The sequence below is a fragment of the Capra hircus genome, chromosome 15 (assembly GCF_001704415.2).
Source record: "Capra hircus breed San Clemente chromosome 15, ASM170441v1, whole genome shotgun sequence".
Taxonomy (NCBI): domain Eukaryota; kingdom Metazoa; phylum Chordata; class Mammalia; order Artiodactyla; family Bovidae; genus Capra; species Capra hircus.
The window spans coordinates 2,154,137-2,225,931 of NC_030822.1; the positions used below are offsets into that span (position 1 = coordinate 2,154,137).

The 71,795-nt window shown below is 49.7% G+C and overlaps 2 protein-coding genes and 1 pseudogene across 2 annotated transcripts; all 3 read left to right on the forward strand.

The window, feature by feature from the left end:
* LOC102184642 (olfactory receptor 1009) lies at positions 6,399-7,367 on the forward strand. Its single transcript, XM_013969935.2, has one exon. It carries the CDS (start codon positions 6,399-6,401, stop codon positions 7,365-7,367), a length of 969 nt encoding a protein of 322 aa, XP_013825389.2.
* Positions 32,314-35,399, forward strand: LOC102184358 (olfactory receptor 482-like). The gene is given in 3 exon segments (XM_018058869.1): positions 32,314-32,430; positions 34,621-34,975; positions 34,978-35,399. Coding segments are annotated over 3 exon segments (894 nt in total).
* Positions 66,258-67,716, forward strand: LOC108637622 (annotated as a pseudogene).

Here is a 71,795-nt window from a genome sequence, read left to right on the forward strand (position 1 = left end):
TGATATATTCAAAGTCTGCGTGTCCTCCTGTGTTCTAAGTCTCAGAACCATATGTGATCCAATGACATCTCATCAGTGAGGTAGCCCTTAGCCTTGGTTCTTAAGTTACATACTTCTCTTCTACTCACTTATATAAATATATATATATAACTGGTTCAAGCAAGTGCTGGCTGTGCTCTTTGGACATATGTATGGACCAGAAAGTCCATTAAGGAGGACAGTGAGGTTCGCCCCTGGGCAGTCTTCTCTCTGACACCCTCACACTCAGACTAGGAGAATGTCTGGTTCTCGGGGGCTTTCCCCTCCAGCGAATCATGACACTCCCCTCATCAGCCTCCCAAGTCACTTTCGGATGCTCTCGCCAAATGTGTGGTCCCTTTCTGGATCAGCCTCAACACAGAGTCTTACAAATGGAGAAGCCTCCTCATCTCTGTCCTTCCCCACCAGCAGCCAACTGGCCTAAGAGCCAGATCCACTCAGGCTGCTAGTCAGAGTGTCTCAGACCCTAATCAAAACAGGACTCAGCTGTGGATCCTGTGAAAATGCTGGCGGGCTGGGAGGAGCCAGACTGTCTTTCTCAGGAGCACCCAGAGATGCCAGTCTCTCTTTGGTAACCAGATGCTGGAGGTCAGTGCCCACGTTTCGTGAACATGGGTTCCATCTGGCCAGGAGGAAAAAGAAAATGAAGCAAGAGGAAGGCAAGCAAGGCCCCTCCCAGAACCACCAATTTTCTTCTTCCCCCAAAAAAGGGAATGGTGGAAAGTCCAGCAAGACAGGAAGCTCTCTGAATGGGAACTGAATCAGAGGCTGTATGCTAATATTTTTATTGTGAGTTTCATGACGCTTCACCAAGCACTTCCCTGGTGGCTCAGACAGTAAAGCATCCGCCTCCAGTGCGGGAGACCCAGGTTCAACCAAGGGTCGAGAAGATCTCCTGGAGAAGGGAATGGCAACCCACTCCAGTACTCTTGCCTGGAAAATCCCATGGACAGAGGAGCCTGGTGGGCTACAGTCCATGGGGTTGCAAAGAGTCAGACACAACTGAGCGACTTCACTTCATGACTCTAGATTCCAAATTGCTTTACTCTAAAGGCACTTTAAGACAAGTACTGTTGGTAACTATAAAAGAGAAGCAACAACCTAAATATCCCTCAGCAGGAGACTTCTTAAAAGGGAACATTTATAATATATCTTTGGGGAAAAAGTGGGCCACACTTAATTACTAACATGGAAAGATCTCCAAAATATGTGGCCTAAAAAGAAAAACAAGATTCAGAACAATGGGCATGGCTTGCTGCCATTTGTGTATTTTAGAAGAAAAGGAGTATATATACACACCTGATCGCTCATCTAAGCAATGACTGGCCATGGACAAATCCACAAGACCCTGGTAGATTTTAAGAAGACAGGTGAGTGACTGGAGACTCATAAGCAAGAGGATAGGAGGGCTTATTTTCACTGTAGTCTCTTCTGAATTTTGTATCATAGAAACCTATTTCCATTCAAAACGAAAACAGGAATTAAAATTGAAAGGTAATCGCCTTGTCCTCACTGTACCTCCATCCACCCCGAAATTCAATGAAACTGACTCACTCACCATTTTCATGTACCCTCTCGGTGAGTTCCCAGCTGAGTCAGCTCTTGGAAAGGGGTCAGAGGAGCTCTGCCTCGGGTCATTGCTGGGGAGACGCTGAGAGGTGTGGCCTCAGAGGCTGGACGCTGTTGGGGCCCTGACTTCCCTTATGGGAGCCAAGAGATCGTCCACAGAGGGTAGGAACTGTCAATTGAGTCCTCTGGAAGTGGAAGAAAGGCCACACACCCAGGTCAGCCTAGGAGGCTGAAGGCTGGGTGAAGGGTGAAAGGCCAGGATCCTCCTGTAATCTGAGGGCTGAGCTGGAATCGACATCTGAAACCCAAGGTGGGAGAACAATGACTTCCTTGAAAGGCCTTCTTGTAAGGAGCTCATACCATAGGACACGTTCTGTTCTGAGTTATTTGTAGTTTCGGCGTCTGGCTTAGGCTGCCTGAATTAATAGGTTTTACTGTTCTTCTCTGGGTTTCCCCGGTGGCTCAGTCAGTAAAGAATCTGCCTGAAATCTGGGAGACCTGGGTTGGATCCCTGGGCTGGGATGATCCCCTGGAGGATGACATGGCACCCCACTCCAGTATTCTTGCCTGGAGAATGCCCATGGACAGAGAAGCCTGGCCGGCTGTGGTCCGTGGCATCATAAAGAGTCAGACACGGCTGAGTGAGCAAGCACAGCACAGCACTCCTCTTCTCTGGTTACCCTACACCATCTCTCGACTCTCATGAAGTTATTTCCCAGCCGCTGTTCTTTGCTTTCTTTCCAGAGGCTGTGATTCCTACCCAGTAAAGAGGGGATGATGTCAGGGCCTCTCTCTATGCCCATCCAGGTTCAAACATGAGGTCATCCATTTGGGACCTCAAGCAGGTTACTCACCGCTCAGATGAGGTCAGGGTAGAAGGGGGCACCCAGCCTGGAGATCAGCCCAGAGCAGACATTCGACGAATATTTGTCTCCGCCATCATAATATTTCCTCCTCCCTCCACCACCAGCCAGGATTATTATAAGCACCTCATTCTTTTCAAAGTCCCTCTGTCTTTACCATCTGTGAATCTCTAAACCCAGTCAAGAGCTGTCCTTTGCACTTTGCAGATGAGTCCATAGGACCCAGCTTTCTCCAAGTGACTTGCCAGGATCACGTCACCAAGTGTGGAAGAATGGGAAGCAGACCCACATCAGGCAGGTCACTGAGTGTGATAATCTCTGGGTCCATCCCTGTTGCTGGGATTATTTCATTCTTTTTTTATGGCTGAGTAATATTGGATGGGCATTTTTTTATGTTAAAGTATGGTCCAATTAACTCAGCTAAAAGAGTATCTGTGAAATTCAGGGGAGAGAGGAAAGGAACAGACCTCAAGCTGTATACAGAGAGACCCAAGGATATTCCAAGGGGATAATATAGAATTTGTGAGAACTTAGGCATTTGCAATAATGTAGAAGTAAGCTGTTCAGATTGGCTAAAGGGTAAACGGAGAGCAGGGTAGCATGGGGGTGTTTCACAGCGAACATCTGAAAGATAAGTAATTTAGACATCGTCTTAAGAGGGACACAGAACACTTAGCACACACTGTGTGACATCACACATGTGACATCACACAGTGACATCACCATACATCACAAAGCCGGGTTGTGACATCATGGGATTTGTGCGGGATTTGGAGAGCAGTCTGCCACTAAGGAGAAGGGATTCTTCAGTTGTTCAGTTCCCAGTTCAGTCACTCAGTCATGTCCAAATCTTGTGACCCCATGGACTGCAGCACGCCAAGCCTCCCTGTCCATCACCGCCTCCCAGGGTTTACTCAAACTCACGTCCATTGAGTCAGTGATGCCATCAACCATCTCATCCTCTGTCGTCCCCTTCTCCTCCTGCCCTCAATCTTTCCCAGCATCAGGGTCGTCCTCAATGAGTCAGTTTTCCAATGAGTCAGCTCTTCCCATCAGGTGGCCAAAGTATTGGAGTTTCAGCTTCAGCATCATTCCTTCCAATGAATATTCAGGACTGATTTCCTTTAGTATGGACTAGTTGGATTTCCTTTCAGTCCAAGGGACTCTCCAGAGTCTTCTCCAACACCACAGTCAAAAGCATCATTCTTCAGCTCTCAGCTTTCTCTATAGTCCAACTCTCACATCCATACATGACCACGGGAAAAACCACAGCCTTGCCTAGACAGACCTTTGTTGCAAAGTAATGTCTCTGCTTTTGAATATACTATCTAGGTTGGTCACAACTTTCCTTCCAAGGAGTAAGCATCTTTTAATTTCATGGCTGCAGTCACCATCTGCACTGATTTTGGAGCCCAGAAAAATAATGTTCCTTTGGTATCTTTAACTTTCTTGAAGCGATCTTTAGTCTCTCCCATTCTATTGTTTTCTTCTATTTCTTTGCACTGATCACTGAGGAAAGCTTTCTTATCTCTCCTTGCTGTTCTTTGGAACTCTGCATTCAAATGGGTCTATCTTTCCTTTTCTCCTTTGCTTCTCTGGCTTCCCTTCTTTTCACAGTTATTTGTAAGGCCTCCTCAGACAGCCATTTTGCTTTCTTGCATTTCTTTTCCTTGGAGATGGTCTTGATCCCTGTCTCCTGCACAACGCCATGAACCTCCATCCATAGTTCTTCCAGCACTCTATCAGATCTAGTCCCTTAAATCTATTTCTCACTTCCACTGTATAATCATAAGGGATTTGATTTAGGTCATACCTAACTGGTCTAGTGGTTTTCCCCACTTTTCTTCAATTTAAATCTGAATTCGGCAATAAGGAGTTCATGATCTGAGCCACAGTCAGCTCCCAGTCTTTTTTTGCTAACTGTATTGAGCTTCTCCATCTTTGGCTGCAAAGAATATAATCAATCTGATTTCAGTGTTGACCATCTGGTGATGTTCATGTGTAGAGTCTTTTCTTGTGTTGTTGGAAGACACTGTTTGTTATGACAAGGGTGCTCTCTTGGCAAAACTGTTAGCCTTTGCCTTGCTTCAGTCTGTACTCCAAGGCCAAATTTGCCTGTTACTCCAGATGTTTCTTGACTTCCTACTTTTGCATTCCAGTCCCCTATAATGAAAAGGACATCTTTTTTCACTGTTAGTTCCAGAAGGTCTTGTAGGTCTCCACAGAACCATTCAGCTTCTTCAGTGTTACTGGTCGGGGCATAGACTTGGATTACCATGATATTGAATGGTTTGCCTTGGAGACGAACAGAAATCATTCTGTCAATTTTGAGATTGCATCCAAGTACTGCATTTCAGACTCTTGTTGACCACGATGGCTACTCCATTTCTTCTAAGGGATTCCTGCCCACAGTAGTGGATATAATGGTCATCTGAGTTAAATTCACCCATTCCAATCCATTTTAGTTTGCTGATTCCTAGAATGTCAACATTCACTCTTGCCATCTCCTGTTTGACCACTTCCAATTTGCCTTGATTCATGGACCTAACATTTCAGGTTCCTATGCAATATTGCTCTTTACAGCATCGGACCTTGCTTCTATTACCAGTCACATCCACAGCTGGGTGTTGTTTTTGCTTTGGCTCCATCCCTTCATTCTTTCTGGAGTTATTTCTCCACTGATTTCCAGTAGCATGTTGGGCACCTACTCACCTGGGGAGTTCCTCTTTCACTATCCTATTTTTTTGACTTTTCACACTGTTTGTGGGGTTCTCAAGGCAAGAATACTGAAGTGGTTTGCCATTCCCTTCTCCAGTGGACCACACTTTGTCAGAGCTCTCCACCATGACCTGTCCATCTTGGGTGGCCCCACACAGCATGGGTCATAAGTTCATTAAGTTAGACGAGGCTGTGGTCCATGTGATTAGATTGGTTAGTTTTCTGTGATTGTGGTATCCATTCTGTCTGCCCTCTGATGGAGAAGGATAAGAGGCTTATGGAAGCTTCCTGATGGGAGAGACTGACTGAGGGGGAAACTGGGTCTTGTTCTGATGGGTGGGGCCATGTTCAGTAAATCTTTAATCCAATTTTTCCCTCGTGGCTCAGATGGTAAAGCATCTGCCTGCAATGAGGGAGACCCGGCTTCGATCCCTGGGTCGGGAAGATCCCCTGGAGAAGGAAATGGCACCCCGCTCCAGTATTCTTGCCTGGAAAATCCCATGGACAGAGGAGCCTGGTAGGCTACAGTCCACAGGGTCACAAAGAGTCCGAAACAACTGAGCAACTTCACTTTCAACTTCACCTCACTTTCTGTTGATGGATGAAGCGGTGTTCCCTCCCTGCTATTTACTGGGGCCAACTATAGTGGAGGTAACGAAGACAATGGTGACCTCTTTCCAAAGATCCCATGCACGTGCTGCTATGCTCCGTGCCCCCAGCCCCGCAGCAGGCCACTGCCAACCCACACCTCCTCTGGAGATTCCTGGAGACTCACAGGCAAGTCTGGGTCAGTCTCTTGTGGGGTCACTGCTCCTTTCTCCTGGGTCCGATTGCTCAAGGTTCTGTTTGTGCCCTCCAAGAGTCTCTTTCCAAGTCCTGTGTAAGTTCTGGCAGCTCTATGGTGAGGTGAGTAGGAGATATTAAAGGCTATGGGCTTCCCAGATGGTGCAGTGGTGAAGAACCCACCTGTCAACGGAGGAGGTACAAGAGACAAGGGTCTGATCCCTGGGTCAGGAAGATCCCACGGAGTTGGTAATGGCAACCTATTTCAGTATTCTTGCCAGGGAAATCTTGTGGACAGAGATCCCGGTGGTCCACGGTCCATGGGATCGCAAAGAGATGGACATCACTGAGCAACTGGGCACACGGACATTGAAGGGTACCCCTTGGATGAGAGAGTTAACATTCTTGTTTCTCTTCTTCTTTGTCATGTGGGAAACACACCAGTGGAATGGCCTCGGGACAGAACCACACCACAGTGCCCAGACTCATCCTGCTGGGGCTCACAGACCAGGCAGACCAAAAGCAGCTCCTCTTTGCCACCTTCCTGCTGATCTACTTGGTGACTCTGGTGGCAACCTGGGCCTCATAGATGTCATCCGGGCCAGCACCACCCTCCACACCCCCATGTACTTCCTCCTGAGCCTGCTTTCCTTCCTTGACGTCTGCAGTTCCTCCTTGTTCACCCCCAGGCTGCTGATCAGCTTCCTCACTGCTGACCAGTCCATCTCCTTCGAGGGCTGCGTGGTCCAGATGGCCCTCATGACCCTCCACGGCTCTGGGGAGTGTGTGCTCTTGTCCATCATGGCCTATGACCGATTTCTGGCCATCTGCCCCCCTCTCCTCTACCACAGCATCATATCCAAGCATTTGTGTGTCCAGCTGGTGGGGCTCACCTATGCTGTGGGGGCTTTCATTTCAGCAGTGCAGACCGGGAATGCCTTCAGCTTGCCCTACTGTGCTCCAAACATCATTGACCATTACTCCTGTGACTTCCCCCCCGTGCTCCAGCTGGCCTGCTCAGACACCACTGTGGCCAACGTCATCTTGCTCATCTTTTCCACCTTGATCACTGCCCCCACAGTCTCAGTCATCTCGGTCTCTTACACCTACATCCTGGTCACCATCTGTAGGATGAGGTCCCTGGAGGCCCAGCGGAAGGCCTTTTCCACCTGTGCCTCCCACCTCACTGCCCTCTGCCTTTTCTATGGGTCCGTGTTCCTTGTGTATCTCCAACACAACCCAGAAAGTGTTTCAGCCTACAACAAGCTCCTCTCTGTGTTCTACACCATCGTGATCCCCACGCTGAACCCGCCGGTCTACAGCCTAAGGAATAAAGATGTCAAGGCTGCTGTGCTCCTAAGGGTTCTTAACCTAAGGAGAAAGAGAATTTGTTAGAGAGGCCTCCAAAGACCATAGCATAGAAGAGAAGCCTAGAGAACCCAGCCAGGACAAGAACCAAGAGCGGCAAGACACAGCCAAGCCCCTGCCACAGGGTCGTCTGTGCACGATGCCACCATAAGGAGCTTCACCTCTGTGCGTTCTCCAGGACTGTGGCTGCAATTACTGCCCTGAGCTTTCAGCACCACTCAGCGCTGGACAGAGCCACCTGTTCTAGCCACCACACCACCCTCTATAGCATCCAACCACATCTCCTGCTGATCCTAGACCTTTCATCACCTCCTCGAGGCTCAGGTCCTAAGCAGGAGCATTCACCTGTCTGGCAGCATAGCTATTCTATAGCTCTTTTTAGAAGGTCTGTAACATTTGTTTCTGAAAAGTTCACATGTGCATAATACGAAAGCAAAAAGCACAGAAGCAAAAAACAAAGTCATTCATAACCACAAGCAGTTCACCATCTGACATGTCCTTCCAGGTGTCATTTGTGCATTTTCACAACTAAGCATCCGTATTCATGTCATTAAGATCATGCAGTTACATATCATACTGTTATACACATCAGGAATATTAACCATTTCAAAGTCCCAAAGCTCTAAGTATTCTGGTAACCAAGAATACACTGCACCAACTCAATCTGGAAGGGGAAAAAAAATGCAATCCTGCCTTTCTTGGCCTATTCTATATCTCTTGATGTATTAACCACATTCAGCATAGATAGCACACAGATACTCATCTTCTCCATCCGTGCTTTTATCTTTCAGAGCCCCGGGAGGTAGAAGGGGGAGCTAGACTCTATCTGCTTCCTGTTTTGAGAGTTCTCAAATATAGAAAGCCTCATTGAATGCCAAACAGTGAAAACAACATGTTTCAACCAAAGCGACCTTCCCCATAAGGCTCTACAAGGTATGTTGCCCTTCTGAATAAACGCTACTGAAGAAATAATCTACGTGGTGTTCAACTACAGAAGGAAGAGAGTAGTCACTCGACTTTGCAGCAGAGAATGGAGGCCCCAGTACAGAAATCCCTAATTAGTCTTGGACTAAAATGTGCTCTAAAGCGGTAGCAAGCTATCGTTTCTATGCAAACAACCAATGAAGCAATATTACAGACCGAAGACCATATAACTGTTTTCAATCAGAAACTATCTGTATGTTTTTAGATAAAACCCTTCTTTTATTGAAACAGACATCAGTCTTACTGATTTAAGAGAAGGAAAAGGAGGTACAATTTACTGTGAAACCCAGATGTCAGCTGAGGCTCCATATCTTTGGAGGATTCAGATGAAATTAGCTTGAACCCCAGTCCAGGGTGGAGGTGTCCCCACACTCCTGCAAACACTCCTGGGGCCTTGGAAATGGCAGGAAAGGGCTGTGAATGTGTTTGTGCTTTGCCGGCTCACCTCAGTCCCAGTTCCTTGATCCACTGAATGGCTTCAGTTTATGACTCATTCGGGGACAGGAAGAAAAGCATGGGATCAGGAATGCGCACGATATAAATGAGGAAATGGGGAAAAACAAACTCTGACCATTTTAGGTTCTGATAGGGAGGGGAAAGGGCAGACTTAGGCAGGTTGCGTTGTGGGCCACAGAGCTGGGCTTCAGCCCTGTGAAGAAGCCGAAGAGACTGCACCTCTCCCAGACAAAATGTTCACCTGTAAACTCACAGATGCCAAAGTGAAATGTTTTCCTAAAAAACTCGTTAACCCACGGGTGCACCTACTGATCAATGCCGAGCAATCATGCTGGAATCACCTCCCAGCTTTATGTACAGGTTTCAGATCACTTTTCGTAACTTGCTGTCTAGGCTTCTCCAGAGAAGCAGAACCAACAGGACATATACAGAGAGATAAAAATGGAGATTTATTATAAGAGCTGGCTCATGCAGTTATGAAAGCTGAGATCCACAATCTGCCATCTGCAAGCTGCAGAAGCGGGAGAAGATGGTGCTGTAATTCGGTCTGAATCCAGAAGCCTAAAAGCCAGGGGCCACCGATGGAAGCCGGGGTGGGCGTCCGAAGGCTCGGGAACCAGGAAGAGCCATGTCTGAGAGCAGAACTCCCAGCTCCAACCAAAACAGCCGAGTCGCCCCTTCTTGACCCTTTTGGTCTAGTCAGGCCCTCAAATGACTGACTGATGCCCACTCACACTGGTGAGGGTCATCTTCTTTACTCAGTCCCCAATTATAATGCTGATCTCTTCTAGAAACCCTTCACAGATGCCCAGAAACGTTTTATGAGCTCTCGAAGCGTTCTTTTGCTTGGCCAAATCGACACATAAAATTAACCATCACACAAACTAAGAAGAGAGCAAGATCCGGCCAGTCTCCTACCATCTCAGACTCAGGAGGTTAGGGATGCAATCGTTCCATGAAATAAGCCATTCGCTTAACAAGAAAGTTTTCTTTGAACGATAATTTCCCTTTGAGCCAAGGAGGCACAGGGGACCAGGGAGGCAAGAGAAGGGTGCCAGCCCCTCCTCACTGCCCTGTAATCCCAGACTCTGCCTCCTAACTTCACCAGTTGCTGAGTGAAGTTTGCCTCAAAGCCCTAGGCAACCAGGTCACAGGCTAAGAAGTAAACAGCTTCCCCAGAAATTTGGCTGGTGAGAATCGGAGGGAAGGCAAGGCAGAGGGCTGAGTGCGGGAGCAGCTGACACCACGGCACATCTGCCAGGGAGACCAGGCATCCAGCTCCTACAGCCCCACACACCCTGCCCTCTGCAAACGCAGCCCAGCTCCCTCCTCCTCTGCCTTCACCCAAGACCATCTGGACACGACACAGCAAGAGTCTGCTGGAAGACTGGAAGCTTCAGTCAAAGTGTTACCTCTCTCAAGAGCATTTGAATTGAATTTTTCTTTACACATCTTCAGAGCACCCAGAGCCCACAAAGTACCTGAAGATCTAGAACGTTCCATCGGGTGGAAGTGAAGCTAACGTTAGGGGCAGATCAAGCCATAAGTGCTGAAACAAAGACCAGTTTGTGGTCCCGACCAGGCAGCCAAAGCGCTGGGCTACAGTGGATCAAGGTCTCTGCCAATGGTCAGTGCTGAATGAGTGGTGACTGCTTCCGTCACCTGAGAAAAGTTGGCCTTGCTGGACCTCAGGTCTATTCAATGTGGAACAGAGATGACCTCTAAAGTCTCCTGTTTACAGATGGAAAGGGGATAAATCACTTTGAATCTCCTAGACATTCATCATGTTCTCAAGCATCTCAAATTCATTTAAACTAACTTCATGGGAAATAGATGGGGAAACAGTGGAAACAGTGTCAGACTTTATTTTTGGGGGGCTCCAAAAATCACTGCAGATGGTGACTACAGCCAAGAAATTAAAGACGCTTACTCCTTGGAAGGAAAGTTATGACCAACCTAGATAGCATATTCAAAAGCAGAGACATTACTTTGCCAACAAAGGTCTGTCTAGTCAAGGCTATGGTTTTTCCAATGGTCATGTATTGATGTGAGAGTTGGACTGTGAAGAAAGCTGAGTGCCGAAGAATTGATGCTTTTGAACTGTGGTGTTGGAGAAGACACTTGAGAGTCCCTTGAACTCCAAGGAGATCCAACCAGTCCATCGTAAAGGAGATCAGTCCTGGGTGTTCATTGGAAGGACTGATGCTGAAGCTGAAACTCCAATACTTTGGCCACCTCATGCGAAGAGCTGACTCATTGAAAAAGACCCTGATCCTGGGAGGGATTGGGGGCTGGAGGAGAAGGGGATGACAGAGGATGAGATGGCTGGATTGCATCACCGACTCGATGGACATGAGTTTGGGTGGGCTCTGGGGGATGGTGATGGACAGGGAGGCCTGGCGTGCTGTGATTCATGGGGTCGCAAAGAGTCGGACACGACTGAGCGACTGAACTGAACTGAACTGAACTGAACCCTAAAGGACTTCCTGGGCTTCCAGGTGGCTCAGGGGCAAAGACTCCGAGTGCCAGTACAGGAGACACAGGCTCAGTCGCCGGGTCGGGAAGATCCCCTGGAGAAGGGAATGGCCACCCACTCCAGTGCTCTTGCTGGGAAATCCCATGCACAGAGGAGCCTGGCGGGCTACCGTCCCTGGGGTCACAACGAGGCGGACACGGCTTAGAGAGTAAACAGCAGGAGCAAAGGTCTTCAAGGGAGGGACACTGCAGTGAGGTGGGGACTCAGCCTGGCACCGGGGCCTTCAGTGGGAAACCCAGCCTCTCCAGTGGCTGACAGCTTCACTCACCAAGTGCGATGCTCTCAAGACACCACCCCAAGGGACAACCTGGGGCAAGATGGCAGGAACCAAAATGAGGTGAGAGGCCTTCCTTTGCAGAAAGAATTCGAGACAGGCTGAGGCCGTTTCCAGCTGGAGCTGCTCAGAGACAGCCAGCATCACAAGGAGAGCAGACGGTTATATCCCCTCCGGAAGATCCTCGGATCCCTCTAGGGCAGAGCCACCCTGCCTTCTCCACAGGACACTGAACGCTGGCCACACCCACACCTGTTTCATCCCTCCCCCACTCTGGAACCTCAGAGAAACCGGCCAGTCCCAAGGAGCTGAGTTAGATGGGAAGCAAGCCTGACTCATTGGAGCCAACTCATTGCAAAAGAACCCGATGATGGGAAATACCGAAGGCAAAGGAGAAGGGGGCGGCAGAGGATGAGATGGCTGGACAGCACCACGGACTCAATGGACCCGAATCTAAGCAAACTCAGGGACAGAGGAGCCTAGCAGGCTACAGCCCATGAGGCCCGGAAGAGTCGGCATGACTTGGCCGCTGAACAGCAGCAGCAGACGCCTGACTCGCAGTCAGGGTGTGGAGGCTGGATTTGCCCATGGAGGGGGCCCGGTCAACCTCAGACCCCTGTTCTTCTACTCTGAAATGCATGTTAAAATGATGTCTGATAATCTGAGACTGAGGTGTCAAGGCCAGCCCTCCAGAGTCAGTATCACCCAGACAGCCCTATGCCCCACAAGCGCTGCGCTCGAAGCAGGGCCTCGAAGCCTGAACAGTGGGCCCCCCTCGGGGGTTGCTACTGCCTCCAGCGGCCGGTGTGCTGTTCTACGCGCCTGCGCTTCAGAGCTCAAAACTGCCACTCCTCGTAAAAATGACCCAATCACGGAATTTACAAAGCCGTCCGTAAAACAAATGATGTTAGCAAGACCAGCAGGCTCTTAAATCGTGCTCAGGGAAGGCCAGAGACAGACCTGAGGGCCGGCAGGCGGGATAGGATCCTTCGAATTTCTCATCAGTCCCCTCCGACACCTCTGTCTTCATGCCTCTCTCCACCTCCGACTCCCAGCACAGGGGTTGGGCTCAGACGTTTGCCCCCAGGGTGCGAGGCCGCCCGGGCTGCTCCGTCCCTGGGTGCCCACGGCGGGACTCCTGGGGAAGCCAGAGCGGTCACTCGGTGTGACCACCGCAACCCACGGCTAAATCCAACTCAACGTGAGCCCAGGGTTCAGCATCTGCTGGAGACCAGTGGCTCCAGCTTATTGATCGCCAGTCTGCCGTGGGGCTGACAGCCGCTCACAGACGTGACAAGGGCCAGAGCATCCCCTCCAGAACGCAGTTGAGCTGGTCCGCCTTCTTTCTCAAGCTCCAGAGGCGCCTGCATTTCAAGGAGCCTGGAGACTCCTTCCTCTCATCCGAAGCTCAGGCTGGAGGGATCCTGCTAGTACTTTTCCTCAAAGGCCCAATTTCTCAGCCTTCGCTTCTGCAACCCAATATTTGCTTCACGGTAAACTCTGCCATTTTTCCTGCATGTTTCTCCTGGGGACCCATCCTCTGTGCAACATGAAGCTCAGAACACGCAGCTGGGAAAGTGACAAAGCCGTGCGAATATTCCCTGACGTGGCAGGGGGGGTGGTCTTCTAATGCACTTGCATCACACGTGTGTGTTACGTCTGGGGCAAACCTGAGGAAAGAACCAGGTCCACTGGCCAGTCCCCCAGTACAAGGACAGTATTAGAGACCACGCTGGAGGGACTTCCCTGGTGGTCCAGGGGTTAAAAATCTGCCTTCCCATCCAGGGGACACAGGTTCGATCCCTGGCAGGGGGACTAAGATCCCACACGCCACAGGCAGCTGAGCCAGCACCGTCCACCTGCTGCAGCGCCCACCCAGCGCAGCCAAAGAGGGAAACTAAATGAAAAGCAAAGCTGCGCTTAGCTCGGGTGCGAGCCTCCAAGAGACGGCCAAGGGCGGAGGCAGGGGCCCCTTTGCCCCCTCGTCTCTGACCCGGTAGGAGTGAAACCTTACCCAGAGCTTCACTTAAAATCCTGCCTTAATTACAGCTGACGTTTATCAAACACCTTCTGTCTACGAGGCACTGTGTCTCCATTTCCTCCCAAAATTCTACCGACAACCGTCATGAGGCACAAACGCCGGATAGCCCCATTCTTAAGATAAGAAAACTGAGTCACAGAAGGGTAAGATAACCTGCCCGGGGTCACACACTGAGAAGCAGCAGAATCAAGATTGGAACAGACCCGGGAACGTCCCACCGCTACGTTGTCTGCACTATGTAGGAAGTATTCTGTGGACACGCAAAGCGAAGAGTCTCCAAGGATGGAGACTATTAGCTCCCTCCTTCTCGGAAAGTCCAGGCGCTCCTCCCATCAAGCCTGGGGTCAGGGGAGGTCTGCGCCCCGTAGAGTCTGCTCTAGTCTTGTGACTAGGATCGCCAGATTTGGCAGATAAGAATACAGATGCCCACTTAAAATTGAATTTCAGATAAGCAATGAATAGTTTTTCAGATTACGTGTATCTCAATATTGCATGGGACACAAGCCAAAACTGATCGCTCATCTGACATTAAAGCTTAGCTGGGCACCAGGTGTGGATTGCTGTATCTTTTGGCGACACCGTGAAGCAGGCAGGATCTTAGCTTCCTGACCGAGGACCGAACCCGCGCCACCTGCCTTGGAAGCGCAGAGTCCTCCAGGGACGTCCCAGCAGCTATGTTTTACTGGACGGCTCCCCGCGTGCCTTACTTTGACCAATAACAAACCGTAGGCATGACCGTGGGCCAGTCCCAAGCCCCAAGAGGGCGGCTGGTTTCCAGCTCCTCGTCTCAGAAGCCCGCCCTGCCGCCACTGTGCTGTGGGCCAGCCCAGCCAGCCGCGGGGAAGCGCCCCATGGGAAGCTCTGAGCCCCCGACACTGGGTCAGGCCACAGCCTGGCAGGACAGCCCAGCTTCCAGCTTTGTGTGGCTGAGGCAGTGACCTCCGTCTGTACCAGGAGAAGGGGAAGAGCAATGTGCCCCAAGCCCCTAACCCCCAGAACTGTGAGAAAGAGCAGATCATCATATTTATAAGATACACATGTTAGGGAGCTTTCTTATATAGCAAAGAGATAACCAAGATAACCCTTAACAGATCATCCTTGAATTATTCTGCCCTGAGTCCCCAGACCTCGCGCGGTCCCGGGCGGTGGCTCCATCAGGCTTGGTCCCTACGAGCCTGTGCAGTCTGATCCAGTCTCATGCTGCCTGTTCCTTAGGGAGGCAGTGTCTTCTTGAGGTTCAGAGGATGGACTTTGAAGACAGCCAGACCCAGGACTGGATCCCAGCTCTGTCCCACAGAGCTCTATGACCTTGGTCTCTTGGCCTGAAAAATGAGTCTGTCAATATTAACTACCTCATGAGGCGGTCTGTGAGGATGAAAGGAGATTTAATGTCTATAAAGAGCTCAGAACAGCGCCAGGCCCTTAATTAGCATTCCGCACATATTAGCTGTTGTTATTAGTCATCCTCACACTGAATAATTTCTCTAACCTGTGTTATTCTATAATTTTACCTGCCTTATTATTTCTATCCAGGGGAGAAAGTTTAATGAAGTCCCAAAATGCGGCATCACAAGGGTGGCAGACCACCGCCACAGGGCCAGCTCTCCACGAGAGGAGACCCCGGCCCGGGAAACACTGACGCGTCCAGCCTGGCTAAGCCCCTCTCCACCACGCCAGCCGCTTCCCAGGCGCAGCTGTCCCTGAGAAAGCACAGGCCACATAGATCTACGGGGTAATGAATCGACCTCCTCAGCCACCCAGTCACTCTCCCAGATTTCTGTCTTTCTCTTTCCCCGTGAACCAGACATGCTGAGACAGAAGACTGTGGATCTGGGAGAGCATACGATGAAACAGAAGATACAGGGGTTGTGGAATCAACACAGGACCGGGGCCCGAGTCTGGTTTCGCCACATACAATCTAGCGTAATCTGTAAACAAGACAGTTGTGTAAAGATTAAATACATGGCAGAAAGCTTTGCAGATAGCGTGGTTTGTAGTAGATGACCCCTGGAGACCAGTTTCCCCACTTCTTCTAGGATTGTGCACTCTGGGCGTTGAAAGGACATGGGCTGCTGGTATCAAGATGTGGTCGTGCAAGATGACCTCTTCCTTTTGCCCTTCTGTGGGCCCAGAGTCGTCAATCAGCACGTCTGTGGCCTCTGGCTCTCTGCCCAACCTCCAGCTCGCCTGTGTCGACATTGCCAGGCTGAGACCATCCTCTTCCTTTGCTCTGCTTCATTATCACCGTCATCCTAGTCACATTCAGAAGGATACATTCCCTGAAAGCCCAAAGCAAAACTCAGGTCTCAAGACGGTGGGTTAAGCCCTCCAGCAGGACAGAGCCAGGACAAGTAACCAGAACCTGGAGAGCAGAGGAACCCTAAGCAAGGATGAGCCAAGGGCCAGATACCAGGAGAAGAAGGATAAGATTTTTCAAAACCCAGGTCAAGTGAAGAAAGGCAGCATCTTGAGTGAAATCGGGGTCAGGCATGAGCTTAGACCAATAAGCACTGTCCTTGGGGGCAAGACGTAGGTCAGGTTTCTTGTCCTTAAGGCCACTGGAAGTCACAGCTAGCTTGTGAGGAGCCAGACTCAGAGGAAGGGGGTATTTCAGATCCCTCCAGACTCCTGCTTATGTACAAAATGTGTTTGGAGTTAAGCTTCTTTGAGGGATTCCCAAATGATAAAGAACTCACTTGCCAAGTCAGGAGACAAAAGATGCATGTCTGACCCCTGGGTCAGGAAGATCCCCTGGGGGAGGGCATGGCAACCCAGTCCAGTGTTCTTGCCTGGAGAACCCCATGGATGGAGGAGCCTGGTGGGTGACAGTCCGTGGGGTCACAAAGAGTCGGACACGACTGAAGAGCTTAGCTCGCACGCGTACAAGCTTCTTTGAAAGACCTGGCCTGTCCTATTCTGGCGCCTGACCTTGACCTCTCCTCCACATCTCTCCTGCCCCCGATTAAAGGCAGTGGCCAAAGGCAACACTTCAGAGGCTGCAGTGACGTGTACTCTGATTCAACACCCGTTTCCTCCCCAGCCCCTGCTTGTTCTCCGCTCCCAGGACAGCAGACAGATGTGAGCACATTTGTCCCTGGGACAGAGCTGAATGATTTCCGCGGAGTTACAGTCCTACACACTCCGCTCGCCGTCATTATCTGGCTGTGTCTCTGGCTTCCCCAAATACACCGCAGGCTCTCGGAAGCAGGAACCAACGCTCGTATTTCATTCGTGCGCCAATGAACCTGGCACAGTGCAAGGTGCTTAATGGAGGAATATTAATTCAGGTTTATGGATTCATATACAGTTCACCTCTTCCTCTTTGGATCTGCAACTTGTAGACAGCAGAAGATGAAAAGAAGACCGGTTGTCACTGCTCTATAAGGCTCAGGACTTTCACGAAACACTCCTGCTGCCTGAAGAAGGCATTTGCCCAGTAATGAAATTAATAGCTAATATTTACTGAATATATATTATGGTGCCAAGCATTCTGGGAGGCACCTGGAACACACTATTTCATTTAAGCCTCAAAACAATTCCATGAGTCGGCTAGACCTATTTATATATGAGAAAACTGAGAGTCCAAGAAATCCAAGGTCAAATACAGCTCATAAAGGCAGACCCAAATTCAGCTGATTCCAAAATCTATGCTCTACCACAAGGCCTAAACCTCCTTGGGTTTTTACAGAAAATTATACAAATTTACATTTCTACTGCTTCCAAAAATATATTGAAAGAGCTTCTCACATATTTCCCCCAGGACCCGGCTTTTCTAATCATCCCATAGAGTCTTGACTCCTACCAGGAGCTTTCAGTTCCTACAGCTCACCTGAAGAGCCACTTGGAAGAGGAAAAAAACAGTGGGAAAGAAGGGGCAGAAGAAAGAGCCAAGGAAGGCCCCTGGTGCCACTGCTTTGATCTCACTCCTTTGCCACGAAAGAAAGCTCGTCTCCTAAGTCACTCATGGCCCCATCACCCCCTTTCTGTGCTTCACCTTAATGTCAGCATAGAGTTTCTGTGTGAGTCACAGCAAGCAATCTTTTCCTTCCAAGGCAAGTCCAGGCTGGTTTCAAGAGTGGACAAGTAGTGATTCATTGATAGGATCAAAACCAGGGGCTTGGAAGCTCATACAACTCAATACCAGAAAAACAAACAACCCAGTCAAAACGTGGGCAGACATTTCTCCAAAGAAGACATACAGTCAGCTAATAGACACATGAAAAGATGCTCAATATTACTAATTATTTCAGAAATGCAAATCGAAACTGCAACGAGATATCACCTCACACCGGTCAGGATGAAAGTGAAAGCGAAAGTCACTCAGTTGTGTCTGAGTCTTTGTGACCCCATGGGCTATGCAGGCCAGAATACTGGAGTGGGAAGCCTTTCCCTTCTCCAGGGGATCTTCCCAACCCAGGAATCAAAGCCAGGTCTCCCGCATTGCAGGTGGATTCTTTACCATCTGAGCCACAAGGGAAACCCAAGAATACTGGAGTGGGTAGCCTATCCCTTCTCCAGGGGATCTTCCCGACCCAGTAATTGAACTGGGGTCTTCTGCATTGCAGGCGGATTGTTTACCAATTGAACTATCAGGGCAGGCCACCAATCAGAATGGCCATTTTCAAAAAGTCTACAAACAATAAATGCTGGAGAGGGTGTGGAGGAAAGGGAATCCTCTGGCATTGTTGGTGGAAATGGAAACTGATAGAGCCACTAAGGAAGGCAGTATGAAGATTCCTTAAAAAGATAGGAAAGAACTACCGTACGGTCCAACCATCCCACTACTGGCATATACCCTGAGAAAACTATAACCGAAAAAGACCCATGTACCCCAGCATTCATTACAGCACTATTTACAATAGCTAGGACATGGACGCCACCTAGATGTCCGTCAATAGATGAATGGATAAAGAAGTTGTGGTACGTATATGCAATGGAATAGTACTCAGCCGTAAGGAATGCATTCGGGCCAGTTCTACAGAGGTGGATGAACCTAGAGCCTACTATACAGAGTGAAGTCAGTCAGAAAGAGAAAAACGCTGCTCATTCACACACATGCGTGGGATCTGGAAAGACGGTACTGATGGGCCTCTCCGCAGGCAGCAGTGGAGACGCAGGCCGGGAGAGCAGGCTTGTGGACGCAGGTGGGGAAGGAGAGGGAGGGGCACATGGAGAGAGGAGCATGGAGACACACACATCAGAAAACGCGTCACGCGGTGATGTGCGGCAAAACCAGTGCAGTGCTGCAAAGTGAAAACATATACCTGTGTGCCTAGCAGCTGGCCAGGGGGGTGTGCTGCATGGCGCAGGGGCAAACCCAGCGCTCGGTGACCACGTAGAGGTGGGATGCGTGGCGGGGGGAGGGTCAGGAGGGAGGGGACATATGTATACCTGCGGCTGGTTCATGTTGATGTCAGGCAGAGACCAACACAGTATTGTGAATCGATTACCCTTCCATTTAAAAAGGTAAACTTTTCAAGTGAATTTTTTTTAACTGGGGGCTTGGAGAAGGAGTACCATTGCTTAAAGAGGCCAGCTTGAGACTCTCTCCCCAAGCGAGAGCCGGGCCTGCTTCCCCAGAACCCCAAGAGCCGGGCCTGTTTCCCCAGAACCCCAAGAGCCGGGCCTGTTTCCCCAGAACCCCAAGAGCCGGGCCTGCTTCCCCAGAACCTCAAGAGCCGGGCCTGTTTCCCCAGAACCCCAAGAGCCGGGTCTGTTTCCCCAGAACCTCAAGAGCCGGGCCTGTTTCCCCAGAACCTCAATATCTCTCACGTAAAAGTGGAAGTGAGAGTTGCTCAGTTGCATTCGACACTTTGCAACCCCATGGACCGTGCACATCTGGGCAGCCTTTCCCAACCCGGGGACTGAGCCCAGGTCTCCCGCATTGCAGACGGGTTCTTTATCAGCTGAGCCACCACGGACGCCTTGTGCAAGAGGAGGAAGTAAAGAACATGTTCCATGTAAGGCTGCTTCCAGTTCTGACATTCACATGAAATCTGAGCCCTCTTGGCAGGAGCAATGAACCTATATACTCATAAAACTGCTGGTGCAAACTCCCTTACGTGTGATGTAACTCTGCTTGTCTTCCCAGTTATCAGGCGGCCAAAACAGGAACCGAAATGGCCCCAAGTAGCCCTTGGTAAAGAGCAGATTGTCAGTTGATAACCCTTTGAAAGACCACCAGAAAACCTGTTCCTCAGCCAAAGCTAAGTTTATTAAACCTACTGTGGTGAGAGAGAACACAGAAGCTTAGCAGTTCTCAATGCTGTTGTTCAGTCACTAAGTTGCGTCCAGCTCTTTGTGACCCACAGACGGCAGGACACAGGGCTCCCCTGTCCTCCACCATCCCCTGGGGTTTGCTCAGATACACATGCATTGAGTCAGCGATGCTATTTAATCATCTTACCCTCTGTTGTCCCCTTCTCCTCCTGCCCTCAATCTTCCCCAGCACTGTGGTCTTTTCCAATGAGTCAGCTCTTGGCATCAGGTGGCCAGAGTATTGGAGCTTCAGCATCAGTCCTTCCAATGAATATTCACTTTTTATTTCCTTTAGGTTTGATTGGTTTGGTCTCCTTGCTGCCCAAAGGACACTCAAGAGTCTTCTTCATTACCATAATTCGAAAGCATCAGTTCTTCGACATTCAGCCTTCTTTACGGTCCAGCTCTCACATCCATACATGACTAGTGGAAAAACCATGACTTTGACTGGATGGACCTTTGTCAGTAAAGTGATGTCTCTGTTTTCTAATACGCTGTCTAGGTTTGTCATAGCTTTCCTTCCAAGGAAGGTAATTTCATGGCTACACTCACTGTCTGCAGTGACCCTGAAGCCCAAGAACAGAAATTCTCTCACTCCTTCCACGTTTCTCCCTATTTGCCACGAAGTGATGGAACCGGATGCCATGATCTTCATTTTTTGAATGTTGAGTTTTAAGCCAGTTTTTTCGCTCTCTTCTTTCACCCTCATCAAGAGGTTCTTTAGTTCCTCTTCAGTTTCTTTCCTTCTTTTTTTTTTCACCATTGGTGGTTCTCAAAAGGAGGAAAGGGGGGTGACAGAGGATGAGATGGTTGGAGGGCATCACCAACTCAAGGGACACAAGTCTGAGCGAGCTCCAGGAGGTGGTGAAGGACAGGGGGGCCTGGCGTGCTGTAGTGCATGGGGTCACAAAGAGTCTGACACGACTTAGCAACTGAACAGCAAATTTAAAGAATGTGGACGACAGGCTTCAAGTGGTTTAAGGTGGATTTTCCAAATCAGGGAGCAGATCAGGACTGGAAAAAGTTTGTAACATAATAGTTTAGGATTGACAGATACAAGGGAGGAAGACCTGAAAACAAATCTTAATAAGTAAACTGCTGTTTGTTGAGAAAACTGTTTATCCAAGAGAGTGATCTATTGTCTTAACAAGAAAGATGTTTGCCTAGAGGTGCAAACTATTTGTTCAGAAAAATTGGCTGGCAGGAATTTCATAAAGCACACAGTGAAGTTATTTATTGGTTTATAATCATCTCTTCTGAGGTCTGAATTTCTAAGAACAATGCGCTCAGTTATGACGCAGACCTCAGTCCCCATAGAGAGACTATGTGAGTACAGTTGATCTCCAAGCTCAAGTTTCATTTATTTTTTTAAAGCTACCATGAGATGCTATTCTGTTCCCATGGAAACAGAACTTCCCCTCCCTTCTTCCCACCAGTGACATTAAGCCTGTGTTCTAATGCTCCCACCCCAGCCCCCAAAGTGAGCAGAGATAGATAATAAAGAACCAGCTTCAGCTGTGGAAGAGCTCATGTCACCTGTCAATCAGGCTTGAAAGAATGGGGTTGTACGGAACCTGCTACTAACAACTAGAACCTTCTCATATTTTAAAAAATGTATTGACACAATTAAGTCACGGGGATGTACTGTACAGCATGGTGTGTGTGTGTGTGTGTGAGTCGCTCAGTCATGTCCGACTCTTTGCGACCCCGTGCGACCCCATGGACTGTAGCCCACCAGGCTCCTTTGTCCATGGGATTCTCCAGGCAAGACTACTGAAGTGGGCTGCCATTTCCTTCTCCAGTACAGCATGGTGACTATAGTTAAGAATATTGCATATCTGAAAGTTGCTTAGAGTAGACCTTAAAATTTCTCATCACTAGAAGAAAAAATTATAACTCTGTATGGTGACAGGTGTTAACTAGACTTACTATGGTGATCATTTCTCAGCATATGTAAATATCAAATCATTATACTGTATATCTAAAACTAACAATGTTATAGGTCAGTTACATCACAATTTAAAAAGTGCTTTTAGAGGGCTTCCCTGGAGGCTCAGTGGTATATAATCCACCTGCCAACACAGGAGACATGGGTTCGATCTCTGATCGGGGAAGATCCCATGTGCCACAGAGCAGCTAAGCCCGTGCACCACAACTGCTGAGCTCAGAGCCGTGTGGCAACTACTGAAGCCCGCAGGCCCAGAGACGGTGCTCCACAACGGGGGAAGGCGCTGCAGTGAGACGTCCTCTAACCACAGCTAGGGAGCAGCCCACACGCAGCGAAGACCCGGCACAGCCAAACACTGAAACAAATAAAACTATTTAGAAGTTAAATGCAAATGTAGGAACAGAATTTGAAAACAGAAAACAAACAAAAAGTGTTTTTAAATAAAAGCGAAAACAGTTTTTAAAAACTTCCTTAGGTCAATCGACTAGATGCAGGCTCAGTAAGTGTGAATGAAAGCTTCTCGGAGGAGACAGAGAGGAGAAGCCTGAGCAGCATGGACCATCTGAGACAGGATAGAGCAGGCAGAAGCAGGGTCACGGCCAAGAGAGGGCTATGACCGTATGAACAGGAGGCTGCCGTAGTAACAGGAAGTGAATGTGAAAGTCGCTCAGTCGTGTCCAGCCCTTTGCATTCCCATGGACTATAGTCCATGAGATTCCCCAGGCCAGAATATTGGAGTGGGTAGCCTTTCCCTTCTCCAGGGGATCTTCCCAACCCAGGGATAGAACCCAGGTCTCCCGCATTGCTGGCGGATTCCTTACCATATGAACTGACAGATGCCCAAATCTCATTGGCTTACAACAGCAGAAAGTGTATTTCTCACTCTTGTTCACGTCTATCTTGAGTCAGTAGTGAGCCCACTACTTTTCATCCCAAGCCTTGGGCTGACGTAAGAGAAATTCCTATGTCTGGACATGGCTGCTGTCACAACAGAGGGAAAGAGGGGTCGTGGAGGACACGGGGCAGCTTCAGGCGCATCTGTGCTCAGACAGGGCACAGAACGCCTTCCTTCACCCTCCCAGGACCAAGCCCAGTGATGTGGCCAAGCTTAACTGAAGCGAGGGAAGAGAACGGATATGAATTCTCTCCTTTTCAGGGGACTATAGTCAATTAATAATGTTGTGATAGCTTTGAGTGGAGAGCAATGGGACTCAGCCATACATATACCTGTATGAGAGTGGATAAAAATTTTAACCAGGGTTCAATCCCGGTCTGGGAGGATCCCACACGCCTCAGGGCAGCCAGGCCCCTGCATCACAAATACTAAGCCTGCGCTCCAGAAGCCATGCTCTTGCAGCAAAGACCCAGAGCAGTCCCCTCCCCCCAGGCAAGAACCGTTATCCAGGACTTCCTGGTGGTCCAGTGGTTACGACTCTACCATGGTGACTGCAGCCACGAAATTAAAAGACGCTTACTCCTTAGAAGAAAAGTTATGACCAACCTAGATAGCATATCAAAAAGCAGAGACATTACTTTGCCAACAAAGGTCCGTCTAGTCAAGGCTATGGTTTTTCCAGTGGTCATGTATGGGTGTGAGAGTTTGGCTGTGAAGACAGCTGAGTGCCAAATAATTGATGCTTTTGAACTGTGGTGATGGAGAAGACCCTTGAGAGTCCCTTGGACTGCAAGGAGATCCAACCAGTCCACCCTAAAGGAGATCAGTCCTGGGTGTTCATTGGAAGGACTGATGCCACCTCATGTGAAGAGCTGACTCATTGGAAAAGAGCCTGATGCTGGGAAAGATTGAAGGCGGGAGAAGGGGACGACAGAGGATGAGACGGCTAGATGGCATCACCGACTCAATGGACATGGGTTTGGGTGGACTCTGGAAGTTGGTGATGGACAGGGAGGCCTGGTGTGCTACAGTTCATGGGGTCGCAAAGAGTCGGACACGGCTGAACGGCTGGACTGAACTGAACTGCAGTGCAGAGGGCTCGGGTTCAACCCCTGGTCAGAGAACTAAGGTCCCACATGCCGTGGGAAGAATTGTTTTCCAAGAGCTCCATGGAGGAGCCCTGATGCTTAGGCATCATGACAAAATCCAGCACAACGAGGGAGACGCAGCGCTCCTGGGGAGAGGACCGGCAGCTCGAAGCAGGTTCCTGGGGAAGACGCATCAGACACCTTGTGCAGGTGGGACCCAGCTCGAAGGGCAGAGGACTCGGCCCTGTTTCACTTCTGCTGGTGAGATTCAGCAGGTCTCTCCCACGTGAATCAGCCTCCTCTTACCTGCAGGAAACGTGGGCCGTTCAGCCACTCATCTGCTGAGACTCTCTCCCAGACCAGTAGTCTCAGGACTGAATCTCTCCTACCCAAACAAGTCATTTGCCTAACGAGGCCCTTGCTGTGTGCGGAGATGTCCCCTGGGATTGTGGAAACCCAAGTTGCCAAGGCCCCCGAGGAATGAGCCAATGTCTTCCTTCCTGGCCTGTGAGAATCAGGCTCTCTACACCTTGTTCTCCCGAGACTAGGCTCTTCAGGGTCCACACCTAGGGGCATCTGCCAAAGTTATTTACAACAGCAAAAACTCGCAAATACCTTATCGTCAACCCAGGGGGCCAGTTAAGTAAATGAGGACACACAGCAAAAAAAAAAAAAAAGTAATGATTAAATACAACTACGTAGACCATTACTTATTGGTTGATATGGGGAATGTCCACGGCATGAGTGAGAAAGTAAATGACCGAATAACTTGAACAGTATAATTCTGTTTGATTCTGCTTATGGGAAATTGTGGTCATGAGTGCATTAAGAAACGTATAACGGGAATGCTCGCCAATGCCCATTTTCTGTGGTGCCAGGGTTTTAGATGACGTTCCGCTTCCTACTTGGTTCTTTTCTGTGTTGCTTGCGTTTCTTTATGACTAGCATGTGTTATTTCTACAAAGACAGTAGAGCTATTTTGTAGGTGGGAAGAATTATGTTTTGTTTTTCTCTTTTTGGTGGAGAGATGTATTTGGAATATTGTTAAGCAAATTAAGCAATTATGGTATAATCCCATTATTGTACATTTATTTATTTGTTGTTGTTGTTCAGCTGCCCAGTCACGTCCTTCTCTTTGCTACCCAGGGACTGCAGCCCACCAGGCTCCATCATCCACGGGACTTCCCAGGCAAGAGCACTGCAGTGGGTCGCCATGTCTTTCTCCAGGGGATCTTCCCAACCCAGCAACTGAACCCGCATCTCCTGCTTAGCTGGTGGATTCTTTACCACTGAGCCACCTGGGAAGCCCAGCTGTATGCTTATGGCAAGTATAATATGCATGCTTTTTTCCCAGAGATGTTCTGAAGATCGGAGGAAATGACAGCTGGGGAAGCCACAGCTCCCGGTCAAAGAGCTCACACGTTGACGTCATTGTTACTTCCCGTCACTTCCCGTGAGACCTGGGGATTACGTTGACTGCCTCCCTGTGTACATCTTGGCTTTCTGAGTCTCAGTAACCTGGGAAGAGAGGCTCACCGTGGTTGGACGCTGTCAGTGAAGACCATCTGTCCACAGCGGTTCCCAGACAACCTTCCCCAGGACCTCTCCAGCATTCCCTCAGGGACCACCTGCAGTTTAGGTCTGCTCCTGGGAGAATGAGTCACAGACTCCCTCTGGCACATTTCTGAACTCCCGGGGTCAGGATGAAGAAAAGTCAGATGAAACTTAAGACAAGAGTCTTCCCAGCAATAAGGAATCCCAAAGCTTTGTTACAACTCGTTGAGAAGTTCTCTTGAGAAAGCTGGTCAGAGGCCATCAGTGAAAAGGGGAGACAAATACCCCCAAGAGGTCTGCAAAAACCGGGCTCATGGACGGATGTTCTCCATTCAACCACAGGTGAGTGGGCTGAGAGATGGAATCCTAATTCCAGTGAGGTCTTGGCTTCCTTCACGAACCTGCTCACACTATTCCAATCCAACCACCTGCCTGAACACTTGGGTGAACAGGGAGAAACTGGAGCTCAGAAGCAGTGAGCAGTAAGGTTGAAATTAATTTCCTTAGGGTGGTACCCTGGGGTCTCTTGGCTTTTATAGCTCACACCTTATCCTGTTTCAGCTTCAACCACCATCTTCACTTTGTAAACCAGAGACTTCAGAGCTCGCCCTGACATGCTTTCCTCCTCACACGGCACTTCAGCCCATCACCAAACCCTGCACAGCGACAGCTGAGCAGCTCTCAGATCCACTTCCCTCTAAGTATCTCCACTACCGCCACTCTAGTCTAAGCGACGAGTCCCTCCTAGATGACTTCAGTATCCCCCCAACAAATCCCCCCATCTACGAACCCTCCTCCAATCACATCCTCACAGCCGCATTTCAGTTCAGTTCAGTTCAGTTCAGTCGCTCAGTCGTATCCGACTCTTTGCGACCCCATGAATCGCAGCACGCCAGGCCTCCCTGTCCATCATCAGCTCTGGAGTTCACTCAAACTCACATCCATCGAGTCCGTGATGCCATCCAGCCATCTCATCCTCTGTCGTCCCCTTCTCCTCTTGCCCTCAATCCCTCCCAGCATCAGAGTCTTTTCCAATGAGTCAACTCTTCACATGAGGCGGCCAAAGTATTGGAGTTTCAGCTTTAGCATCAGTCCTTCCAATGAATACCCAGGACTGATCTCCCTTAGGATGGACTGGTTGGATCTCCTTGCAGTCCAAGGGACTCTCAAGAGTCTTCTCCAACACCACAGTTCAAAAGCATCAACTCTTTGGCGCTCAGCTGTCTTCACAGTCCAACTCTCACATCCATACATGACCACAGGAAAAACCATAGCCTTGAGTAGACAGACCTTAGTTGGCAAAGCAATGTCTCTGCTCTTTAATATGCATTTAGACTGATCTTATCAAAAAGCAAATACAGCCCTGTCATCTTCTCGGTTAAAATTCCTTTATGGTGTGTGTTAGTCACTCAGTCGTGTCCAACTCTTTGCGACCCCGTGGACTGTAGCCAGCCAGGCTCCTCTGTTCATGGAATTCTCCAGGCAAGAGTAGGTTGCCATTCCCTCCTCCATCTTTTATGGTATCCACATCCAAATATATATATATATATATATATATATATATATATATATATTCTTAACATAACCTAGGGTACCAGACAATAACAGTGTACGTTGTAAACCTGGTCATCTGGATTCAAACCCCGCTTTAGCCACTTACTAGCTGAGCCTTTGGGCAAGTCCCCTAACTTCTCTGTCCCACAGTTTCCGCATATGTAAGATAGAGATTTCAACAGCGCATCTGATAAGGGTGTTGGGAGGATTAAGTTACGTGAATGGTGTTTAGGATGGCGCTTGACACACAGAAAGCACTCACGGAGAGTTCCAAATCGCTGCCCGCCTGCCGGTCTCAGCTTGCTCACCCTCACTCTTTGCCCTCTGCCAGCACTGGCCCCTCCCAGCTCCTCATCCTTGAGAGGCTTGCTCAGACCTCAGGGCCTTTGCATGGACTGTGCCCACTCTCCTCCTACCAAAAACTCTTCCTGCGGAAAATGCTCCTTGGTCTTCTTGAGCCCAGGTTTTAGGCCTACAGCGCTAAGTGCCTCCACGTTGCAGTTACTGCGCCAGCTGCAATTTTCAGTAATTTGTGTGGCTATCTTATTAATGTCTGGCTCTCCCTCTAATTCCACGAGGATGAGCACCATGTCTGTCTCCCTTACCACTGGATCCTCACTTCCCACCCTGTGCCCAGCACACACACAGCAGACGCATTCTGAATGACCGAACATGTCCATCAACTCTGAAGCCTGCGTCCCCTGCAAAGACCTTCCTCCCAAGCTTCAGAATGGTAGACCGCCCTCCGCCGTCTCCCGGATCTGTGTACTGGGCTCTTTCTGTCAAAAACGGGCCTCACTGTTACTTCCCTTGTGGTCCAGTGGCTGACTCCACACTCCCAATGTGGGGGCCTGGGTTTGACCCCCGGTCAAGGAACTAGACTCCACAAGCCACAACTAAGACCAAATAAACAAATTAATATTTTTTTAAAAAATGGAACTCAACACACCCCTCCTCAAGTCTATTATTCGTTAGAGTGAATGACACCGTTGTTCACTCCATCACTCAAACCAGGACCCAGAATGTCACGCCTGACTCTCCTTCAGCCTACATATCCAATTAATGAGCAAGCAGGGATAAACCCATCTCCCAGCTCTTTCCCTGACCTTTTCTCTCTCTCCGGAAGCAAGGGTCTCCCCTACCTTGATCTCCACTGTATCTCCAGTCCTAATAAGGCCATTAGAGTATCTGTGAGCCAAGAAGACAGCATCATCTCAGCTAAGGCCACTGCGACCAGTTGCCAAATGCAGCTCCCCGCCTCCTGTCTAATTTCCCTTAAATTCACTTTAACAGCTTAGTCTGACAGGTCACTGTCTTGTTTAAATGCCTACAAATGCTCTCCACTTACGGGGCTCTCAACGCTGGTCCTCCAGAAGCTGAACAGCATTTCCTCATGGTTAAAAATGACCAGTACTGGTGAGTAAATGTCTGCTTTTGAAAGGCAAACCTGCGTACTGGTACATACTGCCTCGGCTTCCCTGGTGCCTCAGAGGGCAAAGCGACCACGGGTAACGCGGGAGACCCGGGCTCGATTTCTGGGTCGGGAAGATGCCCTGGAGGAGGGCAGGGCAATCCACTCCAGTATTCTTGGGGCTCCTCTGGTGGCTCAGATGGTAAAGCGTCTGCCAGCAGTGTGGGAGACCTGGGTTCGATCCCGGGGTCGGGAAGATCCCCTGGAGAAGGGAACGGGAACCCACTCCAGTACTCTTGCCTGGAAAATTCCATAGATGGAGGAGCCTAGTGGGCTACAGTCCACGGAGTCCCAAAGAGTGGGACATGACTGAGCAACTTCACTTTTCACTTATTGAGCATTTAAAGTTATAACCCAAAACAGCAATTCCTGTGCCCGAGGAAAGAGCAGGGGGAGTCAGAGGGAGAACCGGGACCCATCCATGACTCTGGAAGGCGTCCACGGGAAAGCTGGGACCCATCCATGACTCTGGAAGGCGTCCATGGGAACAGCAGACCTGCAGAAACTCGCACGGCCTCCCCATCCTTCGACGGCACCCACGGTCACGAGCCACCCCCCTGCTGACCTTGACGAGCCCCTCTTTCCTTCATGTTGGGACCCTTCAGTCTCCTTCAAGCACTCACATCACCACAGCAGCCCCTCATGAGCATCTCAGCAGAGGAGCTGGGGCCAGCTCTGTCATCCAGGAGTTTACCACTATGAACCCTGGTCCTCCGAGGTCCAACCACACCCACTGTTCCCACCACCTCACCCCTTAATCCTGTCGGTGTCCTGACCCAGCTCAGGGACTCCTTGAAGAGACAGGCCAGGCAAAGCACGCCTGCCAGCTCCCGTCTTGTTCTGTCTGAGGTCTTGAAGCGTCACAATAGCTAGCATCTCTCCTCTCTGCAAACTCTGAGCCAATTAAGAGAGAGAAGGTAGAAGCAAGGCAGACGGAGCGGGAAATACCAGCTGCCCAACCAAAAAGCCCTGGTGCTCCAGAGCATGACTCAGCCTTGTAAGTGGCCTTCTGAAAACTCAGACAATGACCTAGTTTTCAGATCCACATTACAGAGAAGCAGAGCAGAGCGAAACCTGTGTTTCTAGTAAAGCAAAGGAGAGAGCAAAGCAGAGCTAGACACATCCAGGGCCTTATCCCAAACTCGCTGGTCACAAAAATTCCTCCTCTAGGAGAAGAGGGCGTCAGGACTGTTGCGCAACGGGCCCTCGCTTTAGGGAAGGCCACATCATAAGTGCAGAAGAAACATCCCCTTCTTCTTATCAGCAAGAGACTGACTTGCCAGTAGATGCTGATGGCACATAGTCATGTTAGTAGCTTTGATTTAGACACCACCTGATTTAGACTTCCCTGCGGTTCAAACGGTAAAGAATCTGCCTGTCATGCAGGAGACCTGGGTTCGATCTCTAGGTCAGGAAGATCCTCCGGAGAAGGGAAGGGCACCCCACTCCAGTATTCTTGCCTGGAAAATCCCATGGACAGAGGAGCCTGGCAGGCTACAGTCCACGGGGTTGGAAAGAGTCAGACATGACTGAGCAACAAACACACACACAGACACCACCTATTTCTCATTATCCTGAATCACTCTAAAGAGACGCTGTCTTATTCCTCCTTTGCTCCCAGCCTCATCCAGCCCATTCAGAATTACGAAATGTAGCAACCCGGAAAGCCGCAGGCACAGATCCGGAGCCGACACTCCACTCCACGAGCAGATGTCCAGCCAAAGAGAGCAGACCCCGGCCGGGACCCCACCCCAGGGTTTCCCCTCAGAACAGCGAGCAGCCGTGGCGATCTGAAAATCTAGATGGCAGGGTCCTCCAGACGGAAGTGCTTGGGAGCGTGACTACAGCGGAGAGAGCCCCTCTGGGGAGGTCAGGGAGGAGGGCGTGAGAAGGCTGGCCTGGGCTTGCTGGGGACGCAATTCTGCCTTCAGAATTGCGCCCGGCCACGGACCCCAGAGCCGCAGACCTGCATGCCTGCTGCCTTCGGTTAATAGCTGGCGCACAGGAGGCTGCTCTTTGGTTACAGTCTTGTCGAACAGGAATTTTCGTATTTACTGTAGCTGCCCATTAGCCTGGATTGCCGGGGTCCGCCCCAGTGGATCCAGGGTAATTCGAAGGTGGGGACGGAATAGGCATCCTAGGAAAAAACTTATTTAATTACAGATAGAGAGAGATTAGAAAATTAGTGGAGAAAAAGAGGCTGAATAACTTGGTTTACGTGGGATGCCAATAAAATTCCTAAACAAGGAATTTGCACCATCTATGTTGGGCCGCCGGTGCCACTTGAATATCAGAAGGTGCCCCTCCTTGGGCTCCTTCTCACGTGGAACTTAAAAACGGGCAAGTAAGTATACATGGCGAGCACCCACGCTCCAGATGGGAATTCAGCCAGAAAAACGGGGAGCAAGAGAGAAATGACACAGGGGAATCAGTCTTTCCAGAAACTGATTCGATTTCTTTATTTTTTAGGTTTGCTTATATACCTTTTGTTACACGTAGGGATGAATACAGAGTCACTCGGGGGTCAGCAGTCCTGACCTTTGTCAAAATCAGGTGCTTCACATAAATGTATAAAAAGAGGTTTTAGGGGTTTTACATCCTCTTCTGGCCATGAGGCCTGCTGACATTTTATGATCCTTTCTTTCTGATAACCAAAAAATTTATTTTTTCCAAGGGTGTTTTTTCTTAAACCAGGCAGCACCCTCCAAATAAAGTTGCATTCCTATAGGGTGAGGGTGTAGTGAGTTACAATCAAGAAAGGAATTTATTTAACCCAAGGTTAACATGATTAATCTTAAAGGTTAATACTTATTTCTCCTATATGCTAGTTATATTCATTATAAGGGCAGGGAATATGGAGATTTAGCAGCAAACATCAGCCCAACAAATGAAAATCCTTTCACCAATGTTCCCCTTAAGATCTATTTAGTCTTAAGATAGTGATGAAGTTACATTTTTGCATAGCAAGGACACAGTGATTTATAACAAAGTACAGTGATCTATTACAAAAGAGAAAATTCATGAACTCAAAAAGTCTAGTATTGCTAACATCAAAAACTACTATATTTCCTTTCCTATATTCCAAATACATTGATTAATATATTCCCAGGTGCCTAAGGATATGGAGGCCTGGCGGCAATCATTGACTCAACAATGAGAAAAGCGCTATGCTAATTAAGACTTTCAAAATACTCCAAGCTCTCTGTGCTGTTTCTGGTTGAGAGATAGTAAACAATCATGTGCTTGGCAGGAGTATGGATAATCCTGTCGCACAAGCTAGTCTGCCAGCAGAGAGGTTTGACCTGAGACACCCTTGTCACACCCAGGGCAGGGAATTAGCAGCAATTATTGGCACAACAAATGAAAAACCCTTCACCAATATAATTCCTAACCAACCCACTATACCAATAATTTCTAACTTCCCAAAAAAATCTGCCTTTAGTAAGTCTAAAACATCTCGTGCCTTTCACGATTGGGAGGCTGTAAACAATCACATGTGGCCAGACGAACCTATACAGGCGGGCTAGATAATCTTCAGAGGAGTTCGTAAGTTGAAACACTCTTGTCACGCCCAGGAATTTTTATTGACTTGGAGCTGTAAGTTAACTCCTCGCGAGAGGTAGTGGGGGTCAGCCCCCCGTAAAGCCAGGGGTATAGGTGAGAGCGTAAAACAGTAAAGTAGGCAGACCCTGGTTTTGGGGGTAGATGCTCGGGAACAGGGGGTTTCCTGAGGCTCGATCCGCCTTTGCGTATGCCAAAGCCTCCTTCCTCAAGACCTTTGCCATGGGCGGAGTTCCTCACGCTGGCTCCCAGGGCCGGATAAATCTTCTTCTTAGCTAGTAGTAAATGATAGAACGGACTTGGCTCTGTGTCACTTCATTTTCTCCCCTTGGAGTCTCTGCTCTGTCGTAGACATGGATCAGAAACCCCAGGCTCCTGACAACGGCTCAGGAGCCTCCATCAAGAGCCAGGAGGGTCCCCAGATGGGAGTGGTGGTCTCCAACGGCTGTTGTAACAAAGTTCCACAAAGCGTGCAGAGTCACACAAGAGAAATACGCTCCCTTGTAGTTCCAGAAGCTACACGTCCAACGTGAAGCTCCTAGCAGAACCGAGCTCCCTCGGAAGCCTCGGGGGAAGGATGCTTCCTTGTCTCTCCCAACTTCTGGAAGCTCTAGACATTCCAGGTTTGTGACAGTCAGTTCAGTCTCAGCCATGTCCGACCCTTTGTGACGCCATGGACTGCAGCACACCAGGCCTCCCTGTCTATCACCAACTCCCAGAGCACACCCAAACCCATGTCCATCAAGTCAGTGATGCCACCCAACCCTCTCATCCTCTGTCGTCCCCTTCTCCTCCTGCCTTCAATCCCTCCCAGCATCAGGGGCTTTGGCACTGAGCCAGCTCTTCAAATCACGGAACCTCTTTTCCTGTGGCAACGTTACCCCAGTCTCTGCCTGTCTTCACACGGCCACCTTCCCTGAGTCTGACCCTTCACAGGCATTCTCCTCCCTGTGTCTCCCCGCTCTCGTCTAAACTTTGTCTGTGTGTTTGTTTGTTTACTTGGCTGTGCTGGGTGGTCTTGTTGCGGTGGGCTCTCTCCAGCAGCGGCACACGGGCTGAGTCCCTCAGCGGCACGTGGGGTCCTCCTGGATTAGGGGACGAGCTCGTGGCCCCTGCATTGACAGGGGGACTCTTCTTCACCACTGAGCCACCAGCGGAGCCCCCGCTTTCTCTTCTCATAAGGACCCCAGTCCTAGTGGATTGAAGGCCCACCCTAATCGAATAGGATCCAACTTGCTCACACCTGCAAAGACCTCCATCTCCAAATAAGGTCACATTCACAGGTACCGGGGTGGGGACTTCAGCAAATCTTCCTGACAGATACAAGTCAACCTGAACACGCCGACAAACCGCTGCTCTCCTGGGTCACCCTGGGCTCTGGTGACATTAGGCCCAGTCTCCTGCGTCCCTGGCCTGAGGGGCCAGCACTGTCGGCTCCTTTGCCGCAAAATAAGCTACAGATTAGTCCTGTCATGCATTTTTCCTCTGGGCCAACACACCAGGCCTCCAACACTCATCAGCGATGCCAGTTCCCCATGGAACAGGAAATTTGGGGACGAAAATGATTGTAACTATGCAAAAGGCTTGTGATAATTCATTTGACTGAGTTCTAATCCCACTTTCCTATGTCCTAGCTTTCTGACCTTGATCAAGTTGCTAATCTCACTAAATATAAGTGGGGATAATATTTCTACATAATATTTTTACGTTCTATTAATTTTTTAATTTATCTTATCAAAGTATAGATGATTTATAATGTGCTGATTTCAACTACACAGCAAAGTGATTCACTTACACATATCTAAAGGTTCTTTTTCATATTCTTCCCCATTATGGTTTATCACAGGATACCGAATGTAGTTCCATGCGCTGCATAGTAGGACCTTGCTGTTTATCCACCCTGTATGTAACAGTCTGTGTACATGCTACACTCTGTATACATGCTATGCAATAGTCTGTACCTGCTCATCCCAAACTCCCAAGCCACCCGCACGCGTGCCGTGCCCTTTGCAAGCACACGTCAGTGCTCCGTGCCTGTGGGTCTGCTTCCGGTTCGTGGGCCAGTTCACTCGCATCATCTTTTAGATCCCACTTGTGATGCCGAACGGTGCTTGTCTTCCTCTTCCTGACTTCCTCCACTTGGCATGATGGCCCTGGGCCTCCACGCCGCTGCAGTGGTGATATTTCGCTCTCCTTACGGCTGACTGACACCCCACGGCATACCTGCCTCACGTCTCCTTTATCTCTTCAGCTGCCAGTGGACATTAAGGTTGCTTCCACGTCTCGGCTATTGTGAATAGTTAAATGGGCATAGTATCGAAATGAGAAAGCATGTGTGTGCTTTCAACAGCCGTTTAGGAAATGAGTCAGCACATGACACACAGTAGGTGTTCAATCCACACCAGCATCCCGCTAGCACCACCCACTTGAGGGGCATTAAGCGAACGTCAGCCCGGACCCCGGGTCTGCCTCGAGGGTGTGAGCGGGTCTTAAGTGGGCATCTCTGCCCTGACAGGTGCCCCGCAGCTGAGAACTGCACCCACGTCAGCTGGTTCGTCCTGCTGGGCTCACAGCGCGAGCGGGGCTCGGGGGCGGCCTCTTTGCACTCTTGCTGCTCACCCTCCTGGGCAACCTGGGCATGATCAGCCTGATCCACGCAGAGCCGCAGCTCCACACGCTCGTACTTCTTCCTGAGCGTGCTTTCCATCATAGCCTCCTCCTTCTTCACGGTGAACACCCCTGGGCTGCTGTGGGGCTTGCTCGCCTCCAGCCAGCCCATCTCCTTCGCAGGCTGCGTGGTCCAGATGGCCCTCACGGCGCTCCACGGCACCGCCGAGTGTCTGATCCTGGCCGTCATGGCCTACCACCGACTCGCCGCCGTCTGCCACGCTCTCCTCTACCACAGCCTCACGGCCCCACGTCTCTGTGTCCAGCTGGTGGCGGCCACCTACACAGCTTCTGTTGCCAGTTCAGCTTTGCTGACCAGGACCGTCTTCAGGCTGCCCCACTGTGGCCCCAAATCATTAACCACTATTTCTGTGACATCCCCCCGGTGCTCCAGCTCGCCTGCAGAGACGCAGCCCAGGCTGAGGCCGTCATCTTCCCGTCCGCTGCCCTGGTTATCCTCCTTACCATCGCCGTTACCCTGGTCTCCTATGCCTACATCCCGGTTACCGTCTGCACGATGCGTTCCCTCAAAGCTCAGAGCAAAGCCCTCTCCACGTGCGCCTCCCACCTCGCCCTCCTCTGCCTCTTCTACGGCACCACCACCTCTATGTACACCCAGCCAAGCTCTTGCAGCTCCTCGGAACAGAACGAGGTGGTGTCTGACTTCCACATGGTGACCATCCCCTCGCTGAACCCTCTGATCTACAGCCTGAGGAATACAGACGTGAAGGCTGCTCTGAAGAAGAGATGCCTCAGCCTGCCGCCTTCCTAACGCAGGGTGGAACAGTCTACCCCCAAGCTATAACGTGGCAGGCGTAAGGTGAAGCATGGGTGATGTTAACCCATTCCCCTGAATGGAGGGAAGCCTGTACCAGCGCTGTTTAAATGACTAACACATACCAGCTCATTCAGTCTTCACACAACAAGTTGAAATGAGTACTATTATTTATCATCCCTTAGGAATCTGAGGCACAGAGAGGTTAAGTAAATGGCCTGAGGTCACACAGCAAACAAGGACCAGAGCCAGTGTGTGCATCCAGCCAGCCTGGCCCCGAGATCTGGTTCTCAACCAGTGCGTTATTCTGACTTTTTCTGGTGCGCGCATCTCACCAGCAGACACCGAACACAGCTCTTCCTTAACTCCAAGCGTCATGAGGAGGAGCCGGATCCCGGCATTACACGCAGTACGGGCGCACCTGAGCTCACGCTGCCGTTGAGCTTTTCTCTCTTTCGGCAGCTGTGAGATGTCGAGTCAAGGCACACAACGCTGACCCTCCGTTTTCCCGAGCAAAGTGAAGTGAGCTCAGTCGTGTCCAACTCTTTGCGACCCCGTGGACTGTAACCTACCAGGCTCCTCCGTCCATGGAATTCTCCAGGCAAGAATACTGGAGTGGGTTGCCATTTCCTTCTCCAGGGGATCTTCCTGACCCAGGGATTGAACCTGGGTCTCCCACCTTGCAGGCAGACCCTTTAACCTCTGAGCCAGGGGGCGTTAATCCCCATCTCAGCTGGTTATCAAGGTTCCCATGAGGATAAAATGGGCTTACACAGGGTCTGGCACAAACGAGTATTCACCGATCATTGAGCTTTTTTCTTCCCTGGGGAAACCTCTCCGTAAAACCAAATGTTCTTTGTATTTTTTCACCTTTTTATTTTGTACTGGGGTATAGCCAGTTTGGAGAAGGCAATGGCAACCAGTGCCCTTGCCTGGAAAATCCCGTGGACGGAGGAGCCTGGTGGGCTGCAGTCCATGGGGTCACTAAGAGTCGGACACGACTGAGCGACTTCCCTTTCACTTTTCACTTTCATGCGTTGGAGAAGGAAATGGCAACCCACTCCAGTGTTCTTGCCTGGAGAATCCCAGGGACGGGGGAGACTGGTGGGCTGCCGTCTATGGGGTCGCACAGAGTCGGACGTGACTGAAGCGACTCAGCAGCAGCAGCAGCAGAGCCAGTTTACAATGCTCTGATAGGTTCAGGTAGACAGCAAAGGGGCTCGGCCACACATACACGTGTCCATTCTCCCCCAAACTCCCCTCCCATCTAGGCTGCCACACAACGCCGCGCAGAGTTCCCCATGTGATACAGTCGGTCGTGTTAAAAACAAACACTCTTACACATCACTTTTGTCTGTTTGTGTTTATTTTGGCCACGCTGCTTGGCTTACAGGATCTTAGTTCCCTGACCAGGGACTGAACCCAGGCCTCAGCAGTAAAGTCCTAACTGCCGAACCACCAGGGAATTCCCTCCACCAGCGTTTTTGAAGAATGAGGCCTTATCCGATAAACAGCAAGGTCCTGCTGCAGAGCAGAGGGAACTGCATTCAGCAGCAAGAAGTAAACGGCAACGGGAAGAACGCAAGAGGAACATACGCATATACGTGCATGTATCGACACACGTGCACATGCACGGCTGAGTCACTTCACTGTGTGCCAGCAGCTGAGACGACACTGTCCATCTACTATACCTCAGTGTTTTTAAAAGAAGAGACCACACCATGCAGCTAGGCTAAATAGCATCCAGCTGAATCGGGGAAGCTCTTCCTTTTCTGCTTCCCTGGTGGCTCAGAGGTTAAAGCGTCGCCTTGCAATGCGGGAGATCCGGTTCGATCCCTGGGTCGGGAACATGCTATTTTAAATAGCATCTAGCTGAACCAGGGAGAAGCTCTTCCTTTTCTAGTTTTCCTTTCTTAACTCTTCTGATTACGTCAGAGTTAAAAAGTTTCTGCCTGGTACTAATTCGACTCAGTCGGGTCCGACTCTTTGTGACCCCATGAACTGTAGCCCACCAGGCTCCTCCCTCCATGGAATTCTCCAGGCAAGAATACGGAGTGGGTTGCCATTTCCTTCTCCAGGGGATCTTCCCGACCCAGGGATCGAACCCAGGTCTCCCGCATTCCAGACAGACGCTTTAACCGCTCAGCCACCAGGGAAGCCCTAGCTTGACTTTAAAGCTTCCTTAATCTAGTCTCTTTTTTTAAGAGCAAACCTTAGCACTTCACAGTAGCTAGCTAGCGATTAATAACATTATATTGCTTTCATTTTTGTTTTTTAATTGTGTCACTTTACCATGATCTGGATAAAATATTTTTAATACAAATTTTTTAGAATAGTCCAATTTTTAGAAAAATCACAGTACAAGGCAAAATATCATGAAGGAGCTGGACAGATGACTTTAGGAACACTGGTATTGATTCATGTTTTTTAAAATATTTTCACATTCAATCTTCACCAAGTGTTGTAAGATAAGTAAGCCAAACATTATTATCCCCAGGTTACAGATAATCCAAAAATAATAACAAATCCTAGAGGCTGAATTGATCAGCTCTGAGTCTCACTGGAAGGTCATAAAGTGGTTTAGAGCAGAGAACCCAGGCTCCTTGAATCAAGATGGAACCCCCTAAACGCACTTCTCAGCTTCAGTTCATAAACAGGAACGTTCTTGGTCGGTTTTGGCTGCAAGAGCTTTTGTCCCTCGGCGTTCCTGTTTGGTTTCTGCTGACAGCGTCTCCCTTACCCTTGAATGTCTCTCCTCCGCCTCAGACCTTCGGAGAACATACACCTGCCAGATCCCTCCTCTTCCAGGAAGCGCCGTGAATCTGCCAAGAACCGCTCCGAAGGTTTCTTACGATGCCTGCTGCCTACCGGAGTAAGAGAAGTTTCCCAGGAGAGGTTAAGTTAAAGGCAGAACTGAATTAATTACAAAGAGATTTTTCAGGCTGACGAAAGGATCAGGGAGAAGACGTCCCCGTGTGTCCTGAATTGTGATGGAATCTTATTTTTTAAAAAGCGAAGGCTTGGGGCTTCGCTGCTGTCCAGTGGTTGGGACTCCGTGCTTCCAATGCAGAGGGCGCAGGTTTGATCCCTGGTCAGGGAATTAAGATCCCACATGTGCCGCTGTGCAGCTAAAAGTAGATAACAAAATAAATGTAAAAAGCAAAGGCTAGAAATGGTTCCGACTGATATGGACACTCCCTGAAGGTGCTGAAATCCCAGGTGCCAGCGTCTCTCTGTCCCAGCATCTTTCATGCACCACCTCTGTTACAGGCAGAATTATCTCCCCACCACCAAACTGATATGCTGACATTTCATCCCCCAGGACCTCAGACCATAACTGCATTTGGACTGTGTGTTAAGTCGCTTCAGTCGTGTCCAACTCTTTGCAACCCTATGGACTGTGGCCTGCCAAGCTCCTCTGTCCGTGGGATTCTCCAGGCAAGAACACTGGAGTGGGCTGCCATTTCCTTTTCCACCTGTATCTGGAGGCAGGGCCTTTAATACAACCTGATGTCTTGTAAGAAGGAGAAATTTGGACACACCAGGGACGAGCACGTGCAGAGAGAAAATCCTGTGAAGACACAGCCAGGAGGTGCAGAGAGGCTGCTGAACAAACCAAACCTCCCAGCTCCTTAATCTTGGGCTTCCAGCCTCCAGAACACTGAAAAAATAAATATCTGCAGTTCACGTTACCCAGTCCATGCCATTTTGTCATGGTAGGGAGTGCTAATACGGCTTGCGTGTCAAGGCTTCACCTTGGTCCACTGTGGCTGCTGAAGCCCTAGCCATCACTTCACTGTTTGAAGAAGAAAGTTGGAGAAAAGAGGGAAACTTCCAGCTGTCGATCCCCATCTTGTAGCCTTTTCAAACACAGCCAAGCACAATCACTGGCCTCTCATTAGCCAGGACTTAGTCACATGGGAGTCAGATGACTTGACTAAGCAAGGGAGGCTGGGGAACACGGCCATCAGCTGCACACACAGCCACCTTGACTATTGTGGGACCCTATTTTTAACAAAGAAGGGGAGAGTGCGCACTGGATTGGTGGCACTCCTGACCACACCCCCCTTACTGCCTACTGCCCAGCACAGGGGTTGGCAGAGGACCGATGGCTCGCCCACGACCCTGATGCACCCTGCCAACAGCTGGTGTGTGGGCAGCAAATAGTACGTTTAAAGTTTTTAGCCAACATAAAAAATTCTGATGCAATCACATTTCAAACACCCGCATTCTCACCTTCCCTGGGAAGAAAAATTGAATTGGAGCACTCCACCAGTCTTAATCTCAGCATAGCTAGAGTCATCTGGTGCTGAGTCAGAGAAGCCCTTTAAAACAAGACAGACTCTCCAGTCCTCCCCATCCGATTCTTCCCCATCACTCTTCCCAGAGTCTCTGTTGTCTTTTTATCGGAGTGGTGCTGCCGAATGTCGCCAAGTCGTGTCCAGCTCTCCCCAACCCCATGGACTATAGCCCACTACGTTGCTCTGTCCATGGGATTTCCCAGGCTAGAACACTGGAATGGGTTGCCACGCCATCCTCCAGAGGATCTGCCTGACTCAGGGGTCGAACCCGCATCTCCTGCATTGCGAGCGGATTCTTTACCGCTGAGCCACCAAGGAAGCCCCTTTTATCATAGTAGAGAAAATTTACTATATCCACATCTCCAGCAAAAGTAAGAAAAGAAAATAAGGCCTTCGAGGTGTGCACATTTCAAAGCAAGCAGCCAGTGCCTAGGACAATGCCTGATGCACAGAAGAAACTCAATCAACACTCTCTGAATGAATGAAGATAATGTCTATTTTTGGATGTGAAGAACGTCCTGATAGATGTAATATTACCCCTCACACACAAAAAATAAAAATGTGTCCAGACATGAATGTCACTAACATTTGAAGCTTTCAAACTGTTTGAGAATGATTAATTTACCATGCTTTGAAAAAACAATCAGTAGAGGGTATTGTTTCTGCCATCCTCAGAATACATGGCTCTGAGGGATCAGATGAGGAAGTGAATCTCTTCTTGCTATTACATCTAATGAACCTACTCACAAAAGTTTTCCCTATCCTGGCAAATTTGGATTGTGCTGGGTTTTGTCATAGTTGCCAGGAAGAAAGGCAGCAGCCAGGATCCTATTGATCTCTGGAATTGGAAGTAAATGACAAGAACCATTTAGAGTTCATGCCACTAAACTAAAAGATGAAGAAAAGGTTTGCTGTGTTGCAAAATAATGATGGATTGACAAGATACTCTTGGGCAAAGTCTTCCAGCCTGTCTGGCCCATGCCTCCATTTACTACTCTCCAGGCAAGGACACTGCAGTGGGGTTGCCACGCCCTCCTCCAGGGGATCTTCCCAACCCAGGGTGCGAACCACAGGCCTTCCACACTGCAGGCAGATTCTTTACTGTCTGAGTTACCAGCGAAACCCCACTGAATACTTATTCCTCGCCAAAATATCACCATCCAATTTTGGCCTTCAAAACTCTGGACCTGTCTGCATCAAGGCAGTTCATTCTGTTGTTGGACAGCTTTGAAAGTTAGAAATGTCATCATTCTGACAAACAGAATTGGCGCTCTGTGAATTCTATTAATTATTGTCAGCCGTGCCTTCCAGGGCAACTCAAAATAAATATTCCCTTTTCGTTAGAAAAAAAAAAAAAATGTCTGTCCATGTGGAAAGAACACCTTTTCATTAACGTGAGGGGCCGGAGTGTTCCCTGGAGATATTGGAGTTTATGACCCTTGGTCCTTGGGGTGATTCTCAGCTTCTTAGTACGACCTTAAGAGCCTGTGCCGACCTAGCCTCCCAGGGAGGTTCCACCAACCGCCTACTCTGAGGCCACAGCCCCTGGCTGGCATTTGCACACACCTCTTCCGCTGCTCTCGTCCTCCCGAGTCCTGGAGAGTGTCTCCCCACCCCTTTGTCAGCCTGACAGGTCTTTTGGTAACTCTGCGTGCACATATGCTAAGTCTCCTCCGTCAAGGCCGACTCTGCAACCCCATGAACTGTAGCTCAGCAGGCCCCTCTGTCCATGGGATTCCCCAGGCAGGAATACTGGAGTGGGGTGTCTTGCGTTCTCTGGAGGATCTTTCCAACCCAGGGATCAAACCCACGCCTCGTACATCTCCTGAATTGGCACGCGGGTTCTTTACCACTAGGCGTCCCTGGTGGCTCAGCAGGCAAAGAATCCGCCTGCAGTGTCGGGGACCTGGGTTCAGTCCCCGGGTCGGGAAGAGCCCCTGCAGGAGGGAACGGCTCCCCACTCCAGTCTTCTGGCCTGGAGAATCCCATGGACCATACAGTCCACTGGGTCACAGAGTCGGGCAGGCTGAGCTGCTTCCACTTTCGCTTCACCTTCTTCACCAGCAGGCCACCTGGGAAGCGCCTTCGGAAGCTCTAGTCCCAGCCTAAACTCAGCCTCTTCTGGGGAGTCTCTCCGCCTCCTGCAGCCGCCGTCATCATTCTCTCCTCTCTGCTCTGTCTGCTTCATTAAAGAAAAGTTTGAAAACTACCAGAAGCTAAAGATTGAGCGCTGAATGGGAAAAACAAACAAGAAAGAAAAGATTCGAGCAGGGAGCCCCGTCCAGCACAGCCCAGGAAAGCTTCAGATCTGAGAGTGTGAGAGGAGAAAGGGCGCTCTGTGAAGCCAGAAGACCAGGAACGGTCCCCGCCCCAGGCTGGCAAAGCAGCGTTGCTGGGTGTCCCGCACACCTGCGGCCGCCTGGGGGCTGTTTTGGGGTTTTTCACTGTTTGGTTTATTGCGCTGGAGCCTTGTTGCTGCGCACGGGCTTTTCCTCGGTGCAGCCAGCCGCAGCTGGGCTTCCTTGCGGAGCGCAGGCTTTTCAGCGCCCTGGCTTCTCTGCTTGGGGAGCACAGGCTCTGGGTGTGAAACACATGGGCCTCCGCAGCTGCAGAAGGCCAGCTCAGGAGCTGTGCACACAGGCTGTGCATGCAGAATCTTCCCGGACCAGGAATCGAACCTGTGTCCCTTGCATCAGCAGATGGATTCCTATCCACTGTACCACCAGGGAAGCCCCCCCGGGTTTTTAATTAGGGAGGATCTGGCGTCATTAGAACTGGGCTTCTGGCTCACGTGTGGCGCCTGGCTCGGGTGGGGTTGCGGCATCCAGTTGTCTAAGTGTACGCGAGGTGCCTGAGTCAGGGGAGACCCCCAGTTAGCAGCCATCTCAGCAGCAGCCGGGGACCAGGTCAAGGCTGATTATCACCTGCACACCAGCGCTCACACATGGCGCTGAAGAAGTCAGTTTGGGGACTTCCCTTGTGGTCCTCAAGGCGAGAATACTGGAGTGGTTTGCCATTCCCTCTGATGCTGATGCTGAAGCTCCAATACTTTGGCCGCCTGATGGGAAGGACTCACTCATTGGAAAAGACCCTGATGCTGGGAAAGATTGGAGGTGGGAGGAGAAGGGGATGACAGAGGATGGGAGGCTTGGATGGCATCACCGACTCAATGCACATGAGTTTGAGCAAGCTCCGGGAGACAGTGAAGGACAGGGAAGCCTGCTGCTCTGCAGTCCATGGGGTCGCAAAGAGTCCCACATGGCTGAGCGACTGAACAAAGGCTAGTGGTCCAGTGGCTAAGACTCCGTGCTCCCAGGGCCAGGGGCACTGGGTCGATGCCTGCTCAGGCAACCAAGATCCTGCGTGACTCAGGGCACAGCCAAAAGAAATAAATGTGGTGTTTTTTTTTTAAGGAATAATTTTAGAAAAAGAAAATGTCAGTTTTGTTTTTCTCCCCCATTTGCATTTTGGGTTTTTTTTTTTTTAGCTGACTTCCCGGTCAGCCAGCCTCTGCCCCAGTGTTAAGTACCGAGAGGATGTCCAGCCACTGCTTATTGCTTGACAAATAGGATAAAACAGCCAAGCGCCTACACAGTACCTGCCACAGAACAGACGCGCAGTAAATCACAGCTCCTGCCAGAAGGCGGAAGAACGGAAGGAGCCCCTCTCCCAGGAGCCCCTCTCCCAGGAGCAGAGCGGGAGGATGCCCCCAGCTGAAGCCCACAGCCACTGCTGCAAGCTACAGGGCTGCGTGCTTCTGTGGGGAGCCGGGACTTCTCCCGTGCAGGTCAGCCAGCCGCATCTGTGGGCCGTTTTCCAGCAGAGACACCAACCTGGAAACCCCCAGCGGTCCTCCTAGGGAGGACTCTGCCCAGCTGTGCTCGGGCAACGGCAGCAGAGAGCAGAGTCTCGTTTATCCCTAGGTTTTAGTGAAACAGAGCGGGACCCCACGGTTCTTGCCCCACCCCCAGCCCCTCAGGTGCTCTGCCTGTCTTTTGTGGAAGCATTTAGTCAGTAAGCTTAATCAGAGAAGTGAGAAAGGCAGAAACAAAGAAAAACAGTCAAAGGAGGCTAAATAACAACAATGTAGTCATTAAGCAAAGTCAAGGACTTTCGATCATATTCTGAGCCTTGTCCCGGGAGCTGTCTTAGCGATACTGAAACACCAGGTGGAGAAGTTAACGACACAATGACCGGACTGTACCCAAGATAGTTCCGAGAACTGGCCTCCGAGAAATGGGAACAGATGGACCTTGGAACTGGCAGCTGTGCTCAGCCGCTTCAGTCGTGTCTGACTCTCTGCGACCCCATGGACTGTTGCCCACCAGGCTCCTCTGTCCATGGGATTCTTCAGGCATGAATACTGGAGTGACTTGCTATTTCCTCCTCCAGGGGATCTTCCTGACCCAGGGTTTGAACCAGGGTCTCCTGCACGACAGGCAGATTCTTTACCACTGAGCCACCTGGGAAGGCCGGAACTGAAGATTAACTGTAGGTCAAATAAACTGTAGGTCTGATGCTGGCCAGGCCCCCGATGACTGATCTGAAGATGACTGTCAGAGCTGACTGTGCTGTTTCCGCACGCAGCCCCTCCTTCTGCCTGTAAAAGCTCTGACCCACTGGTTGCCAGTGGGGGGAGAGTCAGCCTTCGGAAAGATGTCCACCACCCTCCCCTGCCACCAGCAGCCGGCATCTGAAATAAAGCAAACTTTTCTTCCCATGAAGCCGGCCTGTTGATTGGCTTTTGAGTGACGAGCAGCCGGACCTCACCACAGTCTTGGTAACACTAGTGCTACCTTTTGTACTAAAGGGTTCAGCCAAAGCTGGCTCCAGAGCCCAGGTGCTGTCAGCTCTGGCAACCCATCGTCATTCTGAACCCTGGCTCTCTGCTGCCTTAAAGCCTCTGTTACCACTGAGTCCCCTTTAAAGCCTTTTAGATCATTTTAAGCATACACATTTCATGTTCCCCAGCTAGACAGTAAATTCTCTGAGGGCAGGGAGTTTGCCTTTCAGAGCTGGGGTTTGGAATCAGGGCTCCATGAAATCTGGTGGGAAAGTTACAGAATCAATTCAGTTCAGTTGCTCAGTTGTGTCCGACTCTGCAACCCATGGACGGCAGCACACCAGGCCTCCCTGTCCATCACTAACTCCTGGAGTTTACTCAAACTCATGTTCATAAAGTTGGTGATGCCATCCAACCATCTCATCCTCACTCGTCCCCTTCTTCTCCTGCCCTCAATCTTTCCCAGCATCAGGGTCTTTTCCAATGAGTCAGTTCTTCACATCAGGTGGTCAAAGTATTGGAGTTTCAGCTTCAGCATCATTCCTTCCAGTGAATGTTCAGGACTGACCGATCTCCTTTAGGATAGACTGGTTGGCTCTCGTCCAAGTTACAGAATGGACCTGTCCAAGCCCTAGCAGCACTGCCCCCAGCTGCAGACCCTGGAGAGCTCTAAGAAATCCAGAGGCAAATTCACAGGTTTCTCCTCTGTGAGAAATCCTTGCCTGCTTCCGCCAGCTTCCTTCTCAGCCCAGCAACTCTGACAGCCAGCTACCTGTCCAAGGATTCTGGTAGAGTCAGGTCTCACCGGGAGCTGCTGGTGAGTTCAGGGCAGCTGCAGGGGAACTGAAAACAAGAGGGGAGAAAGAAAAAAAAACCCAGCAAGGTAAGGGAAAGAGAGTGACCACTGACCTCCGCCCCCTGGATCAATCCCCTTCTAGCTCTCTCCCCCAGAGGGCTTATCTCTTGCAGGGAGAGGTCTCTGCCTGAGGCTCTGGGCCTGTGAGTCATGCCCAAGGAGAGCTTCTTCTCTCTCCACCAGGATGAGTTCAGACAGGCTCGGAGTACAGGGGAAGCACCCTGAGTCACCGAGGAGGAAGAAAGAGCCGGGGAGAGTAGTGTTGAAACGTACACACTACCATCTGTAAAATAAATAGCTGGTGGGCATGTGCTGTACGAGGCAGGGAGCTCAACCTAGCACTCTGTGACTGCCTAGAGGTATGGGGTGCAGAGGGAGGTGGGAGCAGGTTCAAGAGGGAGGGGACATATTATTCCTATGGCTGATTCATGTCAATGTATGGCAGAGACCAACACAGCATTGTAAGGCAATGACCCTCTGATCAAAAATACATAAATTTTTCATAAAAAGAAAGAGCCAGGGAATGGGAGGGGGTGAGGCAGGCTCCCTGCTGCGTCAGGGTCCGCAGCCTCTTTTCTGTCCCAGGTCCCCATTTATCCAAGGCCTTTCCGAGGCAGGTGAGGGTCTCACAACCTTCCCACTATCAACACTTGGGGCTGGATGATTCTTTGGGGGGGGGCAGCGGCGGGGCGGGGGGGGCCTTTCCGGTGGTGCTGTAGAATATTTCACAGCATCCCTGACCTCTGCCTTAAGATGTCATACCCCATCTCACCGGGTGTGACAGCAAAGACGCCTCCTTGTTGTTGCTGTTCAGCTGCTGAACTGTGTCCGACTCTCTTGCAACCCCGTGGACTGTAGCCTCCCAGGCTCGTCTGTGCATGGAGTTCTCCGGGCAAGAATCCTGGAGTGGGTTGTCATTTTCTTCTCCAGGAGATCTTCCTGATGCAGGAATCGAACCTGCTTCTCCTGCGTCGGCACGCAGATTCTTTACCATCTGAGCCATCAGGGAAGCTAAAAGATGTCCCCAGATGTTTGAAAATGTCCCCCGGGGGTAGGAAGGAAGTAGCCTGCTTGAGACCCCTAGCCTTAGAGGACCTCCCTCCTCACCTCCCCTTCCTTCTACGGAAAGCAGGGCTGGCCTCAGTCTCCCTACCCCTTCCCTCGCAGCTGCTTCTTCCTAGCAATTCCTGAAGGTTATCTCCTTATCACATTTAAGGGCTTATGGCTGCTTCTTTCAGATTCACAGATGAGAAGGAGGAAGTGGTGATCATGGAGAATAATCAGATTTTCAGAGCATGGGGAGGGGAGGAAGAACCAAGAAGGGACTCAGGAGTTCAGATCCTACGGTAACCAAAAGTCCTGATGGACTGAGGCAGCGTCGTCCAAGAGAAGCGTCACGCAGTCTGCGTTCTCTTTTAATAGTGAATGTGCATCTCCTGTTTGTGCATCCACCTATGCATGCTCTTGTTTAGAAGTGAGGGATGCAATCTTCTTACCAACAATAAACATTGCTGGGTATATAAGAAAAAAAAGAAGCATCATGCAAGCCACAAGCACAGGCCACACAAGTTATTTACCTTTCCTAGCGGTTGGTCACATTTTTTAAAAAATTAAACAGGCAAAATTCATTCCAAAAATATGTTTTACTTAACCCGATATGTCAATAGTCACTTCAACATGCAGGCAATGTTTTGCCATTAGTAATGAGCTATGTTCTCTTCTTTTCCCACAGGAAGTCTTCTACATCTGAAGCGTGTCTTTCTCTCATATTTCAGGCTGGACCAGCCATCTTTCAAGGCTCAGCAGCCGCATTGGCTGGTGGCTTCCAAACTAGCCATGGTAGGACCAGGCTTTCTTTCAGAGGCTGAGGTTCACCCCCGCCCTTCTCCCAGAACCAGAGAGCTTCCAGAGGCCACGATCTTAGCAACACAGTGAGGCAATCCGATCTCCAAGTAGATATTCGTAATTTAGAGAACAAGATACCCATTCCAAGGGGCCCCCGCCCCATCCAACGCAGCATCCACTCCTGGGCACACAAACAAAGCAGCCTGCAGGTTGTCCATTGGGTCCTTTTCCAAGAGTTGGACCTCAATCGTTCCACGCCACACCCCTCGTCAGGAAGAAAGTTATAAATCCTCAGGGCGTACATTACCCTAACCCCACCCTACACGCGGACTTTCTCCCAGCCGTCAGCGAATTCCACCCAGCCTGTACACAACCTGCTTCTCCGCAGAAGCTTGCTGTGCTCATTGCTTGCCCAACGCGAGACTGAAGACCCAAGAGGCCCTCAGACCCTGCCCTGTGTGTCATAATCGGTTCACCAGCCCTTCAGTCACGTCTGCTTGCTGCTAGGTAGAGGTCGTGCTCCATTGAGCAGAGAGCCTCTGTTCAGTTGATGAAGTCCCAAGCCTGATGGACACATTCCTGGTTAAGGTACCGGACGTAGGATGGGGCCCTTGCTGGAGACTTATAACCGCTTCCCAGGTGGCGCTAGTGGTAAAGAGCCCACCTGCCAATGCAGGAAACTTAAGAGACGCGGGTTTGACCCCTGGGTCCAGAAGGTCCCCTGGAGGAGGGCACGCAACCCACTCCAGTATTCTTGGCTGGAGAATCCCATGGACAGAGGAGCCTGGCGGGCTACAGTCCATGGGGTTGCAAAGAGTCAGACACGACTGAAGCAAATGAGCACGCACAGTGAGTGGGACCCTCCCTCGCTTGTGCCTGTTCTGCCAGGATATACCTCCGGAAATCTACTCATCATGGTTCAAAGGTCCTGCAGGGCCTTGGATGGAAAAAGATGGGAAAACTGCTGAGGCTAAGACCAGCTAAGGGGGATCTCAGCTTCCAGTTCAAGATGACGGAGTGGAAGGACATGTGTTCATCTCCTCCTGCCAGAGCAGTCGCTGAACAATCATCAACAGGAGGCCACTGGAACCCACGGAAACAAAACAAAACAAAAAAGCGACCAGCTCAGGAAAAGAAATTCCAAAAGTTTCCAAACCTTTTTTCACTGGATATGTTCCTAGATAATCATTCAGCAGATTTAAAGGGTTCTTTTTTTTTCTTCTTTTTAATCTTTGAACCCCTAGTACATGATCTCTGACATACAGTAGGATCTCAGTTAATACATGGATGAAGGGACTTTCCTGGTGGTCCAGTGGTTAAGAATCTGCCTTCCAACGCAGGGAGCGAAGGTTCGATCGCTGGTGATCGTGGTCCAGGAACTGAGATCCCACGTCGTCAGGGAACTCAGCCCGCGTTGCACTGCAGCAAAGACCCAGTGCAGCCAAAAAAAAAAAGCGTGACTGTGTTGCACAAGGAGGCAGGTGCAGCCCACACGCTGGAGAGGAGGGAGGTCTCCATGTCAGAAGCTAAGGCAGGAATGACCCATTATCTGCAGATCTCTGGCGTCCTGACACTTCGCACAGAGGCTCGGGTGGACAGCTGGATTTATGACTCCTGAAGTCAGTCACTGCATCCTGCCTGTGCCAAGCCTGCGGCCCAGACAACCCCCCAATGTGTCTGATCATTCAAGCCCAGCCCCAACCCTACAGACCCTAATCCAGGCCCCTTCCGCTGGGGCCACGGTCCAAGTTCCCCTCCCTTCCCCACGTGTAGGAGTTCTCTTCAGTTCTGGCTCTCAGGGATTTCCTTTCCTGAGATTTGAGTTCAATCATGTCTTTCAAATTGTTTTATTAGGGCTTTTCCCCCCTGCATTGCTGTGTTTGAGATAGAAAGGGGTTCCAGTTTCCTCTGTTAAAGTAACCGCAATAGACCCAGAATGGACTCATGCTAAGCCCCCTATCAACAAAGCAAAACTTAACTAAATTTCTCTGCTCCCCCAGGAGAGAAAGCCCTGGGTCCACCCAACACTGCTTGCCTACTCAGCACAAGTCACCTGACCGGCACCCAAGACTTACCTTTTCTCCGTGTAAGGAAACAACCCTGCTTTACCCAATCGGCAAGCGCCCAGTTCCGTTCTGTTTTTTAACTTTTTTAACCATATAGCACAGAGATTTTCATTCAATATGTTGTGATTAACTATGCGTTCAGTCGCTCAGTCGTGGCCAACTCTTTGCAACCCCAGTTGGCAGACTGTAGCCTGCCAGTCTCTTCTTCCCAAGGGGTTTTCTAGGCAAGAATACTGGGGTGGGTTGCCATTTCCTTCTCCAGGAACAACTACAGTGAAATGCAATCTGCAAAAAATCAAACAAAAAGCAAATGCCCAGCTTAACTTCCTTGTTCCTACTCACATTGGCCTGTAAAACTCTCTTGCATTGCACAGCTCTTCAGAGCTCTTCCCAGTCTGCTAGACTAGACGCTGTCACTGAACAAAGGTCTATCGGGTCTCTAAATTATCTGTGGACAGTCTTCTTCTAACGTAGCTGAGCCTCCCATACTGACTCAAGTGCTGTAGTTTTTGTTGCTGTTCAGTGGCTAAGTCCTGTCTGACTCTTTGTGGCCCCGTGGACCGCAGCACGCCAGGCTCCTCTGTCCTCCACTATCTCCCAGAGCTTGCTCAAACTCATGCGCATTGAGTCAGTGATGCCATCCAACCATCTCATCCTCTGTCGTCCCCTTCTCCTCCGGCCTCCAGTCTTTCCCAGCATCAGGGTCTTTTCTATTGAGTCAGCTCTTCACATCAGGTGGCCAAAGTACTGGAGCTTCAGCTTCAGCATCAGCCCTTCCAGTGAATATTCAGGGCTGTGTTAGGCTTATGCAAATCCGATCGTCCAAATTCCCTGCTGAAAACCCTTCGCTGATGCCCCACTTCCTTTGGAGTAGAGTCCAAAGAAGACTCAGCATGACTCGAAAGGCCCTGCATGACCTGACCTAGGTTGCTGTCCTGGGTCACTTCTCAAGCAACCCCATCCTCATGACCTTCACGCCAAAATCCCTGCAATATCTGCTGTGCCCCCCAAATCAGCCACAGTCTCTTACACCTCGTCCCTTCACATACGCCACGTGTCCGCCTGGAACACTCTTCCCCCTCACGCAGACGTCCTTTCCCACAGTAAGCGATCCCTCACGTCGACTCTGCGAGCTTGAGTCAACCCTCCACTCCCACACTTCTGCACCCTTGGTCCTCCCGAGCCTCGTCTCACTGTGCGTTATAATTATCTCTCCTCACGGGGTTTGTTATTTTCTCAGGAAACATTTACCCCGTCCACCAGGTTAAGCTTCCAGCAATCACTGTGTTCTATTAATACAAGACTCTGCCCAGAGACAAATCTTCCAGAAGGGTGACACACCAAGGCTTCAGGGCTCCTTACCTGCCAGGACTCTCCCAAGGCCCTAGGAAAGCCGTGGCTCCGTGCTCATATCATCAGATGTCTTTTTGTAAAGTTTTAGAACGATGGTATTTTTAGCCACAGTTGGTTAAAACCACTGCCTCTTTCCACCTTGATTTCGCCCGCACCCCCTCACCCTTCTGCAGCTTCAGAGTGGCTGCTGGCAATGTGAGGCCCAGCTAAGGGCTGGTTGAGATGGGACTACACTCTGCTTGGGTTTATTGCATATATTCTTATGATTTCTAAAGAGCCTGGCATTGGGTTCAGTTATTGGTAGTCATTCCAGGACTTCCCAGGCGGCGCGAGTGGGGAAGAAGCCACCCGCCAGTGCAGGAGGCGTAAGAGACGCTGGCTTGGTCCCTGGGTGGGGAAGACCCCAGGAAGGAAGGCACGGCGACAGACTCCAGTATTCTCGCCTGGAGAATCCCACGCACAGAGAAGTCTGGCAGCTACAGCCCATAGCAGGCAAAGAGTTGGACATGACTGAAGCGACTTGGCACACACTGGCAGTCATCCCAGAGGAGAACAGCTTTCAGGATGTACCCATTGTGCCGGCTCTCCCGGCATTAGGCGTGACGGTGCGGAGTCGGAACTCAGACGACTGCGCTCCTGTGGCCACAGCGCTCAGCGCACACGGGCCTGAAATGGACAGAAAATACAGGCGCAGAGCCACGTCCAGTCATCGGGGTAACTGACACAAACGTCAGACCGTTTTGTTTCTTTTTTGTGACGCATTGGTGTTTGCCACTGATAGAACATTTTTTATTTGTTGTGATTTATTTTCTCATCCACCCCAAGAAATCATTTTTTGTGTGTAATCGTGTGTTCTTTTTCTTTTTTTTTTTTTTCTGGCCACACCCAGCAGCTTGCAGGATCTTAGTTCCCCAAACAAGGATTGAATCTGTGCTCTTGGCAATGAAAGCTCCAAGTCTTGACCACCAGGGAATTCCCTGGTGTTCTTTTTTCTTAGTGAACTCCCCCAAAGATAAACTCTCCATGTCCCAGGAAGCCTGGACTCATCCCTACAGTGATCTGTCCCTGCCCCAGCTGACCCGCACTCTTGCGGAAATTTGAAATTGGGATTTCTGCGTTACTGGAACTGTCACAGGTAAACTCAAAAGCCACGAGGGCTCATGTCTCTCCCTATGGATGAAGTCCTAGAGAAAGCCGGTAGGCAGAGGAGACATGCCTGTCGGTTCCTCCCTTATCCCTTCCAGTAGGGTCCACTTTAATTTTCTCCTGCTGCATGAGTTACCTCCAAAGTTAGCAGCTTAAAATAACAAGCATTCATTATCTCACGATTTCTGCAAGTTGAATATTCCAGGGGAGCTGAGCCGAGTGGTTCTACCCAGGGTTTCTCATACAGCTGCAGTCTAGGGGTCAGCCAGAGTCCTTGTCCACCCCTGGTGGGAAGGGAAATCAGTATAGCCATTACAGAAAGCAGCATGGCGCTTCCTAAAAAAATTAAAAATAGAAATCCATTCTGGTCCAGCAACCCTACTTCTGGGTATATATCGAAGGAAATAATGCCAGAAATATTTGCAGTCCCGCATTTATTGCAGCCTTGTTCACAGTCGCCAAGAAATGGAAACTATCTGTCAGCAAATGAATGGATAAAGAAAAGGTTATACACATGGACATATGTGCGTACGTATAGGTATACCCACATACACACACGCGTGGAATGTCATTCAGCCTTAGAAATAAGGAAATCCTGCCATTTGCAATATCCTGCATGAGCCTGAAGGATACTGTCCCAAATGAAAAAAGCAGGCACAGAAAGACAAATGCCTCACTTACATGCGGATCTAAAAAGCAGAGTCAGAGCAGCAGAGGGTAGAATGCTGGTTACCAAGGGCTGGACTAAGTAGAAAATGGGAGCTGTTGGTCCAGGCGCACAGTTTCAGTTATGAAAGATGAACCAGTTCCACAGATCTGATGTAAACACTGCAGTGCTGGCGCTCAGGCGCGCAGTCGTGTCTGACTCTGGGCAGCGCCACGGATGGCAGCCTGCCCGGCTCCTCTGTCCACGGATTCCCAGGCAAGAATACTGGAGTGAGCTGCCGTTTCCTTCTCCAGGGGGTCTTCCGACCCAGGGTCAAACCCCGCCTCTTGCATCTTCTACACCGGCAGGCAGGTTCTTTACCGCGAGCACCCCCGACATGTGTCTACATACACACACAGACAGTAATTGTGTGAGGTGATGATTAGGGTAATTGGATTGATTATGGGGGTTATTTCACAGTGTATAGGCATAGCAAATCGTTGGGACTTCTCCAGTGATCTAGAGGTTAAGACTGTGCACCTAGGTTCGGTCCCTAGTCAGGGAACTAAGATCCCAGAAGCTGCCTGAGAAACAAAACCAACCATCAAGTTATCATCTTAAATGCAACCAATTTTTACTTGTCAGTTATAGCCCCATGAAGCTGGAGGGAAAGAGGTCCTCAAGAGCGGCAGTCATCCCCAAGACTGGAGCAGCTGCTTTCAGTGTGGCTCAGCCACCTGGTCGTTAGCAGGAGGCCTTGGTCCCTGCCGAGCAGACCTTGAGTGTTCTCACAGCACGGCAGCTGGACTCAGAGTCAGTGATCCAGGAGGCGGAGCGAGAAGGAGGCCACCGGACCACTTATGATTGCTACGGCTTCAACTGAGTCTTTCCCGAAATTCACATATTGAAGCCCTCCCCTCAGTACCTCAGAATGTGACCTTATTTCAAGATAAGGCCTTTACAGAAGTGCTCACACTGAATGAGCTCATCACATGCACACACTGCTGTATTTAAGACAAATGGCTGGGACTTCCTGGTGGTCCAGCGGCTGAGACTGGGTGCTCCCAGGGCAGGGGGCCCGGGTTCGATCCCCGGTCAGGGAACTAGATCCCACAGGCTGCAACTGAAGCTCAAAGAGCCTGCATGCCCAGCACAGCCAAATAAATACGCACTTTTAAATAATAACAAAATGAAACAGATAACCAACAAGGGCCTACTGTACAGCACAGGATCTCTACTCAATATTCTGTAATAGCCTAAATGGAAAAGAATTTGGAAAAAAAATAGGTACATGTGTATGTATGCTTGATTCACTTTACCATAGAACAGAAACTAACACATTGTTAATTGACTATATTTCAATATAGAACTTCAAATTTTTTTAATAAAATAAAGTGAGGTAATTAAGATGGGTGCTAATTCAATGCGATTCATGTCCTTATATAAAAGGGGGCAACCTTTTAAAATCTATCTATTTTTAACTGGAGGATAAATGCTTTACAATACTGTGTTGGTTTCTGCCACACGTCAGCATGAATCAGCCATAGGTATGCATTCGTTCCGGCCCACTGGAACCTCCCTCCCCGCTCCCACCCCATCCCACCCCTCTGGGCTGTCACAGAGCACCAGATTTCCGCTCCCTCCGCCATTCCTTCTCACCAGCTGTCTAATTTCACAGGTGGTAACGTACACGTTTCCCCACGACTCTCAATTCGCCCCACACCCTCCTCCCCCCGCTGTGTCCACAAGTCTGTCCTTCATGTCTGCATCCCCTTTGCTGCTGCAAACAGGCTCATCGGGAAAGACTCGGAGGGAAAAAAAAAAAACCAAAGGATTGGCACCAAGAAGTTTGGCTCAGATGGAAAAGAATCCGCCTACAATGCGGTTTGATCCCTGGGTTGGAAAGATCCCCTGGAGAAGGAAATGGCAGCCCACTCCAGTATTCTTGCCTGGAGAATCCCAAGGACAGAGGAGCCGGGCGAGCTATTGTCCATGGGGTCACAAAGAGTCAGACACGACTGTGTGACTCTGCACAACCACGCCTCATCCTCACCTTTGCTCTAAAAGGGCTTGGCGGAAAGCTTTCGGTAATCTTGGGATTCGTAAGACATGAGCCACCCACCTCTTTATATGGCCCTGTAATAAACGTTTTCCTGTTTCCAAAAAAAAAAAAAAGTAGGGAACTTTGGACCCAGACATGCATAAAGGAAAACTGCTGTGTGACGGTGGAGACGGGGAGAACCCTGGGGAGAAGGGTGGCCAACCCACCAGCAGCGGCGAAGCCAGCGCTCCTCTCACAGCCCCCAGCAGGGAGCAGCGTGCCAACACCCAGGGCTCGGGCTTGTCTGACTCCTCCAAAACCACAAGACACACCCTTTTGCTGTTTAAGTCACCCAGTTTCTGGTACCCCTTACAGCAGCCCTGAAGCCAACGCAACGACCACGTCTCAGAAGTCACACGTCATCGCTGCTTCCACTTTCCGTTTATCGGGAGTGAGTCACCCTAGGTCCAGCCCAGGCCCCGGGGGCGGGGGGGGCGGGGGGGCGGGGAGGAGGGAAGGAAGGGGACTAAGCCCAACCTCTTGAAAGGAGGGCTCTCAGGGTTTGTGCACCTGCCTTAGAACCACTGCCAGTTCCGTGGAACACCTCTGGAATCTAATAACAAATTCCCCTCTTTAGTTTAAGATGGCTCAGACTGGATTCTCCAGGCCTGCCCTTAAATGTCTACTTTTATCAATTTTTATCGGAACACAGTTGATTTACAACGTTGTTTCTGCTGTGCAGCAAAGTGAATGAGCTCTATATGTGTGTGCATATATACACACACGCGTGCGCGTGCTAAGTCACCTCAGTTGTGTCCAACTGCTTTCAACCCCATGGACTGTAGCCCACCAGGCTCCTCTGGATTCTCCAGGAAAGAATACTGGAGTGGGCTGCCATGCCCTCCCCCAGGATATATATATATATATCTCCACTCTTTTTAAAATTCTTCTCCCATATAGGTCATCACAGAGTAGGGGGTGGAGTTCTCTGTGCTGTCAGCAGGCCCTTATTAGCTGTTATTTTATATATAGCAGTGTGTGCATGCACTTAAATCTCTTTATTAAGAAGTTCTTTCTCTGTCACTCGTCTCTAATAAGTTCTTAAGGTTAAATTTTGTAACTCTGCCTCCCAGAAATACAATCTAGGGCTGAGAATATTTCTTCCAAAAATTGATTAATTGTGTTGAAATAACAACATACCTCACTTGTATAGCACTTAAGACTTCACCTGGCACTTTCCCTGAAACCTGTGAGAGAGCAAGTGACAGGAAGACTGTGAAGTTTCTAAAAGCATGAAAAGCTCTGATTTTCACTACTGAATACATATTCAGCAGACAGCTAACTGATGCCTGGCTTTTCCCCTCACCTAAGCATACGAAACTTTTTTGTAACTTCGTCCATTCACGTATTCCCCACATGTATGTGGTCTACTCTGTATCTGAAGCTGGACCTAGTCTTGGAGGTAATGTGATTAGGAAGAAAGTCACCGTCCTCACGGAATATATAGTCTTGCATTAAAACCCTTGTCAAGCTATGTCCCAACCACCCCGACTGGTTCCGCCTGCAACCATCCACCTCTTCAGCTTGGGGCTCACTGAGCATCCCCGTTTTCTGGGTTCTGGAGGGAATATTGAGGCCCAGAGCCCCTGTCTTCGAGAAGTGGCTGTTCTAGAGGGGGCCAGATGGTCAGAGAAACACACTTGTCTGAAGTTTAATTTTAATGTTCTGTGAATACTTTTTCCCCTTGAACGCTGCAGGGGATCTGGGCCAAAGACTGTGAGTGGGTGAAAAGGAACAGAGAAATGAAAGACTAAAAATGCCAACCAGGGGAAGCAATGATACATTCTCACTTCAGAAATAACCAAGAAGACATTGCAGGGCGGGGTTGATGTAGGTGTATGCAAATGATATGTAAATATGACATCCAGCCAGCTCAAATTGTTACAGTCCTTTTAGTTTGCATAGTTGAGTGTTGGTCCCTGGAGATGTTCTCCTGGGACTTATGGTGCAAAATTATTGACTGTTAACCTCACCCTCAGTAGCTATTTAATCAGGTGATTGAGTTGAAACACTTCTTCCCTATCTGGCTCTTAGCATCTCTTTTTGCACGACCGAGTTAGATGTGTAACCTTCGAGGTTTCTTCTGTGTTTAGGTATGGTCTCCAAACAGAGAGTCATCATTTTCTTTGCCCTCAGTATTTCCAAAGAAACTACCCCAGGGTCTTAACGTTTCTTGAAAGGTTACATCATAGTGAATAAGCAGAAGGATAAAGAGAGGATAGGAAAAGAGAGCCATGGGCAGAACCAACCACAAAAGGAAGCATAAGAGAAGATACAAGCATAGAGATGACCCTGACAAAAAGGTTGTAGAAAATTTCCCCGCAGCTCCCTAGGATCCACAGAAATGCAGAGCCATGGGTCATCTGCTCCCCCACAGCAGGAGCGTCGGTCATGATGCCAGGTACACACTGGGCTTCCCAGGTGGTTTAGTACCAATGGAGGAGATGCGCGAGACACAGGTTCCATCCCTGGGTTGGGAAGGTCCCCTGGAGAAGAGGATGGCAGCCCACTCCAGTATTCTTGCCCGGTGAATCCCATGGACAGAGGAGCCTGTCGGGCTGCAGTCCATGAGGTCACAAGAGTCGGACACGACTGAGCAACTTCACTTGTACAGCATATCCTGCGTCAGTGTTTGGAACGAAATATATAAAACACAGAACACAGCTTGATCCCTGCCCTTCAATTTTCCATTTCCATACCTACTTTCCATTTGTAGGTATTATAAAATATTGGCTATATTCCCCATGGAGGGGGAGAATCTTAAATTGGACATTTAAATGTAGGAAAGATACATCTTAATTGGAGAAGAAAGAAGGCTATCCTAAGCTTAAGGAAACAAGAAGAAGACAGGAAGCAGAGCAGAACATCACACGCAACAGCTGAACGGATGGAGACCCGAGCATCCACGCTGAGAACCACGGGAGACGGAGCGGAAAGGGTCAGCCAGAACAGGCAGCTACAACCATGTTTCGGAACAGCGTCATCCTCAGCGTCTTCAGTCCTTGAGGCTGTAATCCAAGCCACATTAACACCAGCGGCTATTAGTGATTGGGGGAGAAATTCTCAAAGGCTCACTCCATCCACTTCCCACACACAGCACCATCCCTGAATGAAGCATATTAGCACCAGTGAGCTTTATTTGCAGGAAGGCTAGAAGAGAAGCAGTGAGGGGTGAGGGGTGGTGTGAGTGAGAAAGAGAGCTGGAGGTAGGAGGCTGGAGTGACAGACTGTGAGAAAGGGGGAGGAGAGGAGGGGCGCCTGAGAGGTGATCTTTAGGGAGCAGAGATAGGTTCAGACAAAACCCCTCGCCACGTGCTGTGTGCCGCTCGGGGTCATTTCAGCACCCTGGTGAGTGGACAGCGCTCCCTCCAGGCCACTCAGAAGCTGGATGCAGTATCTGGCTCCAGTCATAACGTACCAGTCACAGCCCTGCACCAATCTTCGGCCGGCTGCTCTCATGATTTCTGACACCTCCTTGGAGATAACAGCTCTTACTATCCCAAGGAAAATCTAGTCCACTACGATGGAATCAGATGGGTTACCCTTTTTGTCTTTGTTTCCATTCAAACCAAACTATCTTTGGAAATTAGTGAATCTAAATTGCCATCTCTAATCAATTAAGCTCTCGCTAACCAGAGGCATACTTTGTGCCAGGCACCAAACCAGTCTACACACTTTATGCGTTGTATTTCATTTGGTTCTTTGACATTTCTTGCAAGCAAGAATCTTCAACCCTACTTAACAAATGAGGAACCTGGAAGTCAAAGACACAGGGCAGTTTTTCCAAGGATACATAATTAATACAAATCAGAGCCAGGATTTAAGCCTGGTTTAAGTTATTTCCAAGGCCATATTAGTGTGAACCACAGAATTTTAGGTGAAACAAAGGTAACAGATTTATCTTAATAGTTATATTTTTAATTTGACATTAGGAGTGCAGTGTGGTGGTCCAGTGGTTAAGACTCTGTGCCTACGCTGAGGAAGCCATGGATCCCCTGGTCACGGAACTAAGATCCACAAGCTGCATGGCATGGCCAATTAAAAACAAATGTTTTGCCTATGTTAATGTGATGAGTTCCTAGAGTTCTTTGTGCAGTTCCTAACAGGTCCCCATTCCTGCTTCCTTCAGATATCAACGAGGACTTATCTAAGACAAAGGAACCACGCGCAGCTTTTTGTAAATGGTAGATATTTACCTGATAGATATCAAATGAATTAAAAAATAAATTCCTACACACATGAAGGAATCTATAAAACTGGATAAACCAGATTTATAAAAATGGATTTGAATATGGAAAGAGAGAAAATACTCAGTGGGATAAGAGAAAGCTTTCATTTTTCCTTCATAGGGAAAACAGTTCAAACACAGACACAAAATCCATCCAGGTCACGGATGAATCCACGGATGCAGAACCGCAGATACAGAAAGCTGACTGTAAAGTTACACTCGAATTTTCACTTGTGCAGACAGCAGGCACCCCAAACGCCTGTGTTGCTCGAAAGTAAACGGTTCACTCATTTAATAATTCCATTTAATTCAGTAGATTGTGTTTTAAGCCCCTCCTGAGAACTAAGCCCTCTTCCCTTCAATCTCCTCCTCTAAATTTGCCATCCTCTGACGTGAGCTTACTCTTCTTTGTCTATTTACTTCCTGGGAGATAGTTGGTCAACCCTCTCCTCTGCTTTACGCTCTGTAAATCTATAAAAGGGCTTCCCAGGCGGCGCTAGTGGGAAAGACCATGCCTGCCAATTCAGGAGACATACGAGACGTAGGTTTAATCCCCGGGAGGAGGACACGGCAACCCACTCCAGCAGTCTTGGTGAGAGGATTCCACCGACAGAGGAGGCTGGTGGGCTGCAGCCCATGCCTCTGAGCACAAGGTCTGTAAGAAAACATCTGCTTGACTGATTCTATTTCAAAACAGAGGAGGAAGACACTTAGAGTTAATCCACATTTGGCAAACACTGTCGCATGTGAATCTTCACCATCACCCTCTGCGGTAAGTACTTCATCCCTGTTTTGCAAAGGTAACTGACTCAAGGTTATACAGTTTGTAAAAGTGATGGATCGAGGTTGTCTTAACCTATTTAATAATTGCAAAAGTCATGCTCTTTCTATCTCATTCTCTCCTACCTACCCTCACTTGCATGTAAATTGGTTCCTTTGGGCTCAGACAGGCTGGACAATCCACACAACCCACACACGCACCTCCACTTCTCTACATGTACTTGTATAATTTACAGTCAACACTTGGTTATCAGCATCTGCGGGGAGAGAGCAATTATACCGACTTTCCAAACATAACTCATGTTTGTCTCAGGAACCCACAAGGTAATTTGTTTTTATAGCAGATTTTCCCCCTAATCACGTTTTCCTCAAGCTAACACTAAGATAAATTTGAACTTTCTAAGTGCCCAGCAATGGCAGGATAAAAGCGGCCGAGCTGAGGAAGGCAAACCCCCAGCGGGGCTTGAGAAGCAGTGCCGTGGGGAGAGCTGCCAACACGACCGTGCCCGCAGGCAGAGTGTCAGCCTACCAGGGCTGCCGTGGAAAACACCACAGATTCAGTCACTGAAACAACAGAAGTGTACGTCCTCACGGTTTTGGAAGCTGGATGTCTGAAACCCAGGTGCCATCCGTCGGTTTCTGGGGAAGCCTCTCTCTTCCTGGCTTGTAGACAGTCGCCTTCCTGCCACATCCGCACACGGCCTCTGCTGTGTCTGCAGACACACAGGGAGAGAAGGACAGAGACGTGCTGCCTCTTCCTCTTCCTGCAAAGACAGTGTTCCTGGGAATTCCGTGGGGGTCCCGTGCTTAGCTCTCTGCACTTCCACTGCAGGCGGGGAACAGGCTCGCTCTCTGGCCAGGGAACTAAGATCCAGCAGGTTGCACAGAGTGGCCAAAAAATAACAAATAAATAAGAAACATCATTCCAATCAGACTAGGGAGCTACCCTGATGAATTATTTTCACCTGAATCCTTGACTATCTCCCTAATGACGCTATCTCCTCATAGAAGATTAAGGCTTCAGTATATGATTTCGGTGGGAGGCGCGCAACAGGGACCCAGAACTTGGAAATTAACACAAGTCAACAGAAGGTGAAGAAGGTAAAGGAGGAAGTGAGGGCGAAGCAGAGGAAGAAACAGGCCATAGCTGTACTTCACTGAGTGTCTGCTGTGCCCGAGGCGGGGCTTTTGTAAGTAATGCTGTTTAATTCTCAGGACAAGCATGGAAGTCAGATTCCATTACCCCTCCATTTCTTTTTTTTCAATTATTATAGTAAATTACACATAACAGTGAAAGAGGAGAGTGAAAAAGTTGGTTTGAAATTCAACATTCAAAAAAAAAAAAGAAACTCAATATTCAGAAAACTAAGATCATGACATCTGGCCGCATCACTTCAGGGCAAGTAGATGGGGAAAGAGTGGAAACAGTGACAGATTTCATTTTGGGGGTTCCAAAATCACTGCAGTTGGTGACTGCAGCCATGAAATTGAAAGATATTTGCTCCTTGGAAGAAAAGTTATGACCAACCTAGACAGCATATTAAAAAGCAGAGACATTACTTTGCCAACAAAGGTCCATCTAGGAAAGGGGCTCAGCCCGGCCTGACCCGCCCTAGACTCACTCTCGTGGAGCTCAGCGTCACCGACTCGTCCTCCAGGGTTGGAGCCCAGGGCAGGTCCTCTGTGTCCAGCCAAGGTCCCCTGGGCCCTTTAGTAGAATGGCTGGGAAAACTGGCCTCCAGATTCCAGCAAGCCCCCACAGGGGAAGACAACGTCCCTTTACCCACAATTCAGAGTCGAGGGAGGACGCAGGACGGCTCCTTCCTCTCCTTCTGAGTCTCCCTGCGGCCAAGGTGGAACCTCAAGCGCCAGCTCCTCAAGGAGACCCTAACTTCCTCTGCCTCAGGACCAAAGCAAGTGACCAGACTCTGCAGGGGATCATCCCTTCTGCCCTGAGACTGACCCTCCCGGGATCCCAGGAGACGAGCTGGACCCGGTGTGTGTCAGGGCCTCCCGGAGCTCTGAGCCTCCACTGCACCTGAGGTCATGAGAGGGCAGAGCCAGCCTGATAGACTGGCAGGACCAGAGGCGGCCTCAGCTTCAGTCCTGAGGGCCGCTCTCTGTTCCCCTGAGCCGGGAGCCCTGCCATCAGCTCTGAGTCCAGAAACAGCTCTAGAGAGAACCCCAAAGACACGGGCTGGAGTGGAAGTGAGTCTTGGAATCCCCCGCGTGCCTGGTGGGGAGGATCCTGAGTTCCCACTGGTGGTGTGCCAGGTGGGAGCACCGCCCGCTGAGGTGGGTGATTGTCCCTCGGAACTCCTCCCCAAGTCCCCCACCGGAGCTGGTTCAGAGAGCTGAGGTCGCCTGTTCTCTCCTCCTTCCTCTCCCCCAAATCTGGACGCACCCCACCCCCTGCTCTGCCAGCCTGTGGGCACCTCCTGAGACCCCGCTGCATTCAGGGGTCCCCGGAAAGCTTGTCCAGCTCCCCATGTTCAGAATGTAACTTGGGGCGGGGTGAAAGGTAACACGCCCGAGTGTGTGCCCTGCCTCCAGACATGTGCTGAGTCACTGACACTCGCTGTCCCCGCCCTCGCAGAAATGGAGGAGACCGAGGCTCCACAGGGTTGAGTGGCTCTCAGACGCCAGGTCCCCCGACCCTCCTCGCGCGCTTTTTGCCCCGTGAACGCTTGCCGCTTGCCGAGGCGGTGAGCTCCCTCTCCAGGCTGTCACCTGTTCCCATCTCCTCCATCAAGCTCCACCTCCCTCAGTTTTCAGAGTCCAGCCCCGTCCCCCCCTTTCCGAAGCCCTCACGGCCTCTCCAATGCTTCCTCCTGCCGAGTGGGCACCCCCCAACTTCACTCCAGGGTCACGGGGTCAGTTTCTCTCTCAGCAATATTTCAAGTTCCTAAATGACCAAGGCCTGGCTTTATGCTATTTTGAACAGTTGTTTAAATACTTTTAAACAAAGGGAATGGTTCAAATAGCTTTTGGTATCAGTCATTGTTCAAATATTTGCTATTCACTTGATACAAAACTCAGAACAGCCTCTGCTTTCAGAAGTTACAGTGTGGGGGGGTAGAAAAACATGGAAACATTGACAAAGCCCTGTTAAACAATACTTAATGCATCTGTGTGAGTCAGATCACCTGCCAGATTACAGCAGCACCCAGGAAGGGAGTTCAGCTGGGTGAGGGGCGGGTGGCTAGCAGGGCTGCAGGCAGACTTTGCAGGCTTCATGGAGACATCTGGAGGCTCTTCACTAGCTGAGAGCCTCGGGGTGCAACTGTGAGGCTGGCAGTCAAGGTCATCGTCCTTGAGAATTATTGATAGAGGTGCCTCGGAAGGAATCAAGCATTCGTCTGGGACTTGGGACGGGAGTAGCCGGTCAGTAGGGAGCAAAGTCTGTCTGGACCGGGGAAGATGGTAAGACATGGGGAGCTGGGGAGGAGGACCAGAAACCTCCTTTGCTGGGAAGCAGGATGAAGTTCAGCCCAAGCACAGGGCTGGATGTGATGCTTTGTGGCGGGTGGGGTGGGGTGGGAATCAGCCTGTCCTCCTAGGAGAGAAAGAGGAAAATGCTACTTCCCTTTGTGGATCAGAGGCTCTTGGACATTTGGATCTGGACAAAAGTAAACCCCCAAAGTGAGAAAGTTAGAAAGGGAGGTGTGCATATGAAAAATACGTGGGGCATCAGGTGGAGAAACAGGAGTCCCAGGCAGGAAGCAGACTTCGCAGGTTAAACTTTAAGGCTGAATCATGTGATAGGATTCCGCCACACCGCCAGGACCCTGACATCAGCGATGCATACTGTGACCTTTGCAATAAACAGAAGGTTGCTCTGTGAAGGGCACAGGGTGTTCCAGTGAATTCCTCATGTCCCAGAATCAGGAGATAAGCTGGGGGAGGAAAGAGAGGCCTCAGGGCAAGAGACAAGATTCCTGAAACTGACAGGCCTTCCCATCTTCAGACCGGGGCGGTGTCCCTTTGGGGATAAGGGAAGACTTTCCGAAGAGCTCATGGGCCAAAAGGAACCAATTTCCAGAGCTGCAGTTCACGCTTTTATGAAAACAGCGTCCCTGAGCACGCATCTGTAGTCAAGTGCCGTGCTGCTTCCTCGTCTTCCTTTCCACAGTTGCCCTTCTCCCACTTTCAAGAGGAAATATCCCGCCTGCCAGTAGAAGGCATTTCACCAGCACACAGAACAGCCAGGTTATCACAGGCAGGAAAGTAATTTCATAAACAGCTGCTGAAAAAGCAAATGAGTTTCATGACTTTATTTAAGCAAACTGATTTTATAAAATGAATGAATATGTGCTAATGAATGAATATAAGTCTAGAAAAATATTTAACTCGGGTGGGAAGCTTTCCGCGGAATGGAGAGAGGGTCTTTCAAGAGTAACAGCTGACTGCTGCTCTGTGAGTCCCTGGAAGCTTGGATGGGGTGGGGGTGAGAGGGAGGTTCAGGACGGAGGCCGCATGTGTGTACCTGTGCCAGACTCATGTTGTATGGCAGAAACAACGCAACATGGTGGAGCAAGTATCCTCCGGCTAAAAATAAAATTTAAAAAAATAAAAAACAAAATTAAGAATAATGTTTGATGACACATCACTCTGTGATTCTCGGCACTGAGAAGGAGCTCAGAGGGTTAAATGACATCACCGTAACAAGACTCCTGATGCCCCACTGACTCATTTATGTTAACGAGGTGTCACAGAAATTGCCACTTCATGCATAACGTGTCTACCAGGGATTACTGCTGTGAGTGGACAAGGTACTTAAATAGATCCCTGTGAGCTGGTCAGACTCTCCTAAAGTTGTCTCCTCCAATCAGCCGTGGAGAATCCTTTCCCTGGACACGTCTGGGGGGTTCTCTGTGTGCTGTGTGGGGTTACACTGGCACCAAGATCTGTACGCAGGCAAGAAGTTCCGGGAAGAAGCCCAGAGTCGCCATCAGGTTGTCAGCACCAGGCCTGACTCCAGGTGTCTTTCATGCACAACCTTGATTTTGCTATCGAGGGATCAGAGGTCTAGAGGGCGGAGAATCGCCCAAGCTAAGAGAACCAGCAGGCCGCAGAGCCAGACCCAGGAGGCAGGTCTCCGTCGTCCTGTCCACGGCTCTCCCTTCCTCCCCTGTCCCGTCACAGCGGGCGGGACAAAGATGAGGCTGTGACATGTTCTTCGGTCAAGTTCAACGCTCTTCCCTCCATGTCCTTTACGCAGGCTGCTAGGCTTGGATGAAGAGGCTGGTGAGGTGTTCCTGGGCTTGGTTTGCAGAACCTTAGCCCAAACTCTCAACGAAGAAGGATTTGAGGAACAGAATAGAGAGCAAAGTGTGGGGAAGAAAGAGAGGACCCCGGGCCTATCCAGTCCTCCTAGGGAGAAATGTCCTGAAGGGCCGTCCAGGAAGCCCCAACACACCATGTACAGTCTGACTGGCCTCTGGGGTGACATTTAACTCAGCAGATTCTCAGAGGACAAAACGGTTATGGTATAGACAAGGGGGCGCCTGGAGGATGTTTAAGAACCAGATAGGATGAATAGTCATACGTGCCGTAACATGGGTGAGCCCTGCAAAGACGAAGTGAAAGCAGTCAGGGCCCAAAGACCATAGACTGTGTGAATCCTAGGACATGAAACCTCTAGAGGAGGCAAATTCGCAGAGCCAGAAAGTGGATTAATCGTTGCCAAGGGCTGGAGGAAGAGGGAAACAAGAGGTGACTGGTAATAGTTAACAGAGTTTTCTTTCTTTGGTGATGAAAGTGCTCTGCAGTGGGTATGAAATGTTATGAACAGACAAACAGCCACTGGTTTGTACACCATTAAATAGTGAACTTTACGATATGTGAATTACATCACGATTTAAAAAGGTCAGGATGAGGACATCCCTGGGGCTCCAGAGGTTAAGAATCTGCCTGCCAATGCTGGGGACACAGGTTCAATCCCCGGTTCAGGAAGATTCCATGTGCCACAGGGCACCTAAGCCCGTGCACCGCGACCACTGAAGCCCAGTGCCCGGAGCCCAGCTCTGCAAGAAGCAAAGCCAGTGCCCTAAGTAGCCCACACGCCGCAAGGAGAGAGGAGCCCCGACTCGCCACAGCCAGACAGAGCCCGAGCACCACAACGAGGACCCAGCCAAAATAAGCACCAATAACTCTTTAAAAAGCATAGAATGCAGTCATCGTCAAACAGTCATGAGCATTATTTATGGATATACGCACAATCGAGGGGGGAGTGACCTCATGTTTATTGATAACCTGCAGCATTCGAAGGTTTTAGATTTCTATTTTCATTTCCACCAAAGAGCCTCCTGAGAAGTAGACTTCCTTTCCCTACTTTAAAGATGAGAAAAATAAGCCTTATGAATACAGCTTATGCAAAGAGACAGGACCAGTTAGCGGCACAGTCAGAACTAAAACAGGTCTGTCTGGCCTCAGCGCCCATGTCCTATCCACTGTGGTGTGACACTTGCCATTATTTCTTTTTCCTAATATTTGTTTAGGAAATATTTGTTTAGACCTGGCTGTGCCAGGTCTTCGGTGAGGAGGATCTGATCTTTACTTGCAGCATGCAAACACTTAGGGGCAGCCTGTGGGATCTAGTTCCCAGATCAGGATCCGAAACCGGAAATGTGAAGCCTGAGCCTGGACCACCAGGGACCCCCCTCCCCCGCCGTTCCTTCTTCTAAATGAAGACACTCACTTGACGTTCTCCCTCAAAGCACCATGCACATGCACGGGCAGGCAGCTCAGTAACACTGTCTGAGTGATGGTCGGTTGCCACCTCTGCAGATGACGCCTGGAGAACTAGCCCTTGCCGCTGGAAACTACACCCCTGTCACCCAGTTCATCCTGCTGGGATTCTCCAATGATCCAGACCTCCAGAAGCTTCTCTTTGCAGGCTTCCTGCTCATCTATGTCATGACCAGGGTGGGCAACCTGGGGATGATGGTGCTCATCCTCACGGACTCCCGCCTCCACAGGCCCATGTATCTCTTTCTCAGCGTCCCCTTTTTCCTTAATATCTGCTACTCCTCTGTGGTCACACCCCGGCTGCTGGGCGACTCTCTGGCCTCTGGCAGGTCCGTCTCCTTCAAGGGCTGCGTGGTCCAGATGACCTTCTCTGTGATGCCCGCCGCGGCTGAGAGCTTCCTGCTGGCTTCCGTGGCCTGCGACCGCTGCACGGCCATCTGCTGACCTCTCCACTGGGCTCCGTCATGACCAGGGCCCCTGTCTCCAGCTGGTGGCTGCTTCCTCGCTTTCAGTGGCACTAATTCTGCTATTGGGACTGGGAATGCCTTTGCCCTGCCTTTCTGCAGGCCCAACCAGGTACCACACTACTTCTGTGACATCCAACCCCTTCTCCGTCAGGCCTGTGCCAACACAGCCACGGCAGGTATGACCCTCTATATCTCCTCTGCCCTGGCTACCTATCTGCCTGCTGCCCTCATCCTCACCTCCTACGGCCTGGTCTTGGTGGCCCATTGGGAGGGTGCGCTCAGCAGCTGGGAAGGAGAAGGCCCTCTCCATGTGTGCCTCCCCCTTCCTGGCCACTGCCATCTCCTACAGCACCGTGATTTCACCTACATCCAGCCTCGTGGATCCACCGATGACACCAGTGGCCAGGTGGTGTCTGTCTGCTGCACCATCATAACCCCCATGCTCAGCCCCGTCATCTAGAGCCTCCGCAACAAGGAGGTGAAGGAGGCCCTGCAGAGGAAGCTCCTGCTAAACCCTGCGAGGTTGTTGGTTGGCAAGAGGAAGGCATAGCGTCTTCCAACTCAGACTGTGAACTGTCCTAGCTAGGAGCAGCCTGGTTTGGAAGGAGGGGGAGGAAGTAAGAAAGAAACAGCAATATCATAGTTTGTGATGGTCTTATTTTCCAATGAAGGATATTCATTCTGTAAAAACAAACTCATACAATTGGTGAGAGAGTGAGTATTCAAAATCAGAGCTTCCACACAAAAATCAGAGCTATTTCAACTACCCCACAGCCACACGCCATTTATTAGCAGCTCATCATAAGTCTCAGGAAACATCACACCAGGGGCAACACAATTATTCCAGTTTTCCCACTGACTTAGTGACATGGGAGTAGGCTACAGGGGCTCAGTTCTTTCTTCCTGTTCCAAAGAGAAAGATGGCCTGGATAGAAGGGTCCTTATTTCTCACTGCTGCTATGTTTTGATGAGCTGTCCTGTTAAATAAAACCTCAGATCAAAACAGAACTTTCCCCATACATCTGTTTTTCTAGACAGACATTTGTACATCTTATAATTCTCCAGAGTGTATGTGTGTGTTTGTGTATGTGTGTGTGAGAGAGACAGAAAGACATTTAGGCAGCTACAGCATTGTCTAAGATACGGTGCTTTAGGAGGCTGATCCAAAAAAATTCTATTTTAGGAATTCCCTGGCTGTCCAGCTGTTAGCACTGGGTGCTTCCACCACAGAGGGCATACCTTCCAACCCTAGTGAATTAAGATCCTGCAAGCTGCTCAAGGCAACGCCCCTCCAAAAAACTGTCTATCTGGCCTGAATACTTTTAACTACACGTGTAATACAGTGAATATATATGTTTTAGAGAATCATACAAATGAAAAAGCTGAATTTGACCTAATTCAGGGTTGAATGCTGGACTAGAAGCCCTGCTCCTAAGCTAACATAAACTCTTCATCTGCACTGAGTCAGATTCACCCTGATAATCAGAATCATTTAAAAGCCTTTTTTCAGATCTATCTTAGGGCTGTTATTCTAAATTTGAAAGTCTTACTATACAAATAGGTTTATCATTTTTTTAAAACAAAAAAAAAATTAGCAGAAATGTAAATGTTTAAAGAAGGAATACTGTTTAAAGAATCACTCCCTGCATGGATTATGATAGAATCCCTAAATGTTATGAAGACAACATAATCCAGGGAAAACAGCAGGTCAGAACATCTGGAGTGTGATAAAAATGAGTAACAAAAAGTCTGGGAAAGTATATATATAACTGAATCCCTTTACTGTGGACCAGAAATTAATCCAACATTGTAAATCAACTATATGTCCATCAACTAGACTTCAAATAATTTTTTTTTTAAGTTGTATAGAGTGCTTTAAATTACCTGGCCTGAGGTTGGATCATAGCACTTCAACCCACATGCCATTCACCTGAAACCCAATCACATGGCTTCAACATAACTGTAATGGAGACTGGGGAATATAGCCTTCTTTTTAATCCAGACATAGAAAAACTAAATGATATTTCATAGATATAGCTTTGCCTCTCACTGGCCAGTTGGGCAGCTGATTACACCATCATCTGTTTGAAGTCCTAAAACATCACCAGATTAAAGCTGAGATAAACTGCTGGCTAACTCATGCTTCTGCATAATTGAGGTGGACCGTTTCTTTGGGTGGGAACATCTAAGCGCCCTTTGCCTGTGCTGAGCTACTTCTGTTGAGTGTTTTTCTGAATCACAGACCAAGTTCATGGTGCCCTACAAGCAGTAAAATTGCTAGTTGACAGCTGCCTGAGGTTGGAGGTCGCAGATCCCTTGAATTCTAAAACTAAATAATGGGGCTTCCCTGGTAGTCCGTGGTTAAGACTCCGCCTTGCGACGCAAGGGACACGGTTCACTCCCTGGTCTGGGAAGACCCCACATGTGCGTGCACGCTCAGGCTCCTCACTCGCGTCCAGCTCTGTGACCCTAGGGACCACAGCCCAGCAGGCCACCCTGTCCATGGGATTTTCCAGGCAAGAATACTGGAGTGGATTACCACGCCCTCCTCCAGGGGATCTTCCCGATCCAGGGATCAAACCTGCGTCTCGTCAGTCTCTTGCCTTGGCGGGGGGTGGGGGGGGTGCGGTGTGGTTCTTTACCACAAGCACCACCTGGGAAGCCCTGCAGGCTGGGGAGCATCCCAGCCCATGGGCCGCACCACTGAGCCCGCATTCTGGGGCCAGTGAGCCTCAACGACCGAAGCCCACTCCCCTAGAGCCGGTGCTTCAGTAATAAGACAAGGCACCTCAATGAGCAGATCAGCATTGAAGGAAGAAAAGCCCCCGCTCAGAGCAACTAGAGAAAGCCCACGTGCAGCCACTAAGACCCACCACAGCCAATAATAACAATAAAATTAGTTAATTTAAAAAACTCTCTAAAAATTCTCTAAAAAAATCTTTTTAATAAAACTCATAAGGCACAATCTGGTAGTATTTACTAAGAGGGACCTTATCTAAGTTTAAACCCTGTAACATATCACCCAAGAGTGGGTACACGCAAACACCTATATTCCTCAACGGAGAACGAGAAATCACAAAAAAGAAAACGTTTTGAAAACACGAAAGTCAGAAAACAAAAAGTGCAAGATAAACGTGTATATGATACGTCTCTACTCAACTATACCAATGCGGAACATATATTCATACTTTTAATCTGAAGAGGGGCAAATCAGTGTCCTGCCATTTCCCATCCTATCCTCAACATCTAGGACAATGCCTGATTGATTATAGCCACTTGTTAAAATATGCTCCATCAATGGATGGGCCTCTACCAGCTTGCTCCTCGTGGACCTGAGGCACGGTCATCCCCTGAGAGCTTTTGAGAAACGGAGAATTGGGACCCCACCCAGACCTACCCAATCAGAATCTGCATTTTGACAGACCCCCAGGTGACTGGGGCACACGTTAAATTCTGAGAAGCGCCGATACACATGCCACAACCGAGCTCTAAACTCGAGAACAAGCAAGGTATGCAGCTCTCCTCCGAGGGCTCACAGTTTACCCGGGAGCACAGTCGCAGCAGAGGCAAAGGGGGACAAAACCAAGAAGCGACAGGACCATGTCCTCTTCCTCAACCCCTTCACCACCGTCTGTGACCTACATCAGTGCAGTTCAGTCCCTCAGCCGAGTCCGACTCTTTGCAAACCCATGGACTGCAGCACGCCAGGCTTCCCTGTCCTTCACCAACTCCCGGAGTTCACTCAAACCCATGTCCATCGAGTCGGTGATGTCATCCAACCATCTCACCCTCTGTCGTCCCCTTCTCCTCCTGCCCTCAATCTTTCCCAGAATCAAGGTCTTTTCCAATGAGTCAGCTCTTCGAAACAGGTGGCCAAAGTATTGGAGTTTCAGCTTCAGCATCAGTCCTTCCAATGAACACCCAGGACTGATCTCCTTTAGAATGGACTGGTTGGATCTCCTTGCAGTCCAAGGGACTCTCAAGAGTCTTCTCCAACACCAGAGTTCAAAAGCATCCATTCTTCAGTGCTCAGCTTTCTTTATAGTCCAACTCTCACATCCATATGTGACTATTGGAAAAACCATAGCTTTGACTAGACGGACCTTTGTTGGCAAAGTAAGGTCTCTGGTTTTGAATATGCTGTCTAGGTTGGTCACAACTTTCCTTCCAAGGAGTAAGCATCTTTTAATTTCATGGCTGCAGTCACCCTCTGCAGTGATTTTGGAGCCCCCCAAAATAAAGCCTGCCACTGTTTCCACTGTTTCCCCATCTATTTGCCATGAAGTGATGGGACCAGATGCCATGATCTTAGTTTTCCTAATGTTGAGCTTTAGGCCAACTTTTTCACTCTCCTCTTTCACTTTCATCAAGATGTAAGTGAAACCTACATCAGCGGTCCCCAATCTTTTTCTCCCCAGGAACCGACTTCATAGAGGACCATTTTTCCACGAGCTGGGGTGGCAGGATTATTGCAGGACGGTCCAAGTGCATTGTGTCTGTTGTGCTCTTCATTTCTACTGGGGCTTCCCTGATAGCTCAGTGGGTGAAGAACCCGCCTGCAATGCAGGACACCCCCGTTCGATTCCTCGGTTGGGAAGATCCGCTGGAGACGGGATAGGCTACCCACTCCAGTATTCTCAGGCTTCCCTGGTGGCTCAGCTGGTAGAGAATCCACCTGCAATGCGGGGCCGGGGGGTGGGGGGGCTACCATAGTTCCCTGGTGGCTCAGCTGGTAAAGAATCCACCTGCAATGCGGGAGACCTGGCTTCAATCCCTGGGTTTGGAAGATCCCCTGGAGAAGGGAAAGGCTACCCACTCCAGTATTCTGGCCTGGAGAATTCCATAGACTGTATAATCTGTGGGGTCACAAAGAGTCAGACACGACTGACGAGTTTCACTCATTTCTATTATCATTATATTAGCTTTACCTCAGACCATCAGGCATTAGATCCTGAGGTGGGGACCCCTGATCCACCTTAAAGTGAGCGTGAAGAGGAGATTCAGTGTGCACAAGGGCATCGTGTTCCCTGAGGGTGGGCGGATAGGACGGCAATGTCACTACCATCATCTT

Coding starts and splice junctions, on each gene's coding strand:
- LOC102184642 (XM_013969935.2), top strand. CDS start 6,399: ATGTGGGAAACACACCAGTGGAATGGCCTCGGGACAGAACCACACCAC.